The sequence below is a fragment of the Patella vulgata genome, chromosome 6 (genome assembly GCF_932274485.2).
Source record: "Patella vulgata chromosome 6, xgPatVulg1.2, whole genome shotgun sequence".
NCBI lineage: Eukaryota > Metazoa > Mollusca > Gastropoda > Patellidae > Patella > Patella vulgata.
The window spans coordinates 72448271-72520359 of NC_065884.2; the positions used below are offsets into that span (position 1 = coordinate 72448271).

Sequence of the window (72089 nt, forward strand, 5' to 3'; positions counted from 1 at the left end):
ACTATTGTTGTGACATATCTCAAGGAATTGATCACCAGATGACCCCTCCATGTTATTATTGTTTCAGGTTAGTTGGTGGATAACATTGAATGAACCCTGGGTATTTGTAGTTAAAGGTTATGGTAATGGTGAATTTGCTCCTGGTATAGCTGATGATCCTGGTAGAAAACCATATATAGCAGCACATAATGCTATTAAAGCTCATGCTGAAGCCTACCATGATTACCATGACAACTACAAGGGCAAAGGTAATATACCTAAGATGCTAATATGTTTGGCCTGACAAGGACAGCTGTCTAGTCATTCGGATGGGACGAAAAACTGAGGTACCGTGTACATATTGGCGTGCACGTAAAAGATCCCTTGGCAGTTGGAATTCGATATAAGATTAGGCCGTAGCGCCGGTGCCCGGGCAAAATTTCCCTCATAGCACACTGTATGGCGTATGCCCGTCTTCATTAGCCCAGTATAGGCAGCAGAACAGTAGGACGTTAAACCCCATTTCATTTCATTTCTAATATGTTTGATTGAATTCAGCGTTCTATTGTTACTGGGTTTGCGTAATGGCTGCTTGTCACATGACCCCACGCTTGTACAAAACATTTTAAAACGTATCAATCGGTTTTCTCGGGGTCTTCCGGTTTCCTCCCACTGCTAAAAACCCCTACGCGCAAGCGGATTGTTGAAACAAAATTAAACCATATATTAGTCCCGAAATGACCTAGTTTGTGTCGAGTGGACGTTACCCCTCCCCCTCTCTCTCTCTCTATCTCTCTCTCTCTCTCTCAAAACAAACATACACAGATCTGTAGTCCTATAATACAGGATAATAAGATATAATAAGATAGGCATGTAATGGTAATGGACGCTGGAATTTGGTGGTGTTCGCAAGACTGTCAATGACTTACTGTTCACGTTGTCGGTTTCTACTTGTTGTGTGAGTTGCCGTCTTCCTTCTTTAAATATTTAACTCATTTTAATTAGGTAAAATAGGTATCACCTTGAATATTGACTGGCAGGAACCAAAAGATCCTTATAACCCAGACGATATTGAAGCATCTGAATGGGCTATACAAACATTCCTTGGTTGGTTCGCTCATCCAGTCTATATTAACGGCGATTATCCAGACGTAATGAAGACAAAGATTGCTACGATTAGCACAGAACAGGGACTAAGTAAATCAAGATTACCTGAATTTACTGCGGCTGAAAAGGCAAGGATTAATGGTTTGTATTTTAATTCCTTATTCATGATAAAATATCCAGGGCATATTTTACACGTTGTCTTTGGTGTACATTATACCTCTGATTTTTATACCATTCGAAGGACATTCGTCTCATGTGAAGGTCATGTGAAGGATCTCCGTCCTGCACCACTGACAAGGGGAAACCAGACTGGATACATTCTCTGTCGGGACCAATCCCGGGACGTCCTAGTTAGTGCCCTGTTACTCACATCATGTCAAGGATACTATCTTCTTGCCGTGAAGCATCCCAATGAGTTGAAATTTACTCTGATAATGATTTGTTTATCAGCTTCTCATGTTTGTCTGTGTTATATGTTTAGGTACATCTGATTTCTTTGGTATCAATTCATATTCCACCAACCTGGCCTATAAAGATGACCCAAGTCGAGCTGGTAAAGAAGATCCAGACTACTTTAAAGATCGTGGTATTCTCTCAGATGTTGATCCGTCATGGCCGGGGTAAGTAGAGAGGGTTTACTTATATCGTTCTGTCCTGGATAGAAGATAGGGGGGGGGGTACTCATATTGTCATAGTCAGGGTAGGTAGAGAGGGTTTTCTCATATTGTTCTGTACTGGGTAGGCAGAGGGGCTTTCCTCGTAGTGTTATGATGGCGTGAACAGATAGACAGGGTTTCCCGATAATGTCATGGTCAGGGTAAGTCGAGAGGGTTCCCTCATAATGTCATGGCTGGGGTAGGTAGACAGGGTTTATATCGTTCTGTCCCGGGTAGGTAGAGAGGGTGCCCTCGTAGTGAAATGGCCTGACCAGGTAGACAGAGTTTCCTCATAATGTCATGACCGGGGTAAGTAGAGGGGTTTCGCCCAACATTATAATGTACCTCTTTATTATGGAATCACGTTGTGGTCATTTTATAATCTCGACTTTTCGCCGTGTTTTATCGCATTCTCAATCCCTCTCTGGACTTGGCTGCTTCTCGCTTCCAGGACTGCTTGACTACCGCAACGTGACATAAGTAAATATACCAGTGATTGTAATTTATATTTTAATGTAACCGTTCTAATAATAACGAGAATGGAAAACAAAAATGACGCATGCATTAAAACAGTGTAAACTTTAACTTAATATCATCCAAAGTCTCAACATTGATATATTCCACAAGTCATGCCAAACATTGAAGACCTATTCTTATCTGGAGAGCATGCGCAATAAATACTATCGGTGAAAACTGGAATAACCAGACGCTAGAGGTTGTCATTTGATTGGGACTTATGTCGTATTTCGCCGAACATAACTGATTTGAAATTAGAGGAAAAACGGAAACGATTGAATGTAAATCAGTTTGTATACATTCATATTACATTACTATATGCGTTGCGACCCATTTCTGTCGATTTCTAGGTCCCAAATATTAACGATTTAGCTGCTTAAATGACGAATGGGCCTTTAACTCGACAGTTAAAAAATCTGGCAGGTGCTCTGAAACGTCGAATTATAATTATCCCGTGAGCTAAGACAATATCCTACCTTGTTTTACTCTCTCTGCCAATTTGTGTTACTGATATAGAGGGCAGTATCAGTTTGATTGTGGTGTACTCTAATCCGCCCAGAGTCACGTGATGTATTTCCAAGAAACCCAGAAATAAGCATTTACATACATTTAATAATACAATTGCTTGACATCATTTAGGTCAGGTTCAACATGGTTAAAAGTTGTACCTTGGGGACTCAGGAAGATATTGAATTGGGTGAAAAACAATTATGGAGATCGGGAAATTCTCATCACTGAAAATGGCGTCTCTGATAATACCGGAACACTACAGGATTCACAAAGAGCAGCGTTTATTAGAAACTACACCAATGAAGTCTTGAAAGGTAAATAATAAGTTTAAAGACCCAGCATGCCATAATGAAATTTAAATCTTTTTCATATTAAAATAGTACACATGTTTCACGTTTGAGATATGTTTGAACGAAGGTTAAGATGTTTTATGCATTTCACAGCTACACATTTATTAGGAAAAAACTATTTATTGCACTTTTCATATATGACTGCCAATTTGTCAGGCTACAAATATAGGAAAAACTTATTGTTGCATTTCTTTATTTTAAATTACAAATTTATTCCGAAAAACTCATTGTTGTACTTTGGGGGTTTTTTAACTACAAATTTATTGGGGAAAAAAAACGCCACATTTTCTTTTTATCTACAAATTAAATATACATTATGTAAGAACTAAATCTGCCTATTGCAGGTCTGTCTTTAGGCTTGAAACATTTATTTACATGAAAAGACCTTAATCAACTCTTGTGTGTCGGATTTGAATCGGATCTGCTGCTCATCGCTCATTGATGATTAAATCCAAAAATGGATAATCGAGACTATGTCTTTTATTGTACCGACTTTAGTGATGATGATCGAGGCTAGGCCCACAATTCAATCGCTAATATCTCGGTTCAGAGTGGATCAATTTGACTGGAATGTTCAGCATATTCTTTTTACATTATCTTATTGTGAATGCCCCTTTAAGAATAACATTTTGTTTATTGTTTTAAGTATATAAATCAGTGAAATGTTTGTTTTCTTTTGAAGCTGTAAAATATGATGGAATAAATGTTATTGGTTACACGGCGTGGTCTCTCATGGATAATTTCGAATGGCAAAGTGGATATACAGAACGGTTCGGATTATACCAAGTGGATTTCGATGATGCAACTAGAACCCGGACACCAAAATCTTCAGCTCAAGAGTTTCACAAAATCATCGTCGATCACGGTTTTCCTACTGAGTCTAAAGCCGAGCCGTATCAACCTTCACCCCTACCATACCAGGATACATTTTTGTATAACCAACGCTTCCCAAAGGACTTTTCATGGGGAGTTGCCTCTCAGTATTTTCAGGGTGGGTTCGGATGGGATTCGACAGGTAACTATATTTGTGGTTTGGTTGATTTGGTTTCTGTTGTTATAATAGACATCATGTTAAAAATGATGAGTTAGCTTATAAAACACGACATGCTCAAATGATGGGCTGTCTTATGTTTTCGCATAATAGACGTCATCTTCATGAGTTGTTTTATAGCATACGCCATGTTATAAAGTAATGAGTTTTATAATATACGTCATGCCCACATGATGAGTTGTCTCATAATAGACGCCGTGTTAAAAATGATGAGTATACTTATAATAGACGCCACGTTCAAATCACCCGCTTAGCTGTCTTATAATAGACGCCAAATTAATAGGTAAATACAAAGGGATTCATAACGAATTATACTGTTGTCGGCCTTTTTAAGATTCTAAGTTGAACAAGGATCTTCCATTTGTAACTTAAAAACTTGACTAATGTTTCAGATTAGCTGATGTTTATACGAGGTCGATGTGAACTTTTAACCAAACTATATGAACGTGGGACGTCTTCTGCGGTTACCTGTTCTTCTGATCTGTATATGGTGCAATGTTTGTTCATGAATTAAACTATTCAACTTAGCTGCCCGATTTCATTGACACTTAAACATATGTTAACGATCAATAAAATAGGGCAATTCGGTGAGAGTTAATCCCCAAACAATGATACTTCGTAGCCCGAACGTCGACCATCTTGACAATGGCTGCCATCTTGACAATGGTTGCCATCCTGACAATGGCTGCCATCTTGGATTTTCGAATGGCTATTTAACTTTTTCCAAGGCGATATCACCTCGGTGGAAGCGGACGTAAAATACAACTAACTCACACAGTGTTCACAGTGTTCAGGTTTACAGTTTTCTTCAATAATTTATAGTTTTATGTTTATGTTACAGTTAATGGAACCAGTCTGGATGTGATAATTAATGATGATGATCTCAAACCTGATACTTCTAGAGATGATTTATATCGGTTTGCGTTCAATTCCCTTAATAACATGGCGGAGAGTCGAACAAAACTAAAGGCAAGTTAATTTATTCATAATGACAATAGAGATGGATTTTATTAAGCATACATGGTGGGTGACTGATAGGTTTATAATTGCTTGGTCTGACTAACATATTTGACTATAATGACTATTAGATTTACTATGAACTAAATATAAAGCAGAACACTTTAATGGAGACGTGTCCATCATAATCACCGTCATCTTGCCCCTTGTCCGTTAAAGTAGAATTATGGGAGATAAGATAAAGAGTTGACTATTCTAGCTATAATAGTTAAAACAAAAACATAACGAAAATAGAATATGCTGCAAATTTCAGTCAACTTGCTCCACCCTGAACCCGGATATTAGCTTTTGAATTTTAGTCTATCCTCGATCATCATTACTAAAGTCGGTACGATAAAAAACATAGTCTCGATTATCCATTTTGAGGTTTAATCATTTTTCAAAAACTGTGTTCCAATCCACTAAATATCGTAGGCTAGCGATGACATCGAGAGTTGATTATAGTGTGGATAAGTTAAATAATGTCTAATTAATAATTTAGATAACATTTCAATCCTAAATAAAGACTTGCAATGGGCAGATTTACCTCTTGCATAATGTATGTTTAATAATGAATTTGTGTTCTTTTAATTGTTAACAGGCAAATCATGTTTACACTTCGATCGCATGGCCTGTGATGTTTCCTGATCGTACCATTCAAGATGTGGACAACGTAACATTAATAGCCATGAAGAGTTTTTTAAAACAATTGCCCATTGGTAATACCACGATAACAATCTTCACCTGGGATTTACCGAACATCCCGGAAGTTAAAGACAACGGTGGTTGGTTAAATGAAAGCAATATCGACATTTTTGTGGAAATCGCACGAATTTATTTTGATGCGTTTGGGGACACGGTGAGTACTATTGTTCTGCATCTTCAGGCGTTCGTTCGTCAGTGGTTATTTACGTTCGCTTCCGTTGAGGGTGTTGTCACCCATTTACAACATACTTCTAATACTTGGACAGCGTTGGACTGCAGCAACGGGACGAATGAAGACGTGCCTCCGGAATAACTCGCTGATAATTGGAAACCAGACAGACAAAATCTTGTGTGACTTTCACTGAAAGCACCGGGCTCGAACCTGGAACCACCTGTTTAGTATGCCAGTACAATATTCACTGAGCTGCCATGGTCACCTGTGTTACATATGAGGACTACAAATTGGATGTTCCGATTTTAAAATTGTCTTGTCTGAAGGCTAAAATGGATAGTCCAAGGCCTTGATTCGGAAGTTGCTGATATTGCCTTGTCAACAAGGTTCTATCCAGATTCATTCTGAAAATTGGAACAGACTTCCAGCTGCTTCATATAAAATTGACATTTGAGGAGACTGGCGAAAATGAATCAAGGAGCGCACTGGTGGAGTTTAAAGGGATTTAATGATTATTAGTATTTTATTTACGTAGGCAATGTTACTCTTTCTCGATTTCCTGCTGCCAGGTGGTCTTTGACGTGCACACCGGTGTGTACAGTTGACAGCTTGGGCCAAATTAAAGACAGCAGTAAAGAAATTGAATAAAAAAGACACCCAACATTATTCCCATAAGAATCAAAACGCTAACACAACGTGGGACACCATGTACCATTATGTATTTTATCTTATAAAGATGCATTATGTAAGATTTAGATAAAGAGATGGCAATTCATATTATAATAGATAAAGTAAAATGAATTTATTGAAAATGTCGTTCAGATTGCTCCAATGCGAGCGAAGATATTAGCTTTTGAATGTTTGACCAGATGTGTGCATTAATTGCAACCACCCACTAGCTGTTCGAAGCTTAGCCTTGCTTCACCAAATTTAGATTAAATCAAAATATGGCTGCACCGTTCTAATCTACTTAATATCAAAGATATCAGATGGTTCCGAGAGTTTATTATGGTCTTGTCATGTTAATAAAATCGTAATTAATAATTTATAAAACATTTCAGATCTAATTAAAGACCTGCAATAGGCAGATGTACCACTTGCATAATGTATGTTTAATTGTATTTTTCAGGTAAAACAATGGGTAACGTTTAATGAACCCCAGCAATATGCTTACCTTATGTATGAATCAGGGAAATTACCACCATCACATGGAAACAGAACAGATGATATGTATAAAGCCGTACACAATATGATTAAAGCACATTCTCGAGTCTATCATATGTACCAGAAAGATTTTAAACATAGGCAGAAAGGTATGATCATTTGTATATGAAAAGTCCAGGGGAAGAACGATCTAGGTTACATTATTGTCTTTTGGCAATTAAAGACTCATCTTTTTTCGACTGTTTATTAGTTGTTAACATTTAAACATTAGCTGTGTTTTTATCTTGTGTTAAGCGGAGAGCTAAATCCGCCTTGAGCATTAACTTTAATGGATCTGTGCGCTATATAAGAACTCACTATTAAGACAGACTTTTGGACGAGAATGCTTGACGCGAACAGAACAACGAATGGGTTTAATTACAACTTCAAAATGACTTCCACTTTTCAGCCAAATTAAGGTCAAATAAAGGGTACAATTTGCAAAGTCCTTGATTGACCCAATTTTCCATCCAAGTCAATTAAATGAACAATACTTCCTCTTTAATAAAAAAAGAAGTTACTTTTAATAAAAAAAAATGAATTGTTCTTTGAAAATAAAAGAAAGTAGTTCCTATTTAATTGACCAATCAAATTCATGTAAAGCGAAATCTCCTTAGTAGATTGTGTAATTTGATATTTACTGTAGAATGTGTTATTGGGTTATAAAGTTTGGTCTAAGTATGGATATACGTCATGGCAATTACTTAACATTGACATGAGAGTTATTCTAATGAAACTTCATTCTGGTTGACCATTTTCGTATTTTTAAATACTCAACTTCATATTTTTGAGTTACACCAATAACAACTTTATAAATTTAATGACCCAAATAACTGAAATGAAATAAAATGGGGTTTAACGTCCCACTGTCGTATTCATTTACACATGCAATTTATCACATTTAAAAATTTATAAGTTTATTTATATAGACAATTTACACAAATAACATCGTTATAGACTTTTTTTTTATAAACAATATTTTATTCTCCGAAAAGGATTGAGGAACAGGCTAGGCCTATATAGATTTATTTACACAAACAAGTTACACAAAAAAACAACTTTATAAATTCATTTACACAAAAAAACAACTTTATAAATTCATTTACACAAATAACAACTTTATAAATTCATTTACACAAATAACAACTTTATAAATTCATTTACACAAATAACAACTTTATAAATTCATTTACACAAATAACAACTTTATAAATTCATTTACACAAATAACAACTTTATAAATTCATTTACACAAATAACAACTTTATAAATTCATTTACACAAATAACAACTTTATATATTTATTTTCCCCCACACACAAACAAATTTAAATGTATTTACACAAAAGCCTTTTGTTAAACTAAATTTATCTATACAAACTTTTTTAAATTTAAATTTAGTTACTCAAATAAAGCTTTTTTGAGATTTATTTACACAAATCTATCAATTTATTTAAATATTCATTATGAGAGATTAGATAACGAGTTGGCAGTTCGCACTATAATAGATAAAAAATAGATAATGTAAAGGCAAATTGCTGAAAATTTCAGTCAAATTGATCCACTATGAACCAAAAAATAAGCGATCGAAAGTTAGGCATAGCCTCGGTCATCATTACTAAAGTCGGTACGACAAAAATCATAGTCTCGATTATCCATTTAATCGTTAAATCGAGAAGGAAAGTTATGCATCAAATCGGATCATAACCCAACAATTATCGCAGGATAGCGTTGACATCGAGAGTTGATTATGGTCTGAATACGTTAATTAATGTCTAATTAATAGTTTATATAACATTTCAGGCCTAAAGAAAGACCTACAATAGACAGATTTAGCTCTTGTATAATGTATGTTTAAACTAGTTTTAAATTCATAAATTTATTTTTATATCAAGCATAATTATTTTTCAGGTGAAGTTGGTTTGATTTTGAGAAATGATTGGTATGTACCTAAAGACTCTAATAATCCTGGTGATAATGATGCCGTATTAAGAAATCTAGAATTTGAATATTTCTGGTTTGGTGATCCTATATTTACAACTGGTGATTATCCTGATAAAATGAAACAACTTGTTGGTGTTACAAGACTACCATCTTTTACACTGAGAGAACAGAATCTTAATTTAGGTAAGAATTCAAATACTGCCATAACGTACAGACATTCATATTAAGCTGAGAAAAAACATTTTAATTTAGGTAAGAATTCAAATACCGTAAAAATCAAGTACAAGCTAAACTGAAATCCTTTGGGGATAAAGCCTTCAGTGTCTGTGGACCGCGCCTATGGAATAACTTACCATTGGAGATACAGACTTCTCATACATTAGCTGTGTTCAAATCCAAACTCAAAACTCATCTGTTTGTTACGTATTATCAGGATTAGCTATTATCATCCATGCGCTTAGAGCATGCAGTGTGGATGGAGTGAGCGCAATTACAAATGTACATTATTATTATTATTATTATTTTACATCCACCAGCGTATGTAATTTATGATCAAAATAACATCATACCTTATGTTCAGACCTTAAACATCGAATCTGATTTTAACCTTGGAGGTCGCGTGTTCGATCCCTGCATTGACCGAGACCTTCCATTTGTAAGTGGTGCAGGACGAAAGGCCTGACAAGGACAGCTGTCTACTCGTGAGGATGGGACGAAAATCTGAGGTCCCGTGTATACATGGGCATGCACGTAAAAGATTCCTTGGCTGTTTGAATTTGATATAGGAGTAGGCCATAGTGCTGCTGCCCGGGCAAAATTCCCCTCATAGCACACTGTATGGCATCCAGTCGGAGCAGAACAGTAGGACGTTAAACCCCATTTCATTTCATTTAATTTCTTACAGCGTTATCTGATATTAACTTCATTCATGTTTAGACACAATAAAAGCAAACGGAAATTATACAGGCACGAAATAGACAGCCAAACAAATTGAAGTTATTTACAGAAGTGGGGTGGAGTGGGGCGAATTAAGTGCGTCTTTGCTCTGGAACTGTTAAAAATAAAAGTGCATTACGAAAGAAAATCAAACTATGTGCTACACGGCAAAGCCCAGCTTAGGCATGAACCTGAGGGGCCCGGGTCCAGGACCCCGCGTTTTAGGGGCAAAAATATCATATTATGTAATTATTCTTGTATTACAGACCGTTTGATTGTGTGGTACGCATGCGTGCCATTCCAAAGGATATGAAATAATCTTTCCTAGGCAAGCCCAGGGCCCCGCTCCGGTAAAGCTGGGCTTTGCTAAACGCGTGTCATGGTCAAAGGACAATATATTTTTATAACAAAACGAGTTAAAATAATATAAACGAGATAATAATAAGCCATATCTCTATTTTCAGGTGCTTGTGATTTTCTGGGTATTAATCATTATGGTAGCCATGTTGTTAAAGAACGACAACCAGGTGATTCGCCTAATGGGTTTAATAAAGATAAAGGTGTAACTAATAATGACAGGTAAGTCACGGGTTTCAACAATAATTATATCTTATTCCTTATAAGACATATAGAGGTAGATTTCACAAATTAAAAACACCTATATGGATATACTACTAATTCTGAATTTATTAACATGCTACGTTTCGATACACTTACAATTATCGTTATCAAGCAAATAATGATATTTAACAAAAATGTGGTGCAATATATAGTTAACAATCGGAAACCATGTAACAGATTAATCATTAATTAAGAATTATCAAGATGAGAGAAGTAATAATATGGATAAACAATTACAAAGGATTAACAAGACGAAGGACAGTAATGTATTGATAACAATTAGAAACGGGTTGAATTTAGCAGATCAAATTAATAATTATAAGAGATTAAAGATGGGTTCCCAGAAAAGTATATATCGGGTGGTTATTTCCAATAAAAGTTGGCAATATTGGTATATATGGAAAGTAGAGATATCCAATCTTACTAGAAAAATACTGGATTCCCGAAAATGTAAGGGTTGCCCTAATCGACAGCCCGACGATTAGGAATTTCTGCACGCGTCATGTCAAAGGTCTCACGCGAACATTGAGCGCTTGATGTACAAGTTGATAAACTTTATGAAGAGTTAGACGTACAACACTTTCTGAGATAAAAATGACGGGAAAAGACGCGGGTAGTGGATAATCCGAGAATTTAATTAGGATTCAATATTTGTAATAAATAGTAAGCGATTAAAGACAACATCGTCTTATGTGTGCAATGAATTTTCCTCTGACTCCCAAGACGTGACGTAAACATGACCTGGTTTGATCGAATTTTAATAGCAGGGCATTCCTTCGCAATTACAATGTTTGATAAGGATTTGAAGCAAAATTATGACAAATTAATTAGTTTGAATATGTTTTTAGTCCATATATACTATTAAATCACCCAGTTTGTACGCGGGAATGTATCTTTAACAATGAGAGATAGCAATATATAGATAACAATTAAACACTAATTAGCAGATGAAACCATAACTACAAGATGAAAAGGGGGTTAACCTCACAGGCAAGAAATCGAAAACTAGGGTGAATTAGTGATTGATCTTGCTGAAATCAGACCGGTTTTGAATATGTTGTTATTATTCTAGATATAACGAATTAGTGATAGATCCTACTGGAATCAGACCGGTTTTGAATATGTTGTTATTATTCTAGATATAATGAATTAGTGATTGATCCTACTGGAATCAGACCGGTTTTGAATATGTTGTTATTATTCTAGATATAACGAATTAGTGATTGATCCTTCTGGAATCAGACCGGTTTTAAATATGTTGTTATTATTGTAGATATAATGAATTGGTGATTGATCCTACTGGAATCAGAAAGATGTTAAATGTATTGAAAGGACGATATGGAGATATACCTATTTATATAGCTGGTAATGGTATAACAGATAACCAAATAGAACACAGTAACATAGATAGATCGACATATATACAACAATATACTAATCAAGTATTAAAAGGTACATATTAATAAGTCTATATTTAGACGATTAGATTGATGTGTCCACAGATTAAACATACATTATGCAAGAGCTAAGTGTGCCCAATGCAGATTTTTTTTTAGGCCTGTAATGTTATATAAACTATTTATTAACCAAACAAGACCATAATCAACTCTTGATGGCATCGGATACTCGAGATTTTAACTAGATTTGAACGGTTTGCTATTTAAAAATGTAATTTAAAAATGGGAAAGTGAGGCTAAGTCTGGTTACCACAGTGCACACATTTTTTTCAAAAATACAAACAGTGATAACTTGGCTCAGAATAAAGTTATTTAAATGAAATTTTCAGTATGTTCATTTTACATTATCTACTTTTGAGCTATTTTAGCAAGAATGGTCAGATCTTTATCTAAATCTTATATAATGTATCTTTAAGTGGGGTTATGTTTGTTGAATTCCAAGTTTGGCCAACAGGTACACATTAATCTAGTATATCTCAAAATTGGGTAGATAAAAGGCTTAAAATTGTAATCAAGGTCTGTCACGCCTAAACACGAATGAAATAAAACCAAATGCGGTTGAACGTCCTACGGCTCTGCTTCGACTGGGGTAATGATAACGGACACACGTCATATCTTTGTAGAAGGTCCCACCCGAATGACTAGACGTCTTTCCTTCTAGACCCCCCCCCGCACCCCGTGCCCCCCCCCCCCCCCCGCTGCTCTACTGACAGGGGTAAACCATTCTGGAAAATCTCGGGTAACATTCTCAGCCTGGCCGGCATTATAAACGGTGACACAATGTTGGTGGGCTAGATGTATACTCACTGATATGGAAGGGTGTGGGACGTACTAGAAGGTGGAGATACCCTGTACGTCGCGCACTGCACATGATCCTGGTTATATCCATATAAACATAGATTATTTTATTTTAATTTTTCAGCCATTATACACGACCACGTTAAGGTCAAGGGTTACAGCTACTCACGTGTGTTGGATGGTTTCAGTTGGACGAGTCCATTAAATAGAGACACTGGTCTATTTTACAAACCCTCAGCCTTTATACGATCCAGAGAGGGAGTAGAGTTCTTTACCAAACTAATCGCTGATCATGGATCTGTAGAGCCACCAAACGAAACAACCACACCCATGAAATCAACGACTCCAGCCAATAACAACAATAATAACAATAACAACACTAAAAGGCCAGTCAATAACGCATCACGGTGTATCTCTAATATCTACTTTCATTTATTAATTGCTGTATTTGTAATCTCAAAATTAATTGCCTAAAAAATATAACCAACATGAAGCAAGGGATAAACCATGACTCTGGGATTAGAATGGAATCAAGGATAACAGACGAGGAAGAAGTCCGATATTAAAAGAAAGATTGCGGAGTATATCTCCGACATGTATCGAGTTCACTTTCTCCACATAAGTTATATTTATAGCACGGCTTTCATGAGTTTACAGGTTTAACCACAGAGGCCATAGACCGAGGTGTTAAACCCGTTAACGCATGAAGCGTGCTATAAATAACTTGTAACATTGACACCCGCTCAACATGCTCGTTGTTATTGCACAGATAACCCACCCCAATTCTCTATATGATTTCTAGTAAACAAGCAAAAGTGTGCAATAACAATGAAAATTTCTAGTTATTGCACGGTTAAGCTCCAGGCAGTCTGCTAGAGGGAAAACAATCTGCTTATTCAACAAGAACAAAGGAAGATTTCCCGTCAATGTTACAATATTTTTTTCCCCATCTTATTTCAAATTTGGATCTGTGACATGCAGATCTATAGATAGTAAAACAGAAATCATATTTAAGTTTTCATCTGTTGATAGTAAACGATAAATATTGCTGTAATATAACATGCTGTCAATATTATGATGTAATGATAATATAGCATGTTTCCAATATTATAATATAATGATAATTTAAGATATAATGACGCAATGATAATTTAAGATATAATGATGCAATGATAATTTAACATTGTGATGTAATGATAATATTATGATGTAATGATAATTTGATAATATAATGATGCAATGATAATATACCTTGTTGTCAACATTGTGATGTAATAATAATATTATGATGTAATGATAATTTAAGATGCAATTATAATTTAACATGTTGTCAACATTGTGATGTAATGATAATATAAAATGTTGTAAATATTATGATGTAAAATAATTAGTGTAATTGATGTAATGATAATATAATTGTTGTAGTTGGTGTTATGTAATGAAAATATAACATGGTGTAAATATTGCGATGTAATGATAGCATAAAATGTTGTCAATATTGGAATATAATGAGCTTTAATTAACCACGACATTTAATTAATCCTTTGAATTGATTGTTAAAACAATTTTATAATTTATTATAAATGTCAGTCGGATTTATTGTTGATCGAATCAGTTGTTTGATGTTTTCTTCTCTAAATATGTACAACTGATATAAAGTGCTTTAAAATGTACATCTTCTTATGCAAATTAACATTAAGCGGTGCAATGTCTATTTTCTGTATTGTCCGCTGGTTTATCTTGTAGATTTTTGATTTACGTGTAGTGCGGTCCTCCTGCACTTACTAATACAATATGTAATATTTTCTTTAAACAGAGAAAACCTAGCACTGAATACAGTCGCAAAAATGCGACCTGTCTTGACGGCTGTCTTTTGCTAACTGACTTTACTTGACGGGTGTTGTATTTAACATGTTCTGGACCTATATACCCCATTTTCTTATTAAATAATTTACAATTGTTTTACTTCATAGATGATTGGAAAGTTCCAATCGATGTGATATTAAGATTTCGATAGTGTTCATTTTAAAACCTGATTTTAATTTTAAGTACGAACTACGCCATAATATAAGGATGTATACTGTTTAGAATATAGTCTATTTATGTCTGTATTTTATTTTGGAATTATCCTTCTTGTCTATTTCCTCAATCAATTGTGGTTAATGCTAAAAGCTAAGGCCCATTGCAGGGCAGGGCACAATCTCGTCAATAATCACGTGCCCTAATCCTATTTACATATCGTGACCCATGACAAAATCTGCAATGGGCCTTAACTTTTAGCTTTTAGCCAATTGTTTGTAAATGTATTGCCATTTATTGTAATTTGATAGTTAGCCTTGCAATAAGAAAGTATGGAATATCTGTGATATATAAATTTATAAAAGAAAATTAACTAAAGGTTATTGGATTGTGTTTTCATGAGTATTAACACTACAGAAATTCACGGCATCCTCTGGAAGCAGGCCACCATTAATTTTCCATATCTTGGTACCCACCGATTGTAGTGCCGGCTATATTGAGATATATTTTTCTCCCTCCTCTCATGTCATTTTGCAGGCTTATCTGTATTGACTTATTGGTGTAGAATTAATGAAGAGACATGGAGTTTCTATTTTCTGGCTGGTTTGATGTCAGATTGAGACTTTTAAAGCGGAAGAATACACCAGTAAAGCTGCTTGGATTTGTTTTAGCACTAACACGGACATGATATTCTGACCCCAGTCTGCTGTGAATTTCAGTAATTGAAATTTTGGTGGTCAACCTCTTACAAATTTAGTACTCTGATGATCCCATGATGCCATACTGGCTGTGGTGTATAGGGGACTTCGCAACGAAATTTAGGGAATGGGCTACTTATTTAACTTTAGAGTCAATGAAGAAGTTAATGGTGGTCTGCACCCGTCTTATTTACAGAGTTATCCCCCTTTTAGTAGAAAACAACGTTATCTGATTAACCTATTGAAAGGGAAAAGTTATTTGAAGTTAGGCTCTGTCCGTTCGTGGTTAAGTGATTATACATAACATGATTCCCTTGATAAATTCCCATTCCTTCTGTTTCGCCATTAGACGACTGTCCCAGTTTGACCATCAGACGATTCTTTCTTTTTGACTATCAGACGATTACCTGTGTTTGACTTTCATCCATTTGCCACTTTTTAACTGTTATACGACTGTCGCTTTTCGGCCATCATACAATTCCTTCTTTTTGATCCTACTCCTATTTCTAATTCAAGCCTTTTTGTATCCTTGTTAGGCCCTCCATAGTGAACCACTGACAAGGGGAAACCACGTAGGGCCATCCCAAGGACATTTCTGAGTTAACACCGGGATCATTACTAACGTTGATAATAAATAAAGACTCGATTATCCATTTTTACGTTAAATTGTCCATCAGAAAATGTATTCAAATCCAGTAAATAGCGTAGGCCAAGGATGGAATCGAGGGTGTATTGTGATCTTGATAAGTTATTTAAATTAATGTCTCATTAATACTGTAGATAACATTTCAGGTCTAAAGAAAGACCTGCAATAGGCAGATTTATTTCTTGCATAATGCATGTTTAAAGGAAGCAGCCATTGACAAAGAGCGCAAATTCATTATCATATTATGACTTTAGTGATCAGCAAAATATATAAGTTTGGTTTTCATAAATAATGCCTTGTAATGGGTATTTACCCTAACAACAGAAACACGTGTTCCAGACAACCATCTCCTGTGCTTCTAGGTAAACGGAGTGTCTCAATGAGTAAGCCACTGGCTCGCTAACCAGGAGGTATCGGGTTCCCTCCCGGTGTTAACTCAGAAATGTCCTTGGGATGGCCCTACATGATTTCCCCCTTGTCAGTGGTTCACTATGGAGGGCCTAACAAGGATAAAAAAGGTTGGAATTAGAAATAGGAGTAGGACGTAGTGGCGTATGCCCGTCGTCATTTACCCAATCGGTGCAGAAAAGTAAGACGTCAAACATCATTTCATTTCCTTTGCTTATGGCAAGCATGAATAAACAATTCGTAAATATTACATAGCAAACTATTCTTCCAATCACCTATACGTATTGAAATAGATCGTACACGAAGCGGGATTTGTTTACGTTTTAGTAGAACATCTGATATCACTTTCGTAGGTAATCAGTCTGTCATATGTTTGTGTGTTTTTAAAACGCGGTGGCTCAGTGAGTAAGGCGTTGGCGTCCCGTGTGCGATCCAGGTGATGGCTGACCACGTTCTTCGGTATTTTCCGGATTTTTCTCTCTTGTCAGGTGGTTGAGGCCGGTTAGATCCATTTGATAAGACCAACTTCAAGTTTGGTCAAAGGCTACGAGATGTAAACAGGGCTAATGCTATTCCCTACCCTAACCCTAACTTACAATTTCGCCAACAATCACGTGTCCTAACCTTATGTACATATTAGGGCCTTGACGAAAATTGAGCCGGCCTTAACGAATAGATTTAGTCGTGGAGGACGGAAGACCTGGAACGGGAATGGCGTTTAGTGGTACAGGTGGGTACAAAGACCCACCTGTAATGCTGCTGACATTCAAATAAAAGTTTTCTTGACATTGGAAGTAGACAGAGAATCAGTTTTGCAGGCCAAGTAGGTCTGATGGCCAACTGCATGGCGGATGTCCATTTTCTTTAGCCAGGTCGGTACACAATCTGTTTCACAGAGATCTTCTAATATCCCTGTAACAGATGACTGTTTCGACACGTGACGTCACATCACGCGGCGTCAACCATTGGGTCAATAGCGCGTGCATTGTTTACATAAGACGTTACCGATTCGGGCTAAATCTAAATGGTGAATTTTACTTATTTTAATACCCATTTACACTAAAATAGGAAATAATTTTTACCTACAAACAATTCAAACGTCTTTATTTATTTTTCTAATAAATGAAAAAAAAATGTTTTAGAATTTAATTTGTCGGAGGAAAAAAGTTAATATTTGTGACTCATTAAGTCGCATTGATGTCATCCTTATCAGTGATTGTAGCGGCCTAGCGAGTATTCACTGCTGATCAGTGTGGTCGGTACATACAAGAAGAACGTTAAACCACATTTCATCACTAATCGATGATGACTGGCATCCACGTATACAACTTAGTTGCCACCTGTTGTTAACCAGGCCTATGGTTTGCGAAAATTACAAGCGGCTGTTGCAGTTTTAACAATAAAATTCACAGATCTGTATTTATCAATACATCATCGCGATATAAATTAAACGAACCACAGGGGTCAAAGGTCAGTTTTAATAAAACATAATTTATCGGAATTCACAGAGACATATATCACCAACATAGCAATTAAAAACATAGGGGCATATTTCTCCAATAAAAACACAGGGACCTTTTCCAATGTATACTAAATACACAAAATAAATAAATAAAAGTTGATTTTATAATAAATACCAATGTCGTTTAATAGAATCAGCTCGTTGGTGCTGATTTTAAAGATTTTCGTTTCCCCTTGAAACTAAGTCTATGAATAAAACCGCGAACTTTCGTAAAAGTCTGTTCCTGAAATTTTGTTCTCGTTCGCACGCACCGAACTTGGCGTATGACGTCATGAAATATATTTGTAATATGGTGACTATCAAAATAACGGGAAGTTTCGTAGAAAGCAGATCCCAGATCAAAAGCAAGGTCTCTACCACATGACACTGTAACTTGACGTCCGCTCATTCCATCTGCCTTATTGCCTGAAATTAAGTAAATCGAAAGTAGGATTTAAATTAAAATAATGGATGTGACTACAAAAATCAGTGTATCAAAAGATCCATATACAACAGAGACATTAACCTAAACTGGTAACAACTTGCGGTTAGGGTAGAGGTTATTGAATTAATGTAATGGGCAAAGCAACGGTGGCTCAGTGAGTGGGTTGGTTTGGTTTGCTAACCTGGAGGTACACAGTTCGACCCATGCATTGGTCAACAAAATTCATAGGAATTTTCCGGCGTGGTAAGGGATAACGTATAGCTGTTCGGATGGGACAAAAAAATCGAGGTCCCGTGTACACATTGGCGTGCAAGTAAAAGAACCCTTGGCAGTTGGAATTCGATATAAGAGTAGGCCGCAGCGCCGCTGCCTGGGCAAAATTTCCCTCATAGAAAACTGTATGGCGTATGGCCGGAATGAAATGAAATGGGGTTTAACGTCCTACTGTTCTGCTCCTATACTGGGCTAATGAAGACGGGCATACGCCATACAGCGTGCTATGAGGGAAATTTTGCCCGGACAGCGGCACTATCGCTTACTCTTATATCGAATTCCAACTGCCAAGAGATCTTTTACGTGCATTCCAATGTATACACGGGACCTCGGGTCTTCGTATCTTCCGAAGGACTAGACAGCTGTCCTTGCCAGGCCCTCCGTTCTGCACCACTGACAAGGAGAAACCACGTCGTAAAATCCCGATGAACTTTCTCGGCCAATGCAGGGATCGAACACGTGACCTCCAGACTAGCGAGCCAGCGTCTTACCCGTCTTCATTAGCCCAGTAATAGCATTTAAAGTCCAGGGAAATAAGGTGACTAGTAAGAATATATCCACTACGTGTACATGCAGCACAGGTTGGTCATTGAGTCAACTGGCTTAGTTTCGATTCACAGATTGTACGTAACAACCTTGTGGGTTTTCTCTATTGGTCCTTCGGTTTCGTTCCACTGGTAAAGATCCCTACGGACAAGCGAATTATACCATGCGTTCCTCCAGAAATCACCTAGTTTGAGTCTAGTGGACGTTACCCCCCTCCCTCTCTCCCCCCCCCCCTTGTTTTGTGGGAATAAGAATATATTGTATTACACGTGATAGGAAAATTTACGATTGTATTATTCAGCTTGTTTTACCAATCTCTTTACCTATTTACTCCATATTTGACCAATTAGATAATTGAAGGTCCAAAACCCAAAGCTACAAAACTATCATACTTGTGGGAATTCGCTAGACAGCAGCTTGATTCCAGAAGGGAAAAGATGTAGCAATCTTCATCAGCAGACTCTCCCAGCGAGTCTGGCTGGATGAATTTTTAGAGAATGGCTTTATTGTATTATGCATTGTATCATAGGTAAGCAGCTGTGATATATAAAATGTAAAAACTAACTGTTGCATTGTTATTCCTGGAAAGACAAACGTCTTAAGAAAACAGTAAGAAGTAAATACACAACGTGAAGGGGAAGAAAGACGACAGGTGAAAATACTAGATGATCACAAGGCTACTAAAATATGTAGAAAGAAAAGATGCATGGGTCGTACGTAGGATGTGGCGACCGGATTTGGATCACCCGCTCTCCACGTCTGACAGAAGGCCCATGGTGCTACATTGGTTGGGGGGGGGGGGGGGGGTAATGTCACAGGCAAACTTGCCAGAAGAGTCAATCGTGATCTAGAGACTAGTCCAGCGAAGAACAGAAACGAGAGAACGAAAAAGAAAAGTTAAATTCACACCCGCGTTCCCTGTGGTTAAGGGAGCCGCGATGACTCTGTGAGTGTAACGTTGATTCGCTGACCTGGAAATCCCGTGTTCGATACCCAGAGAGTTTACTGGAATTCTCCCGTTTAATTCGTAGCGGAGGGTGAAAATCCTGACAGAATGGCTATTTGTTCGGATGGGACGTAAACCCGAGGCCCTGCGTACACGTTGGTGTGCATGCAAAATAACCCCTGAGGGATAACCCGTGGCGCCGTTGTCTTGGGAAAAATCCCCTCATAACACACTGTATGGTATAATATCTTTGTCCCCATTATCCAAGCGGTGCAGAAAAATAGGTCGTTAAACCCCATTTCATTTCGTCCTACTGTGCTGCTCCTAACCTGGGCTAATGAAGACGGTCATACGCCATACAGTGTGCTATGAGGGAAATTTTGCCCGGACAGCGGCACTACGGCCTACTCTTATATTGAATTCCAACACGGGACCTCGGTTTTTCGTCCCATCCGAACGACTAGACAACTTTCCATGTCAGCCCCTCCGTCCTGCATCACTGACAAGGGAGAACCACGCCGGAAAATCTGGATGAACTTTCTCGGCCAATGCAGGGATCGAACACCCGACCTCCAGGCTAGCGAGCTAGATTTCATTTCGTATCTGATTATAATGAGACTGTGTATAAACTTACCAACTAATACTAGCGGGGTTTCTATATTCCCTCGTAATTTCTGTAACATACTGTTCACCTTGATTGTGGACTGGAAACTTCCCATATCACATATAGAATATATCAACAAAAACCCATCTGCTCCCTGGGTTAATGACTTCACAATCTGTTCATCATCATCGCCCTTTAGAAAAAAGAAATTTTGAACTATAAAACACGAAACGAAATAGGATCTGTGCCTTAATCAGATTGGTGATGTCATGGATTCATATAGCAGCAAGCGGATATATACAAGTATATGTAGACGCTGAATACCACGGAGACGCACACAGGGCACACAGCAACTTCTCGGATCTTTTAGAAAAAAGAACGACTGTTTTATTGTGTGACTTGGCAATCGGGATCGTCGTAACGCATAGACACTGTCGATAATTAGCCCAGACATTAATTATTGTGTTTGAATTACCGATATAACAAGTATGTCTTAAATTTGATTAGCCATTTACATATTTATTCACGTGATATACCTGTTGTGATATACCTGGGGATACGTTGATAAACGATGCCGGGTCATAATTAAATGCATCTTCTTGTCGTCAGTTGCCTGTTTGCTATGGGTGTTGGGGGCGGATGGTCGAATGGTTAGCGCGTGCGCGTTGTATCATAAGGTCTGTCATTGAGTCATCTGGCTTGGTTTCGATTCTCCGGTTGTACGTAGCAATGAGTAGGGTCGCCTGTCCAACCTCGTGTGTTTTCTCCGGGTTCTCCGGTTTCCTCCCACTGCTAAAGACCCCTACACGCAAGCGAATTATTAGCATTACGCTGCGATATACAAATATATGTAGACATCGAAAACCAACGAGACGCACACAAGGCACACAGCAACTTCTCGGCCCCTTCAGTCGATGCCTTTCCCGCCTGGAATTGAGCGTGTTATATGGTTTGAAATAACACAATACATTAGCACTGAAACAACTTGCATTAATTTTTGTCTTCTTTTGTGGAGCAAATAAACATATCACTCCCTGTAAAGGCTTACTGAGTGTTGGGTCCAGCTGTGTAAGCTGGATTCGGGTAAAAGGGTTCAAATATTAACTTTCTGATATATATTTAGATAGACTGTTTATTCATCAACTAGGATATACTGATGAATAATATTATGTTAGAACAAAACAGATGAGGGTGCGGAAGGATACATTGGAAAAAGGGTTCGTAGCATCCGGGACATTTATAGTGAGAGAAGTAAACTAACCTGGGCAGACATGCGCAGTTCGAACAATCTAATACAACATGTATCGCCATCCACTGCCTCCCACGTGTTAAACTCAGCTCGTCTTCCTGATAAAACAAATATTGATCGTTAATATAGAGCGAAGCGCGGTGCTTGAGCAAAGCTCTTTACCGGTAACACAGGAGCATAATTGAAAATGTCACCCACAGACTGTTGATTAAAAAAAAATTCAGCCGGAACCGGATACACTGGGTAAAACAGGCAATGCGCATGTCAACTTACCAAATCTCGGCCAAACGAGATCACGTAACTAACAAAAATAATTCTTCACACCAAATCTCGCTTCGGCGAGATTACGCGCCTCATAGAACTATTTCTATGACGCGTCTAATCACTGACGTCACATATTTTTTACGTCAATGAAAATAATTCTCACACGTTTTTGTTCTTTTTTAAAAAACAAAATTAATGTTAAAATTTAGATCTAAATCAAAATCAATTTTGAAAAAACTAAATTATTTAACATTTTTTGTATCAATTGAGAAAATTAATTATATAGAGCGAAGCTCTAAAGCATCGCGCAAAGCGCGGTGCTTGAGCAAAGCTCTTTTCCGGTAACACAGGAGCGTAATTGAAAATGTTACCCACAGACTGTTGATTAAAAAAAAATTCAGACAGGAACCGGATACACTGGGAAAACAGGCAATGCGCATGTCTGTCAATGCGCATGTCAGCGCATGTCAACTTACCAAATCTCGCCCAAGCGAGATTTTGGGTCTCTAAGAAATATTTCTATGACGCGTCGAATAAATAACTTCAGATAATTTTGACGTCAATGAAAATCCTCACACCTTTTTGTTCTTTTTTCAATTGGGGAAACTTTATTATGAAGGTTTTATTTGACAACAATCACATCAGCTTCGCTCTACTCAGGCAAGGCCTGTTACATATTAAGGGTTGTATATTTGACAATAATCAGCTTCGCTCTACTCAGGCAATGTCTGTTACATATTATAGAGCGAAGCGCGGTGCTTGAGCAAAGCTCTTTTCCGGTAACACAGGAGCGTAACTGAAATTGTCACCCACAGACTGTTGATTAAAAATAAATTCAGACCGGAACCGGATACACTGGGCAAAACAGGCAATGCGCTTGTCAACTTACCAAATCTCGCCCAAGCGAGATTACGCGCCTCATAGAACTATTTCTATGACGCGTCTAATCAATGACGTCACATATTTTTGACGTCAATGAAAATAATTCTCACACTTTTTTGTTCTTTTTTAAAAAACAAAATTAATGTATACAATTTAGATCTAAATGAAAATCAATTTGGAAAAACTAAATTATTTAACATTTTTTGTATCACTTGAGAAAATTAATTTTGAAGGTTTTATATTTGACAATAACCAGCTTCGCTCTACTCAGGCAATGCCTGTTACATATTAGAGACTTTTGGCAAGCGTAAATTCCTGGTCCGTATCGTGTATCCGTATGGCTTTTGCGTGGGACGTCATCAATGTGTGTGTATTTCTCATACGTGATACGTCACACGCATACGGCAGCACGTATCGAATAGCTTTCATACGGAAAAGGTCCGTATAACATTGTCGTGTCTTTTTACCGTCCTTTTTGCTACTTTAAGACCTTGAAATGTGGTATCATAGCGTTTTTATGAATCATTGTGTATTCTAGAACACGAAGGTATATATTTGATGTGATTTTAAACATGATAAAGACTGAAATCATTGTTCTGAAATCATTATTTTTGATGGGGTTTTCTCAGAATTTTCGCTCGGTCTGCATGCTGGTTGATCTACGTGCTAAATCTAGGCAGATGGAACCTTGCAAATATGTAAATGATTTTATTCTATTGTAGAAGTGTATAAACTTTCTGAAATGATAGTGAAACCAAATATTGCTGTCTAGTCGAAGTCGATGATTTTTAATAAGATTTGACATTATTTTTGTTTCTTTTTAATAGCTCAGCGACTGTCGAACGACTTCTCTCCGTCCTGGGAATTGTAGGCTATAATAGGCACTTGACTAATACTGATGGTGATCTTGGAAGATATCTGCCATCATGTGTAATAGAACTAAGCTCATCTCATCAACGCATACGTACGCGACGCGAAAATCTGCCCAAACTCTAAAACAACATTGACGCAACGCATCACGTATACGATCTGGATACGTGATACCGATGGGAAAATTCTGATTGCCAAAAGTCTCTATTATCTAACGCATGCGTAGCAAGGGCAGAACCAATAACAGTATATAGAATTTGCGGTGTGCTCAAGTTTGCTGTATTCTGCCAGATTCCCACTATCACGTTTCGCTCTACGATTGAAGTCGTTGTTTTTAATCATTGAGTAATCGTGCTGATTCTATCAGGTGAGTCGTAGCAATCGTATCGAAACGTATCTGAACGTATCTGCACGTACCAGATCGTAGACTCAATAGGGACAATCCTATTATAACATATCGCACGACATTGGAACCTAGCATTAACCAATTGTGTGTGAAATAGCTTTATTTAACATCCACTTCCACCGAAGTGACATCAATTGAAGTACCTGTACGTATTATACATAGTGAAATAGATTACTATAACAATCTGAATACAAAAAAAGCGACCGATTATACCTCGAGCTCACAATTAAAGTCCGCTTCAAATGACATTTATCATACTAAGGACCAACAGATCTTAGAGAAGTTAGATTTTGGTCTGCATCATCTTAGGTTATGTCCCGTGCCTTTTACACAAAATATAAATTGTACAAAGTTTGTGAAGCCTTCAGAGCTCAGAATTTTTCCGATTTAAAGTTACAATTTCATAGTTTCTAAGAAAGCCAAAACATAATTATTTTTATGTCTTTTGCTCAATAGGTTGTCAACTCACTATTATACGATCTTTCTCACACTTAAAAATCTTCACACCGGAAATAATAACACAATTTCCTCCGAATTTCCTCCCTTGTTTTCTATTCCCCACCATGGAATAGCTATCTTCAAACTTTTGAATTTGAAGTTGAAAATCATATTTTTGCCAATTTCTCAACTGGCAATAGTGAATTATAGGAATAGCTATCTTCAAACTTTTGAATTTGAAGTTGAAAATCATATTTTTGCCAATTTCTCAAATGGCAATACTGAATTATAGGATTAATAGGATTATTCTTTAACAAGGTAGGACTGTTTATAGATATCATCTATTTTAGGGCTTTATTTTAATACATTTTAAAAATATAACTTAAAAATATGAAATTGTATCTTTAAATGAAACTTAAAACATATGTTAAGGCTCAATAAACAATCGTGGGTTTTTGAATGCCTAATGGTTTACGAAAAATACAAGTGTGCAACAGTTTTAGTTGTTCAGACAAAATGTCATCCAATTGTCCCTGTAAAAGAAGTGCCTGTGTCATCTTGATCCTCAAGCAGGAAAATCCAACGTGTCCACAACTAAATGCAGTGGTTTCACAACTGCGGAACTTTGACTATGATAAACTAATGACCTGGCATGATTCGCAAAGGGAACAACGATTATATTCACTATATTAACGCTATTACAGTCATACGCTACTCATATGTTTAATGAGGTAACTATATAAAAGAAATGAAATGAAATGGGGTTTAAAGTCCTACTGTTCTGCTCCGAACTGGGCTAATGAAGACGGGCATACGCCATACAGTGTGCTATTTTGGAAATTTGATCGGACAGCGGCTCTATATGGCCTACTCTTATATCGAATTCCAACTGTCAGTGTGTACATGGGCTTCGGTTTTAGTCTCATCCGAATGACTAGACAGATGTACTTGTCAGGCCCTCCGTCCTGCATCACTGACAAGGGGGAACCACGCCGGAAAATCTGGATGAACTTTTTCGGCCAATACAGGGATCGAACATCCGACTCTAGGCTAGCGAGCTAGCTTCTTTCCCACTTAGCCGGTAACTATATACAAGCAATGCTGTATTTTCAAGGGCATTTTGTACATTATTTTTATTAATTTTCATACTCAACTTACACGAATGGCATGGACATAACACTAAACGTTCAGTTTACAAACCTTTTGACGTTTTCTGTAAATTCTGTCTTTGATTGTCTTCAACATTCACAAAACACTGACACAAAGCTGAAATTATATAAAGAAAAAGAAATGAACAAAGTGGATCGATTTACAAACGATTATTATTCAATGTCTGGTAATTCGCTAGTATCATACATTTAGATGCATGTAATTATGTTTTGCCCTGCTAAGTTCCCAGGCGAGACTATTCCTCGGGAAGTTCCAGCAAGATTTCAAGAGGGGTGGGGGAATAAGGAAATACGTATAATTAATCAGGTACGACGACAATCCACACTTGTGGGCGTGAACGTACAAGAACCCTTGGGTGTTGGAATTGGAAGAAGAGTAAGCGGCAATGATAGTGTCCGACAAACTGTCCCACATGGCACATGGTATGGTGCATGCCCTTCTTCATTAGCCGGTCGGTGTAGACAAGTGGGACGTTAAACCCAATTTCATTTTAATTTTATAGTAGAAGAAAATTATTATGGAACACGCGTAAAGGAGAATACGAGCAAACATCTTCCGAACTTATTTTTATTTTATATCCGGGGGTTGGATGGCCGAATGGTTAACGCGTGTGCGTTGTATCATAAGGTCTGTCATTGAGTCAATTGGCGTGGTTTCGATTTCCCGGTTGTATGTGACAAGTAGTAGGGTCGAGTGTCCAACCTCGTCGGTTTTCTCCGGGTCCACCGGTTTTCTCCCACTGTTAAAGACCCCTACGCACAAGTGAATTATTAATATATATTATTATTATTATGTTAGTCCCGAAATGACCTAGTTTATGTAGAGTGGTTGTTAAATCTCTCTCTCTCTCTCTCTCTCCCTCTCTCTCCTATTGTCACGGTCATGTACAATATATTGTTTACTGTGAAGGCTAATTCTCTCTCTCTCTCTCCCCTCTCTATCTCTCTCTCTCTCTCTCTCTCTCGTTATAATTGTCCAACATATGTTATTTTATGTTAGTTTATGTTATTATTATGTAACATGTAATATGTTATAGTTTAAGTGTATGTTATTATTATGTAACATGTAATATGTTATAGTTTAAGTGTATGCAACTCATGTTATGTTATTAATGTATACCATACAACATCTGTGTAATATATAATTGTATTTTAAATACCCGACACCTGCCAGGTATATATAATATAACAACCTGCCGGGTATACATGTATATAATAGTATAGCGTAGGTGTATGTTGGTTTAAATCCTAATCCTAATGGAGTGATTTACCAGTTACTGTTGTATTAATGCTAGGTTCCCACTATCACGATTCGCGCTACGATTGAAATCGTGATGATCCTATCAGGTCTTATCATAAATTGTGGTCACTTGTAGCAATCCTGTTGGTCGTATCGAAACGCATCCGAACGTTTCTGCACGTAGGAGGTCGTAGACTCAATAGGGACAATCCTATGGTAACGCATCGCACGGGCAGTGGAAACCTGGCATTACACGATTCGTGCTACGATTAAAATCGTGGTTTTAATCGTGGAGTAATCGTGGTGATCCTATCAGGTCTTGTTATATATTGAGATCCATCGTGTTGATTGTATCGAAACGTATCTGAAATTATCTGCGTGGAGTGAACTCTATAGATACAATCTTATCGTAAAGCATCGCACGACAGTGACAACCTAGCACAACTCTTTATAAACCACTGCAACAAATAATATCATTAAACCTATTATCGATATTATCTATTCAAATCTCGTGCTTTCGAAACTTTGTATGTTAATAACCTTGTCAGGCTTGTACCCCTCTCCTCGCGTCCGCTCAACCCCACCCCACCCGCAAAACTAGGCGCTAGCAATTAATCTTGAAATAACTATATGTCATACGCTATTCCAAAATGTATCTGAATGTTAACCCCGATATTCCACTTGATTTATTTTACTTGTTGTGTTTGGTGTGGTACTCCTGTACGTACTAGTATACCGGTATACCGAATCAGTTTAAGTAGAATTACAAATTACCACCAGTTGATTGAGAATGTAAATAATCCTTCATTTTCCTTCATCTCTCCCTCTCATCCTACTCAATAACCAGAATATAAACATCTAGTTTATAACCACCAGTTGATTGAGAATGTAAATAACCCTGTTTGAAGTTCTAATGATCTAACAATATCATCTCCTTCATCTCTCATTCTACTCAACAACCAGAATATAAACATGATCTAGTTTATAATAGTTATTCTACCAGATCGTGTAAACCTTTAGATCAAGTAATGTTGGGCGTCCTACACCAGCAATCTGCTCTGTTGTGTACTTATTATGGACGACAAAATATTAAGAGGTTACAGGATTGAGAAAATTTCATACGATATATCTAAAGCCCCTGCCCCATTGGTCACCATGTAGACGCGGTTGTTTTCCCGGCCCAGAAGGTATGTCATTGAGTCAAGTGGCGTGGTTTTCGATTTACGGCTTGTACGTAGGTTTTCTCCAGCTTCTCGGGTTTCCTTCAACGGATAAAGCAAGATCCCTACACGCAAGCGAATTATTGAAATAAAATTAAACCATATGTTAGTCCAGAAATGTTTTGGTATACTAAATGGTATAATTTTGTTATACATCAGCCAAGACGATAGAATAAAGAGTATAATGTTTAAGTGTAGCATAGATGATTATTTTAACTGGCAGACATGAGATAAAAATCTAAAAGTTGCTACAACCACTGTCTGTACGTGCTGTGCTGTTTAATCTCACCATGAAGCCATTAAATCTACAGAGCTTCTATAAAACTCCCCGGTGTTCTTCTGGTGCAAGACATACACACAGATGATATACACAAACTTATATTTTTATATATTTGAATATTTCTGTTTTTATTGGCAGTACAATTTAAAGAAACATCTGACTGTAATACGCCCACTAGCAGCAAGGTCATCAGTGCTATCACCAACATCACACTGAGCCAGTTTCAAATAATCCATCTAAGTTTATGAAAATTTCCTTTAGAATAATGTCCAGTAGATGAAAAAAAATTGGGGGGTTGGATGGCCGAATGGTTAACACGTGCGTGCTGTATCATAAGGTCTGCCATTGAGTCAACTGGCGTGGTTTCGATTCCCCGGTTGTACGTGACAAGGAGTAGTGTGGCCTGTCCAACCTCGTGGGTTTTTTCCGGGTCCTCCTGTTTCCTCCCACTGCTAAAGACCCCTATGCGCAAGCGAATTATTGAATTAAAATTGAACCATGAGTTAGTCTCGAAATGACCTAGTTTGTGTCGAGTGGAAGTTAAACCCCATTTCCCTCCCTCCCTCTGTTTACCACAAGCTCCGTATGCCGCTTTAAACCACTGCGCCAACGATACGGATTTATATGGCTAACAAAAAGAAAAAAACTCAATTATATGCTTCGCCCACCCACTAAATACGATAAATACTATAGTAGAGGGATCGCGTTCGATTAATAATTATTTGTTATATGTGTTTTCCTAGGTTTTCTGATGACATCCCTTTAAAATATCTAGACATTTTAAATTTGATAACAAATCTAACATTCTTTTATTTAAAATGTTTAATAGACCATCTTGATATTACAGAAATGTTTCTGGCTATAAAATAAATTTACTGCAACACTTGATAGGATCTTATGATAAAATGGTGTTTAAGATGCTGCTGTTTGGCTTGTATGTTGGTTACGGTGATAAAGGTGTTATAAATTGTGTTACCACGTGGTGTTAGTACCTCAATGGTAGTGACTGATCATGGCCAGGGCAACCGAGGCAAACACGTAGGGCCCGGACCTCAAAGGGGCCCAGCGATTTTGTGAAGAAAAAATTTTGTTTTGATATTTTGTAGGAAAAAAAGAGAAGACCCATTTCTCAAAAATCGTGAAAAAGTTACCTTTTCTCGAAGAGTTTTGAAGGGGCAGCGGTCAGAAAAATTGATATAAACGATTCAACGTTGGGTGGGTTGGCAGCGGGAAGTTGATATCAAAAATGTGTCGATAACTCGAAACCCGAAATATTATTTCTGGTTGACAGGTAGCGGTCCTGTTACTCGTCCAATATTTCGCTATCAGCGACATTTTCCTACGTTCCATCCAAACAGGGGGGTTTGATGGCTGAATGGTTAGCGTGTGCGCGCTGTATCATAAAGTCTGTCATTGAGTCTACTGGCGTGGTTTCGAATCCCCGGTTGTACGTGACAAGGAGTAAGGTCGCCTGCCCAACCTCGTGGGTTTTCTCCGGGTCCTCCGGTTTCCTCCCACTGCTAAAGACCCCTATGCGCAAGCGAATTATTGAAATAAAATTAAACCATATGTTAGTCCCGAAATGACCTAGTTTGTGTCGAGTGGACGTTAAACCCCATTTCTCTCTCTCTCCCATCCAAACAACTTGCCAGGTCCTCGGTCTTGCACCACTGACAAGGGGGAACCAAGCCGGAAAATCACGACGAACTTTCCCGACAACACCGGAAACGAACACGTGACATCCAGATCAGCGAGCCAACGTCTCACTCACTGAGCCACAATGACTACTATTACTAACTAACGAGTCAAAATCGTCGACCACAACCAAAACAGTTCCAAAACACAGCACAGACATTGTAAAATGTCTAAAGTCAACAGCAACGCCCCGTTAAAAAGACGTAAAAAAGTCAAATGCATTAAGTGCCAAAAGATTAACCCGAATGTCAAATAAAAAACAGAACAATTCGTGGTATGCGTGATTTATCGGTTTTATTGTTAGCTGGATATATTTATTCTTTTGTTAGCTGACATGTGAGGTAACAGATAAGGGGAAATTTAGGTGCCAATTAAACGAATAACATACTATATAGTTTTATGGAGCGGTATTAACGACACAATTCTAACTCGTTATCTCCTGTAGAGAACATCTACTTATATGTACATGTACCTCCCTTATGGTACCCCTTTGACAGGTGTTTGGTCATGTGACCTGTTACTACGGTAAACCGGGATCACCCCCACCCTATCCCGCGCTCTTTTAGTGGAGATTGTAGTCCGGATTTTGGATGGAATAAATTTCGTATTGCAGATTACTGTTGCCTGTTTTATAAGACGAGATGCCAAATCCCCGTGCCTGTGTTTAGACACCAACACGTCTCAGTCGTAATGTATATGTTTATTTCAAAGTATGTAAATTATTTGTGCTTGATAACGATAAGAAATACTTGTCGAAGCATTGTGCTATATGTGTATAAACCAGTGATTGTTTTCTATATAAAATGATACGAAATGTTGTGCTGTATGTGTACAAACTAGGGATTGTTTTTCATATAAATTGTGTTGTGGTTTATGTAAATTAACATATAAGAATTATAATTATGTCGCCGCAACCGTGTCTTGTGAAATTTGTGAAATGTTAAAATGTTTACGAAACTAAACAGACTACTACATTGGTAGTAAATTAAAAGGAATAGACGCTTATATACCAGTCCAGAATTACGTCGTTTTAATTCACATAGAGTATTTTAATAGGAATATGTGAATTAAAATGACGTAATTTTGGACTTGTATACTTAGACTGGCCACCAGATCAATTCACTTGATTTGATATTTGTTGTTTATTGTTTACAGTGTATGTGTAGTTTGTCTTGTCCGGGGGTTTGTCTTGTCGGTTTTGTTTTTCTTGCAGGGCGATTCCCCTGCACTTAAAGAGCAAGAATTGTGTTGTAAATTCCGCTCCATATCGTTCGAGATATAAAAATTAATCGAGAAATAAATAAAGACGAGCATTAACCATTGAAAATAACAAAACTATTTTAGAGATATCATTCAAATTTCAAAACCAAAACAGGCCACAACTAAAGTAACTAAATCACTGACGAGATTTTAATGTATCTAAAAATAGAAATCATTGACACCCCGTCATTAAATGGATGGCGAGGTATCCTAGAGAAAAACCATCTTGCCTTCACCTGGCGAAAACCATTAACTTCGTTAATAAGTGAAACGTGTAAAAAATGACACATTGCTTAATTCTGAGCAAGTTACGAATGTTTGAAAGTTTTGACGCGAAATAAGGGTGGGGGGGTGGATGGCCGAATGGTTAGCGCGTGCGCGCTGCATCATAAGGTCTGTCATTGAGTCAACTAGCGGGGTTTCGATTCCCCAGTTGTACGTGACAAGGAGTAGGGTCGCCTGTCCAACCTCGTGGGTTTTCTCCGGGTTCTCCGGTTTCCTCCCACTGAGATTTTAGCTTTTGAATTTTAGGCCAGATTCGATCATCATTACTAAAGTCGGTACGATAAAAAACATAGTCTATCTCAATTATCCATTTTTACGTTTAATTAATTTTAAAAAAAAATGTATTCCAATCCGCTAAATATGGCAGGCTAGCGATGCCATCTAGAGTTGATTATGGTCTGGATAGTTTAATTAATGTCTAATTAATAATTTAGATAACATTTCAGGCCTAAAGAAAGACCTGCAATAGTCAGATTTAGCACTTGCATAATGTATGTTTAACAATGTCCTGCCAGGGCGCCGTAGTTGCGCACCTTATGAAATGGAATGAAATAAAATGGGGTTTAACATCCTACTGTTCTGCTCCGAACTGGGCTAATGAAGACGGGCATACGCCATACAGTGTGCTATGAGGGACATTTTTCCCGGACAGCGGCACTACGGCCTACTCTTATATCGAATTCCAACTGTCAAGGGATCTTTTACGTGCACGCCAATGTGTACACGGGACCTCGGTTTTTCGTCCCATCCAAACGACTAGACAGCTGTCCTTGTCAGGCCCTACGTCCTGCATCACTGACAAGGGGGAAGCACGCCGAAAAATGAAAAATCTGGATGAACTTTCTCGGCAGGGATCGAACACCCGACCTCCAGGCTAGTGAGCCAGCGTCTTACCACTTAGCCACCGTGATCCCCGCGCACCTTATGACACGATGTATAAAAGCCAAGCATCATATAACACCATGTTATAAGTCGGTAGACTGAACTTGTTACTGGTTGTTTGTTTGATATTAGACCATATGTATTTCTAGTTGTTTGTTATAAACACGTGTAGATCATATTACCTACTTATATACTATAAATATCAACATGGTATATAAATATACTATTTGTAGATAATACTATACTTATACCATATACACAACACATACACATCTCAACCTAACCATTACACTACTTATAATTAGCTTGACAACATTGAAACGTCTCGCCCCAATAAATAAGTAGCTGTTTTCCATAGGTATGTTGTTAAAGGGGCATTACTAAAGATTAGACAAATAGCTTACAGTTCTGGCTATAATAGTTGAATAATGGATAACGTAATAGAATGCTGAAAATTTCAGTCAAATTACTGAAGATTGGACAAAGTGCCGACAGTTCTCACTTTAATAGTTACCAAAATAGATAACGGAAATAGAATGCTGAAAATTTCAGTCAAATTACTGAAGATTAGACAAATAGCTTACAGTTCTGGCTATAACAGTAAAAAATAGATAAAGTATGCTGAAAAATGGCAGTCAAATTACTTCGCTCTAAGCCGAGAAAACAAAATTTCAAAACCACTGTAGCCTCCATTATTATTGTTACCGTTGTTACGATAATAGACAAAGTCTCGATTGTCCAGTTTTAGGTTAATCATGAACAGCCACTGAATCGCATTGGCCTGGATAAGTTAATAAATGTCAAACTAATAATTTAGAAAACATTTCAGGTCTAAAGACAGACATGCAGTAGGCATATTTTAACTCTTGCATAATGTATGTTTAATATGATTAATACAATGACATCATGATTAATGTGACGTCATAATGTATGTTTAAATAGATATTAGACTACTTGACGTCACAGATCTAGTCATAGCATAAAGATGTTATTTCTATATATAACAACAAGTATATGTAACATCTACAAAATACATATATATGTGAGAGTCAATGTTTACAATCAGGCAATGTGTACAATGCCTGAAATATACCAGTCAATGTGTACATTGCCGGGTTAGGGATAGGGTTAGGGTTAGGTTTAGGGCTAGGGTTACAAAGGCATTGTACACATTGCCTGATTGTAGACATTGACTGTAACATATATAAGAAGTTGAAGTTGTACTACTTATACTATAATGTACACAATAAAAACACTAGCTTATTGGCATTGGTTATGACAGTAATTACTCAATTATTAACATGTTTTGTTGAGATTATGCAACAAATGTATATAACATGTTTAACATACATAAATATATGATATTCAAGCTGTAGTACTTATAATATAATTTATACAATAAAAACACAAGTTTATTGACATTAAAGTTGGATTCCTGTTCGGTTGTGACAGTAATCACTCAATTATCACACTGTAAGCAGACTGTTTCTAGGTAATAAAACAAGACTATCATGAATGGCTCCTTTCTTGGTGTGCCCATGACGTAAACAGACTATGTCTAGGTTTGGTTTTAAAACAAGGAGTTCAATTGAAATGAAATGAGGTTTAACGTCCCACTTTTCTGCTCCAACTAGACTAATGAAGACAAGCATATGCCATATACAGCGTGCTATGAGGAAAAGGTTTTCCGGAATGCGGCGCTACGGTCTACTCTTATATCAAATTCAAATTGCCAAGGGATCTATTACGTGCACGCCAATCTGTACACGGGACCTCGGTCTTCGGTCCACCCGAACGACTAGACAGCTGTCCTTGTCAGGACCTTCATTCTGCACCACTGACAAGGGGAAACCACGCCTAATTCCCGATGAACTTTCTCGGCCAATAACGGGAGCGAACGACGACCCCCATGCTAGCCAGCCAGCGTCTTACTCACTTACCCACAGTGGGCCCAAAAGGATTTCAGTTCAATATATGAGCGTATTGTGAAGCAACTGATTTCTGACATTAATTACATAATACATACACCAGGCTTGTGGACATTTTACTTTAATTCCTTTATTCATTTGACCTTAATTATATCATAAGATTATTATTATGATGTAAAAGGACTATTAATCGGTTTTGTTACAATAAGATTAACTCATTAACTCGAGATTAAGGTTTCGGGAGTAAATCATGGTATTATGGTTATTTCGTTAACTGACTGAATCACCCCCTAGAGAAAAAACGACTTAGTTAGACATGAACTGACCATGGGTCGAAACCAATTACTTGATACGGATATTTTTAAATCAACTTGTCCATAATATCATATATAATACATTGTTCGTTAAATTTGTAATTAACAACTACAACAACAACAATAAATACTAGAACAGCCTAGACTTAAAGCTACAATTTCATATTTTTAAGTTATATTTTTAAAATTTATTAAAATAAAGCCTTAAAATAGATGGTATCCATAAACCGTCCTACCTTGTTAAAGAATAATCCTATTAATCCTATAATTCACTATTGTCAGCTGAGAAATTGGCAAAAATATGATTTTCAACTTCAAATTCAAAAGTTTGAAGATAGCTATTCCATGGTGGGGAATAGAAAACAAGGGAGGAAATTCGGAGGAAATTGTGTTATTATTTCCGGTGTGAAGATTTTTAAGTGTGAGAAAGATCGTATAATAGTGAGTTGACAACCTATTGAGCAAAAGACATAAAAATAATTATGTTTTGGCTTTCTTAGAAACTATGAAATTGTAACTTTAAATCGGAAAAATTCTGAGCTCTGAAGGCTTCACAAACTTTGTACAATTTATATTTTGTGTAAAAGGCACGGGACATAACCTAAGAAGATGCAGACCAAAATCTAACTTCTCTAAGATCTGTTGGTCCTTAGCATATTGTATGATAAATGTCATTTGAAGCGGACTTTAATTCAACTTCAAATTCAAACGTTTGAAGGTAGCTAATGCATGGAGGCAATAGGAAAACAAGGAAGGTAATTGTGTTATTATTTCCTGTGTCAATGATTTTTAAGGGTGGGAAATAATGCCCATGATCGTATAATAGTGAGTTGATGACCTATTGAGCAAAAGACATAGAAATAATTATGTTTGACTTTCTTAGAAAATATGAAAATCCCGCTTTAACGTCTCATAGTAATAAACAGTAACTAGTTGATAAAGACGAGATAAACCTAAACTTCGCTCAGAAGAATCCAGGGCGGATCCGGGTGGGGGGGGATTCAAAGTGCGAGATAATGATATAGACTCTAACATGTGATATCGCAATTAATGCTTTGCATCCATGAAATTGATCACAATGTGGTCGTATTTTTTCATAATACAAATTGACGTCAACCGGGGTAATGGAATTCTCTCTTAAAAAGTCCAGTGTAGCCTACATGTATATACATGAAAAAGACGATAGAGACATGTACTTCCCAAAAACTATCCAAGGCCTTGCCCCCCCCCCCCAAGATACATTGTCTCACGAATCCGGCAATCCCACCTCTGCAAAAATTCCTGAATCCGCCCCTGAGAATTGTAATTGTGGCCCTTGTAGTTCCAGATCAGTTATAACTAGATGCCACTCAAAGAATTAGGTGAACTTGGTAATTTTAGCATCTTTTGGGTAACATTTTACCAACAAGATTTTTATGTTGTGTTCTTTGATATAAGGGACAGAAACAGCTTTGAACTTTTCGTTCTTAACATATGCCATAGAATTCCAAAACAATACTCAGGCTGTCTGTTTATATTCGTTCTACCAATAGTTGGCACTATGTTTGATAATGGATTTACCCTTCAAAGTCACAGAATACAGTAAAAGTCCAAACAATTTATTAGTTGACTGTAAGAACTAATTAACCAATACAAAACAGAAATATAATATTTAGTAAGCAGGATGAAAGATGGCCGCCGTTACAGATGGTCACAACATCTAATGTAAATTAATGAATTAATAAATTGAATGGGGTTCAAATTCGTACTAAGGTGACTAATGACGATGGAAAACATAATGTAGTGTTATGTTGAAATTCTTAAATCAATTTAAAACTGCTTAGAATTTTTTAATACGATTGAAAGTTTCCATATATTCCGTTTTCATTTTCTAAATTGAACGGGGTTCAAATTCGTACTTTTCGGCACCAAGGTGACTAATGACGACGGAAAAACATCATGTTGTGTTATGTTGGAATTCTTGATTTAATTTAAAACTGCCGAGGATTTCCATATATTTCGTTTTAATTATTTATTATAGTGAGAACTACCAGCTCTGTATCAAAATGGGGGGTTGCACGCGCGCGCTGTATCATACGGTCTGTCATTGAGTCAACTGGTGGGGTTTCGATTCCCCGGTTGTACGTGACAAGGAGTAGGGTCGCCTGTCCAACCTCGTGGGTTTTCTCCACGTCCTCCGGTTTCCCCCCACTGCTAAAGACCCCTACGCGCAAGCGATTTATGGAAATGAAATTGACCCATATGTTAGTCCCGAAATGACCTAGTTTGTGTGGAGTGGACGTTAAACCCCATCTCTCTCTCTCTCTGTATCAAAATCTTACATAATGCATTTTTAACCTATATCTAGTCATGATTTCAAATCTTTCAAATCCCTTAACTTGTATTTTATCAAATTGTTCTGCATCTAAATTAAAAAAACAATTACAACCAAGCTACGTGAAAATGAGCAGATAGAAGACACATATTTAAACCATCAAATCCATTAAAATTGATAATTAGGTAAATAATCGGTTGATTGCAAGCTCGGGAATTTGTATTTTCGCGTGTTTTTTGGGTGTTTTTGGTGTGCAGTAAACGATTGATTGATCCGGTGAGTGTTTCGTACAGGTGTGTACAGGTGTAGAACTGTTTATAATAAAATACCTGATATAAACTACACGTGTTGCTATAACATAAACAACTTAATGGTAATCTATTTATAATAATAACCCTGGAGTTTCACCTGAAATCACGTTAATGATGCAATTCGAGAATAGCGCAACAACTAAAGGTATAATCAAGATTGAACATCTTAATGATGCATAGAGAGAGAGAGAGAGAGAGAGAGAGAGGTGGGTGGGGTTTAACGTCCACTCGAAAAAATTGGGTGATTTCGGGACTAACATATGGTTCAATTTTATTTCAATAATTCGCTTGCGCGTAGGGATCTGTAGCAGTGGGAGGAAACCGTTTGACCCGGAAAAACCCCACGAGGTTGGAAGGTTGGAAAGGCAACCCTACTCCTTGTCACGTAAAAACGGAGAATCGCAACCACGACAGTTGATTCAATGATAGACCATATGATGCAACGCACACGGGCTAACCATTCGGTCATCTACCTCCCCCCCCCACCCAACGATGCAGAGAAATTGGTGCACATTAAAACTAGAAATATTAAATTTAGTCTCATGGTTTTGCAACTTAGCCTATTGCCATAATTTTCAACCTCGGGGGCTTTCTCATTCTCAGGTCGGAATTTTAGCGGTCGTTATAATAGCTACCGTTAATACGCCCTTCTGTGACTGAAATGAAAGCCTGGAGGTCAGGTGTTCGATCCCTGCATTGGCCGAGAAAGTTCATCCAGATTTTCCGGCGTGGTTTCCCCTTGTCAGTGATGCAGGACGGAGGGCCTGACAAGGACAGCTGTCTAGTCGTTCGGATGGCACGAAAAACCGAGGTCCCGTGTACATATTGGCGTGCACGTAAAAGATTCCTTGGCAGTTGGAATTCGATATAAAAGTAGGCTGTAGCGCCGCTGCCCGGGCAAAATTTCCCTCATAGCACACGTATGCCCGTCTTCATTAGCCCAGCAGTTTAGGAGCAGAACAGTAGGACGTTAAACCCCATTTCATTTCATTTCATTTCTAAAATGAAATGAGTCTAACGTTCTACTTTCTGCACCGACTCATTCTGTGACTGAATTCGGTCTTGGTGTTGGGCGAGAACGTAGGTTGTCTAGTCGTTCGAATAGGACGATAGACTGAGGTCTCGTGTATACCACTGACCACACGTCCTACTGTCTGCGTTCTGTGACCGAGCTCGGTCTTGGGCGAGAACGTAGGTCGTCTAGTCGTTCGAATGGGACGATAAACCGAGGCCCTGTTTATACCACTGACCACATGTTGAAGATCACCCGACAATTGCAAATTGAAAGAAGAGTAGGTTGTAGCAGCTCCGTGTCACCACGTTAATTATCACTTTGATGTGGAAAGCTATTATTAAAGTCTACGTACGTCAGTTGCAATTTTCAGAAAATACCAAATCTTCCAGGACTTAATCTACGTTAATAGAATGTTACCTCGGATTTTCCATTCTGGTTTGCCCTTACTTACAAATGGAGCAGGGCTGAGGGGCTGGCACAAACGGTGTCTAGTCGTTCGGATGGGACGAAAACCCGAGCCCTGGTACATAATTTGGAGTGCACACCATAGAACGAGGAAGAATCTATCGAAACGCCGCCGTCCGGACAAAATTTCGCTCAATGGAACACTTAATTTCTAAAAAGCTAACACTATATTACGCGCAAGCGAATTATTGAATAAAAATTAAACCATGTATTAGTCCCAAAATAATCTAGTTTGTGTCGAGTGGACGCTCTCTCTCTCTCTCTCTCTCTCTCTCTCTCTCTCTTTTATACAGATAAATGCATTTCAGCTGATTTATAAATATATCTGCACCGACTGTATTATCAAGTGTTTATATTTCTAGCTACTCAACCAGACATTATTTATAGCTTCACGTACTTTATATCATTTACTTTATTGACACAGTTGATCAAAGGTCACCTCTGACGTCATATTGTAAACAATGACGTATTATACCGGATATCATGTGCGATTCATAAATAATTCGAATTCTTAAAAAAAACGAAAGGTAGATTTATTGTGTTACATACAACTGATTAAAACACAGATCTTATTTCGTTTCGATTTTTATAGTTCGAAATTTCTTTTTACTGCCAAGGGATCTTTTACACGCCAATGTGTTCACAGGACGTTGTTTTTCTGTTGTCCTATTCAAAGACTAGACAGCTGTCCTTGTCAGACCCTCCATCCTACACCACTGACAAGGGGAAACCACGCCGGAAAATCCCAATAGACCCTCTCGGCAAACACTGGGGGCGAAACCGCGACATCCAGGCTAGCTAGCCAGCGTCTTACTCACTTAGCCACCGTGACTCCTGTTTTCAATAGAAAACTACAGGACATTATTCAAAAGGAAATTTTCAAAAGGATTATTTAAACCTGCCTGAGTGGGATTTTGTTGATGTTGAAGATAGCACTGACGACTTGGCTGCTAGTGGGCGTATTACAGTCAGATGTTTCTTTAAATTGTACTGCCAATAAAAACAGAAATGTTCAAATATATAAAAATATAAGTTCGTGTATATCATCTGTGTGTATTTCTTGCACCAGAAGAACACCGGGGAGTTTTATACATGCTCTGTAGATTTAATGGCTTCATGGTGAGATTAAACAGCACAGCACGTACAGACAGTGATTGTAGCAACTTTTAGATTTTTATCTCATGTCTGCCAGTTAAAATAATCATCTATGCTACACTTAAACATTATACTCTTTATTCTATCGTCTTGGCTGATGTATAACAAGATTATACCATTTAGTATACCAAAACATTTCTGGACTAACATATGGTTTAATTTTATTTCAATAATTCGCTTGCGTGTAGGGATCTTGCTTTCTCCGTTGAAGGAAACCCGAGAAGCTGGAGAAAACCTACGTACAAGCCGGAAATCGAAAACCACGCCACTTGACTCAATGACATACCTTCTGATCTAAATAAATGCGCACACGTTAAACTATTTGGTCACCAATGCCCCCATTATTTAGGGACGCAAATACCAAATGTAACAAATGGAATAAACGGTTATGATTTGTGTTAAAATGTTGGACAGGTAGTGTCCTCCCAGTTAGAATATCTTTCCCGAATCTGGGCGCGAGCCGGGAAGACAACCGCGTCTAAATGGTGGCCGATGGGGCAGGGGCTTTAGAAACATCGTATGATATTTTCTCAATTATGTAACCTCTTAATAAATATTCTGTCGTCCATAATAAGTATACAACAGCTTGCTGGTGTAGGACGCCCAACATTACTTGATCTAAAGGTTTACACGCTCTGGTATAAAACCTGTTCTGGTGGTAATAAACTAGATGTTTATATTCTGGTTGTTTAGTAGGATGAGAGAGATGAAGGAAATGATATCGTTAGATCATTAGAAACTTCAAACAGGATTATTTACATTCTCAATCAGCTGGTGGTCTGTTAATCTAGAATTCTACTTTAACTTATTCGGTATACCGGTATACTAGTGCGTACAGGAGCACCACACCAAACACAACAAGTAACACAAGTCAAGTAGAATATTCAACGCAATCTCAATCTGATAAAAACACAGATCCTATTTCGTTTCGTTTTTTATACTTCAAAATTTCGTTTAACCTGTCTTTACTACACTGGGATCAGGAAGAGTTGTTATATTACCGGCATTTTGGTTGAAGTGAGGGATTAGCCCATGAAACGGTCTGTTACGGCGAGTTTTTGGTGTGAAGTGCACGGAACTTTGTGTAAACCATTAGAAATGTCAACGCTGATCGGTTCATCAATGTCTGAGGTCATAAGGTCATAAGGTCAAAGGCCGCTCGTATAACAGCTGACGCGATATTCCACTACAACTTGTCAGATCTAAATGTAGTGTAGGCTATCGGAAGTATAAAAAACGAAACGAAATATAGATGTGTATTTTAATGAGATTGTTTTTTATCACCCAATAATACATTCTACAGTAGATATCGCTTGTGTGATATATTTCATAATCTACTGCCATATCTTTATTATTCATTTATTATTAAAAGTACCTTTTTTTTTTTTATTAAAAATGAACTATTATTATTCAATTGACCTTGATGGAAACACTGGGTCAATATAAAGGACTTTGCAATGGTTGAATTGCTGTCAAAAAATGATGTATCACTACGCCGTAATGTTCAGTAAAAGTGAAATCTACAGCAAAGAATTACATTTATCTATTTGTGCATGTAAGAAGGGATTGGGTGATAAATAAAATCTCCTACTCGTCTTTTTTGATATCAAAAAATATCAACTTGTGTTGATATTTTTGGATATCAAAAAAGACTGGTAGGAGATTCTCTGTGTATACAGTTTATTGATTGTCTACATTTTTATAATAACCAGGGTGATAGTAAGCAGGTGTTCCTGTCATCAACATTATTTATAAGACAGTGTCTCTGTCATCAACATTATATATAAGACAGTGTCTCTGTCATGAACATTATATATAAGACAGGGTCCCTGTCATCAACATTATTTATAAGACAGGGTCTCTGTCACCAATCTAAAAACATCTGTTTCAATCGTCTCTTAGTTTCCTTCAATTTATTCGGTTAGACACTTTACTAACATGGCGTTTATCGTCCTATCACCAATCGGTTTAATGTGGACGGGCCTAAGAAGGGTGCTATGAGGGAAATTTTGCTATGGCAGCAGCTAGCTTTTTCGCCTACTATTCATTTAATTCCAACTGTCCAGAGAGAGACACAGAGAGAGAGGGGGAGAAAGAGAGGTGGGGTTTAACGTCCATTCGACACAATTTCAGGACTAACATATGGTTCAATTTTATTTCACTAATTCGCTTGCGCGTAGGGGTCTTTAGCAGTGGGAAGAAACCGGAGTACCCAGAAAAACCCCACGAGGTTGGACAGGCGACCCTACTCCTTGTCACATACAACCGGGGAATCGAAACCACGCCAGTTGACTCAATGACAGACCTTATGATACAACGCACGCGCGCTAACCATTCGGCCATCCAGCCTCCGGTATTTGGAAGTAAAAGGACGAAACAGTTAGAAATTCCAAATTATTGTAAATATTCAACAACAAAGCCAACAAATAACCTCAAATTACTCCGCAAACATAGAGACCCATTGTTACTTTAAACTGTAAAGATGGCGTACGTGAAATGTTCCTAGTTAATGATTCTAGGTAATCATTGTTTTTAAATGTCAGTAGCTCGTAATCCCCTATCATGGGTTGGATGTATCGAATATAGCATGGTCCCGAAATTATCAAGTTTGTGTCGAGTGGACGTTAAACCCCACTGTCTCTATGAATATAACATTAACATCACTTAGCAACGAAGGTCAGCCATGTTGACCGCACATGCGTACATAACTAAACCAGGTGTATATCCGGTTGTTAATAACGGTAGTTAGCAGAAAATGTCAGAAGGTAAAATAAAGATTCCATTAGCAGATGTTGACATATGTTTTATTTTCTCTGAGTCAAGAATTTTTTATTGTAATGAGGCTGTACAGATGGCTGTCGTTTCCATCGTTCATGGATGGTATCTAATTCTGTAATAGTTATATGTTCTGGTTAAAGGTAAATACCACATCCATCAATTCGGCTTAGTGGGTAAGACGCTGGCTCCCTAGCCTGGAGGTCGGGGGTTCCATCCCTGCATCGGCCGAGAAAGTTCATCTTGATTTTCCGGCGTGGTTCTCCCTTGTCAGTAATGCAGGACGGAATGCCTGACAAGGACAGCTGTCTAGTCGTTCGGATGGAATGAAAAAACGAGGTTCCGTGTTCACATTGGCGTGCACATAAAAGATCCCTTGACAGTTGGAATTCGATATAAGAGTAGGTCGTAGTGCCGCTGTCCGGGCAAAATTTCCCTCATTGCACACTGTATGGCGTACAGCCACCGTTACCCCCACCCCACCACCACCCCCCATTGAGAGTGGGGGATACTTTCTGCCCCTCTAAAAGTCATCGATACCGTACGCCTGTAGTCTACATTCCATATCGCATTTTTTCTAAACAGATATCCGTAAATAGAATGACATCAGTTATCTATGCAGGATTTCCGAGAGAGGTGTGGGGAGGGGGTCGCATATTTTAAATTGAAGTGGGCCGACTGCACAATTTTGAGTGTAACGTCCTTCTTTTCTACAACTACTAGGGGTCGTTAGCACGTGCGCGTTGTATCATAAGTTATGTCATTGAGTCAGCTGGCGTTGTTTCGATTTCCCGTTTGTACGCGACAAGGAGTTGGGTCGTCTGTCCAACCTCGTGGGTTTTCTCCGGGTCCTTCGGTTTCATCCCCCACTACTAAAGAACTCTACGCCCAAGCCAATTATTGAAACAAAATTGAACCATATGTTAGTTCCGAAATGACCTACTCTCTCTCTCTCTCTCTCTCTCTCTCTCTCTTGTCAAACCATGTAGCGAGCAAGGTACAGCGAACACGTGTTCATATTGTTGTGCACGTAAATATCCCTCGACAGCTGGAATTCGATGCTGCCATAGCATAATTCTCTTCATAGCACCCTACTTAGGCCCGTCCTCATTAACCCGGGCGGGCTATGGTGGCAATTTGTTCCAGATTATAATACAATCCCAAGCGAGAAGGATTTAATATAGGCTATGCCTGTTCCCCAATCCCTATTCAGATACAATTCTGAACAAAACTATTGTTTATAAAAACAAATACAAGCCCTCATTACGTGATGCGAAGCCATGGAAGGATAAATCACGGCGCTGCGTATCATATTATTTGATAATATACCGTCAGCTATATGTATTGTGTTAATATAGGTTATAGAGCACGTGTTTACAATATATATGTATGAAATGCACGTGTTTACAATATCTATCTATCACATGTAATAGATCACCTTGTCACAGTAGGTAATACAAGGTCATACAACCATAACATAACAGAAATACCTACATAGACTTTAATATTCTTCTGGATTCCCGTCTTCATTAGCCCAGTAGGAGCCGAACAGTAGGACGTTAAACACCATTTCATTTCATTTGGTCTAGATTTGAATGGAAATAATTCTAAACTCAGACCTTAATTAAAATTAATTAAGTTAATTGGTTTGACTTTACAAAGAGTAGGGTAATATTTACACAGATTAGAACAATTATTAAACAGAGTAGGGTGATATATACATATGACAGGGTAATTATTAAACAGAGTAGAGTGATTTATACACATGGCAGGGTAATTATTAAACAGAGTAGAGTGATATATACATATGGCAGGGTAATTATTAAACAGAGTAGGGTGATTTATACACATGGCAGGGTAATTATTAAACAGAGTAGGGTGATTTATACACATGGCAGGGTAATTATTAAACAGAGTAGGGTGATTTATACACATGTCAGGGTATTTATTAAACAGAGTAAGGTGATTTATACACGTGGCAGGGTAATTATTAAACAGAGTAGGGTGATTTATACACATGGCAGGGTAATTATTAAACAGAGTAGAGTAATTTATACACATGAGAGGGTAATTATTAAACAGGGTGGAGTAATTTATACACATGAGAGGGTAATTATTAAACAGAGTAGAGTAATTTATACACATGACAGGGTAATTATTAAACAGAGTAGGGTGATTTATACACATGGCAGGGTAATTATTAAACAGAGTGGGTGATTTATACACATGACAGGGTAATTATTAAACAGAGTAGAATAATTTATACACATGAGAGGGTAATTATTAAACAGAGTAGAGTAATTTATACACATGACAGGGTAATTATTAAACAGAGTAGGGTGATTTATACACATGGCAGGGTAATTATTAAACAGAGTAGAATAATTTATACACATGACAGGATAATTATTTAATTGACTAGAGTGACGACACCAAGGGAAGGGCTCTTTTAGAGTAGAGTAATTTTTGCACATAGTAGAGCAGTTTTTTTACACGGAGTAGAATAATTTGTTATAGATAGAGTAGAAGGGTGTTAATTTGTTTTTTTTCTTTTGTATTTGCTAACAAAGTTAAAATCAGCTGTTGTCGAGAAAACATTCATAATTCTCTAACCTCCAAATTCCAAGGAAAAATTTGCATGTCTTCTAAAATAAGACGCAATCTCCGTCTGTATAAAGTAACATTCCATCAGCCACAGAGAGAGAGAGAGAGAGAGAGAGAGAGAGAGAGAGAGGGGGTGGGAATAATGTCCACTCGACACCAACTAGGTTATTTCGGGACTAACATATGGTTCAATTAGCCCAGTCGGAGCAGTACAGTAGGACGTTAAAGGAGCCAAATCACTAATATTTGGGACCTAGAAATTGACACAAATGGGTCACAAGGCATAATAATGTAATATGAATATACATAAACTGATTTACATGCAATCGTTTCCGTTTTTACGCTATTTCAAATCAGTTATGTTCGGCGAAATACCCCAGAAGTCTCAATGGAATGGCAATCTCTAGCGTCTTGTTATGCCAGTCTAGATCGATAGTATTTATTGCGCATGCTCTCCAAATAAAAATATGGCGTCACTGTTTGACATGACGGTCATGACGTATGGAATATGTCTAGCCTCGGTATTCGAGACCCTTGTTACAAATGACACTGACACTCATTACGGTACACGATTCGTGTACCAATGGTAAAATGTTTATTTTGTTTTAAATATTGGATATCAGAAGCCCATCTTTTCCCGGTAAGATCACAACACCAATGTTGATTTAAATTGACAAATAATTTGTGTTTTCAATGTTGACAATTTTGGATGATATTGAGTTAGAGGCTTGTCTACTTTAAACCCCATTTTATTTTGTACTGTGTCTAATTGTATTGTTTTGTCATCCACCATACAATACGTCCAACCTGCTGTTGTATAGACATAATATATGTACAGGTCATGTAGAAAACACGTGTTATCTTTTTATAAACAATATTACACCACAATATCTATTTACATCATTATACTGTAATTATATACAGCTTTATTTAACTTCCTTCAGCTGGTTGTAAGGTATATATACAGGGAAATACACATAATTACCTCTTACAGTAAACAATATAGTATACATGACCGTCACAATAGGAGAGAGGGAAGCCATTAGACCGAATTTACTGTCTCACAATACATAGAGGTCATAGTGAGTCTAGCATATCGTTAATCAGTTAGGTGAGATTAGATAAGGAGCTAACAATTCTCGCTATAATAGTTTAAAAAAATAGGTAATGAAAACAAAATATGCTGCAAATTTCAGTCTAATTGCTTTACTATAAACCGAGATATTAGCCATTGAATTTTACTCTAGTCTCGGTTGTCATTACTGAGGTTGGTATAATAACAAACAAAGTCTCGATTATCCAGTTTTAAGTTAAATTATCCATCATAAAATGTATTCAGATCCAGTAAATATTGCGGGCTACTGATGGCATCGAGAGTTGATTATGGTCTGGATAAGTTAATTAATGTCTAATTAATAGTTTATATAACATTCCAAGCCTAAAGAAAGACCTGCAATAGACAGATTTAGCTCTTGCATAATGTATGTTTAATTTGTACAACGCTAGTGAGGCTAATCTTCGCCGTTCAATGGCGTTTCATTCCACTCTTCGTCGAATTTCTGGGATTCTTTTAGCGTACCCCGGTGGGCCGCGGTTTGTATTCCCTTTCCTTCCCGTGAACACTTGTACGTTAATAACACATGTCGAATCCCCGGTTGTACGTGACAAGGAGTAGGGTCGCCTGTCCAACCTCGTGGGTTGGATGGCCGAATGGTTAGCACGTGCGCGCTGTATCATAAGGCCTGACATTGAGGCAACTGGCGTGGTTTCGAATCCCCGGTTGTACGTGACAAGGAGTAGGGTCGCCTGTCCAACCTCGTAGGTTATCTCCGGGTCCTCCGGTTTCCTCCCACTGCTAAAGACCCCTACGCGCAAGCGAATTATTGAAATAAAATTAAACCATATGTTAGTCCCGAAATGACATAGTTTGTGTCGAGTGGGCGTTAAACCCCATTTCTCTCTCTCTCTCTCTCTCTCTCTCTCTCTATCTCTCTGGCATATCTCTATATTGATAAATACGAGACATATGGAAGGCCAAATAGTTCTTTATTCCGTATGCTTAATTCTTAGGCCTTAGTTCTTAATTCAAAGTCCTTAATTCTTATTTCACCATATTTTGTCGTATTTCGACATAAATTTGTTTCTTAAAATCAATATTTGTTTATATCAGATTTGTAAATTGAATTTTTGTTTGATTTAATTGTATTTTAATATAATGCAGTATTTATTTTAGAAAATAAAAAAAAACAAAAAAAAAAAATGTACATTTGTTATTCTCTTACAGTTACTAAGTGCCGCTTAAATAATTTAAATTGTACATTAAGTCACAGAGTATTGAACAAGTTATATTTATAGCACGGCTTTCATGAGTTAACAGGTTTAAACACCGAGACAATAACATTGAACATGTCTAGTTATTGCACGGTTAAGCTCCACCCAATCTACTAGAGGGAAAACAATCTGTTTATTCACCGAAAAGAACAAAGGAAGATTTCCCGTCCATGTTACAATTCCTATTAATGTAAGTTTGTTCCAACGAACAAACCGACCAGTATTTCATCTTCTCAAAATGGCTATCGAGAGTCGAGACGTATTAATGACTTTTTATGTCGGTTGCTACGATTTGTCTCAAACGACTTTTCTACTTGTGTGCGTCTGCCTTTAGTGGACTATACTATTGAGCTTATCCTTTTAGACATTTGCTATGATTTGTTTGAAACGATCAGTCGACAAGTGTGACTCTACCTTGAATCAATTATCCTGAGTAATCTATTTGATTATGTGAGGAATATGATCTTTGTACTTTCGATTATGTTTGTTGGTTTATCTGGTCTCCCATAGTGACAAATTATTTGGTTTATCTGGTCTCCCATAGTGACAAATTATGATATCTACTGTGTACTGATACAATTAATGACTCTCATCCGTTCACAAATATTAACATCCCATAACATCACATTACTCAAATATTTCCGCTTTGTCAGCACTTTCTGCAATCTGATCAAAACACAGATCCTATTTCGTTTGGGTTTTTTTTAAATTTCAAAATTTCGTTTTACTTGTCTTTACTACACTAGGATCTGGAAAAGTTGTTATATTACCGGCGTTCTGATTGGAGTGAGGGATTAGCCAATGAATCGGTCTGTACGGCGAGTTCTTGGCGTGTGATGCACGGAACTGTTGGTAGACCACTAGCAACTTAACGCGGATTGATTAAACTGTGTCTGACGTCATGGGGTCAAAAGGTCATATCTTTGTGTAACGTAGCCAACGAAAATATAAAAAAAAACGAAACGAAATATAGATCTATATTTTAATCAGATTGCGCTTTCTGCTACCTTTTGGGGGGGTTGGATGGCCGAATGGTTTGTACGCACGCGTCTTACATCATAAGGTCTGTCATTTAGTCAAGTGGAGTGGTCTCGATTTTCCGCTTGTACGTGACAAGGAGTAGAGTCGCCTGTCCAACCTCATGGGTTTCTTCCCACTGCTAAAGACCCCTACGCGCAAGCGAATTAATGATATAAAATTGAACCATATAAGTCCCGAAATGATCTAGTTTGTGTCGATTGGACGTTAAACCCCACCCCTCTCTCTCTCTCCCTCTCTCTCTCTCTCTGGGGGGTTGGGTGGCTGAATGGTTAGCACGTGCGCGCTGTACCATAAAGTCTGTCATTGAGTCAACTGGCGTGGTTTCGAATCCCCGGTTGTACGTGGCAAGGAGTAGGGTCGCCTGCCCAACCTCGTGGGTTTTCTCCGGGTCCTCCGGTTTCTTCCCACTGCTCAAGACCCCTACGTTACTCTCTCTCTCTCTCTCTCTCTCTCTCTCTCTCATTCAACACTATATATGAAGAGCATGGGTGTACCTGTAGAGTGTATACCTGTAGATTGAAGACAGACAAGTAGATAAATCATATATCTATTATTGTATTAAGTTTATCTGAATAAACAGAAACAAGTCTAACAAAACATCGTATGAAGATATATTTATATTTATAACCATTTGTTTATATCTTTATGTAGGTAGTTACTATAAGTTGATCGTTCTTACAATATGTCGGATTTCAACGTCTTCTTATATTAGATGACTTTATACCGAAGATAACCTAATACATTGCCAATAAAAGTAAACTAAATGTGATATATATGACATTAACTGGAGGAAAAACTAACAAACATTACGTGATTTAAGTATCGTGGATAGACTCAGAAAACTTATCAATTTTCGTTTAAATTACAGCAAATTTCAACACCGCCATATTAAAATCATATAACGAAACTTACTGACAGAAATGAAATGAAATGAAATGGGGTTTAACGTCCTACTGTGTTGCTCCGAGCTGGGCTAATGAAGACGGACATACGCCATACAGTGTGCTATGAGGGAAATTGTGCCCGGGCAGCGGCACTACGGCCTACTCTTATATCAAATTCCAACTGCCAATGGATCCGTTGACGTGCGTGCAAATGTATACACGGGACAGCTGTCCTTGTCAGGCTTACTGGGGTTGGATGGCCGAATGGTTAGCACGTGCGCGCTGTATCATAAGGCCTGACATTGAGGCAACTGGCGTGGTTTCGAATCCCCGGTTGTACGTGACAAGGAGTAGGGTCGCCTGTCTAACTTCGTAGGTTTTCTCCGGGTCCTCCGGTTTCCTCCCACTGCTATAAAGATTCATACGCGCAAGCGAATTATTGAAAAAAAATTGAACCGTATGTTAGTCCCGAAATGACCTAGTTTGTGTCATTTCTTTTTCTCTCTCTTCTTGTTATTATTAGTCGTTTTTGATTTCGAACTGCGACGGGATCCTTTACGTAAACTCCGAATGTTTAGACACCATTTTTCTTGTGAGAATGGTATACAGGTACCATCCGTGCAATGGACTGGATATAATAGACGTGAAACAGGGAAACTATACGAGAGCATCCAGTGCAATGACAAATCGACTACCGCACTCTCACACCCATGACACTTTGCCACTTCTGTTTTACATACTTACATGTAGGAAGTTTTCATGGAGTTTTTGGGGTATTGCGTAGGAGGTACGGGGATTGTGTGGTTTACAGTGAACGTTTCTTAACATTAGAGGGGTTGGATGGCCGAATGGTTAGCGCGTGCGCGTTGTATCATAAGGTCTGTCATTGAGTCAACTGGCGTGGTTTCGATTTCCTGGCTGTATGTGACAAGGAGTAGGGTCGCCTTTCCAGCCTCGTGGGTTTTCTCCGGGTCCTCCAGTTTCTTCCCAATGCTATAAAGAAAGACCCCTACGTGCAAGCGAAATATTGAAATAAAATTGAACCCCGTATGTTAGTCCCGAAATGACCCGGTTTTTGTCGAGTGGACGTTAAACGCCCCCCCCCCCGCTCTCTCTCTCCCCCACTCTCTCTCTCTTTCTCTCTCTCTCTCTCTCTCTCAGTGAAGTGTCACCGTGTTCCGTATTTCTACATGAACCAGACCATATTAACGGATATAACATGCATAATATGTTTAATTTGATTACGTCCAGATTTTGTACTTTCCTGTGGGCTGTTCTTCATTAACTAGAATTGACGTAAAACAGAAATGTTTAGATTTATAAAATTATAATCAAATTCATAAAATAATATCCAACCGCTTGCCAAAATACAAATAAAAAAACAAGAATTATAAGATAGCCTTTGATGTAACACAAAATTGCATAACAATTATGCCATCATCATCATTATTATTACAAAACACATTTGCCTTTTTCTCGAAAATATTTTTAGATCAGGAAATGAAATGAAATGGGGTTTACCCCTACTGTTCTGCTCCGAACTGAGCTAATGAAGACAAGCATACGCAATACAGTTTTCTATGAAATGAAATGAAATGGGGTTTAACGTCCTACTGTTCTGCTCGACCCGTAAAATGAGTCCCAAGCTCTATTCATCGTGTTGTTCTTGTCGTGTTCAAGTATGATAGTCATTAAAATTGGCATACCAGTTAATCGGACAATTGCGCATCGATTTCTGATATGAAGTCCAAGATGGCTGCCATGACGTCATGTCCGTTTCCTGGCCCATAATTTGCTATTAGTATTAAATTCAAATTGATATTTCAGTTTTCTTGTTTTAGTTTGAATATTATCTGTGTGAAATATTTATACATTGGTAATTCTATGTTTTGTGGAACATATTCCGGTAGAAAACAGCCAACAACTCTGTTTTAAGTTATGATGCGATTGTCTGTTTTGTATTCATGTACTTTGTGTTCTAGGTTATGTTGAGACTGTATTCATGTACTGTGTGTTCTATGATATGTTAAGACTGTATCCATGTACTGTGTGTTCTATGTTATGTTGAGACTGTATCCATGAACTATGTGTTCTAGGTTATGTTGGGACTGTATCCATGTACTGCTTGTTCTATGTTATGTTGAGACTGTATTCATGTACTATGTGTTCTATGATATGTTAAGACTGTATCCATGTACTGCTTGTTCTATGTTATGTTAAGAATGTATCCATGTACTGCTTGTTCTATGTTATGTTAAGACTGTATCCATGTACTATGTGTTCTAGGTTATGTTGAGACTGTATCCATGTACTGTGTAGTCTAGGTTATGATGAGACTGTATCCATGTACTGCTTGTTCTATGTTATGTTGAGACTGTATTCATGTACTATGTGTTCTATGATATGTTAAGACTGTATCCATGTACTGTGTGTTCTATGTTATGTTAAGACTGTATCCATGAACTATGTGTTCTAGGTTATGTTGGGACTGTATCCATGTACTGCTTGTTCTATGTTATGTTGAGACTGTATTCATGTACTATGTGTTCTATGATATGTTAAGACTGTATCCATGTACTGCTTGTTCTATGTTATGTTAAGAATGTATCCATGTACTGCTTGTTCTATGTTATGTTAAGACTGTATCCATGTACTATGTGTTCTAGGTTATGTTGAGACTGTATCCATGTACTGTGTAGTCTAGGTTATGATGAGACTTTATCCCTTTTCTTGCTTATTCTATGTTATGTTGAGACTGTATTCATGTACTATGTGTTCTATGATATGTTAAGACTGTATCCATGTACTGTGTGTTCTATGTTATGTTGAGACTGTATTCATGTACTGCTTGTTCTAGGTTATGTTAAGACTGTATTAATGTACTGCTTGTTCTATGTTATATTGCGAATGTATCCAGGCACCATTTCTTCTATATTCTGTGACTGTCTTGTATTGATATATTATGTTTGCATTAAAACAGATTAAAACAAATTTACCTGTTTTACCGACATCAGCTGAACCAACAACAACTATTTTATATTCTTCATCATAACTGGAACATTCACTGTCCGACCTCAACCTCTGTCGACCTGTACTTTTAGCAGAACCACACCACATGATTAAATCCTAACAATTATAGAACATCCAATATCACTTATCATTTATATGTATCTTTGCACATACGAATTTCTAAATTTCCCGATTATATTATTCGTTCACTTGATACCACTCCTCGTTTAAGCAATTCACATAGTATGTTTAATAATTCTGGAACACCTGGTATCGCGTTTTATGCTTACTCTTTCTCGAACACCTGATGTCACTTCAGGAGGTCACATAAATGTAATATGCTTACTATATATATAACACCTCATATCACTTCTCATTTGATGTGTTCATCTAGTATGCTTACTCTCTAGAACACCTTATGTCACTTCTTGTATGATGACGAGTTCACCTAGTATGTTCTCTTTCTAGACCACCTCCTATCACTTCTCATTTGATGAGTTCACACAGTATGCTTACTCTCTAGAACACTTGATGCCACTTATCATTCGAGGAGTTCACATTGTATGTTTACTCGTTCTCTAGAACATCTGATACCACTCCTCATTGATGAGCCTACATAACAACAAGCTAACAATTCTTTGTTATATTTCCTAACATTCAGTAATATCTATCAAGAATTGTTCACAGATTTTATTTAAAACTAGAATAGCATAAAACCACGCAATCTATTCGTTTTTGAATCGTCACAGTTTATATTTTATCACTGTATATTTCACAGTATTATCTACCAACAGCTATTTAGCAGTTTCAGTATCAAAAATATATTTTGGTAGATACTGACCAAAGTGTAATTATAAGTGGTATGTTTTCTCTTTCTTTAACATCCAATAACACTCTCTCTAGAACACTGGATGCCACTTCTCATACGAGGAGTTTACACAGTGAGCTTACGCCTTCTTGAACACCAGATACCACTTATCGTTTGATGGTTCACACAGTGAGCTTACTCTCTCTAGAACACTGGATGCCACTTCTCATACGAGGAGTTTTAACAGTGGGCTTACTCTTTCTTGAACACCGGATACCACTTATCGTTTGATGGTTCACACAGTGAGCTTACTCTCTCTAGAACACTGGATGCCACTTCTTATACGAATACGAGGAGTTTACACAGTGAGCTTACTCTTTCTTGAACACCGGATACCACTTATTGTCTGATGGTTCACACAGTGAGCTTACTCTCTCTAGAACACTGGATGCCACTTCTCATCCAAGGAGTTTAATATATATATCAGCATCAGGACCAAAACTACACTTTTGTCGATTATGATCAAAGTGTGATTATAAGTTATTACATGAATATTAGAAATATTACAGATTTGATTGTGTTAAAGCGTGTATATCAGTTTACATTATAATAAAAAATATAACAGATTACAATCATAATTTATTTCATTCACAAATTCTTCCTTTTTGATGACTGTTAATAAAACAGATTCCAATCCTAATCCTGATTTATTTCATTCATAAATACTTCCTTTTTGATGACTGTTAATAAAACAGATTCCAATCCTACTCCTGATTTATTTCATTCATAAATTCTTCCTTTTTGATGACTGTTAATAAAACAGATTCCAATCCTAATCCTGATTTATTTCATTCATAAATACTTCCTTTTTGATGACAGTTTATGTGTAATTATTTGTTTGATTATCACGACTATAAATTTATCAATATTTTGATTTATGAATATTCATATGTTGATATTGTTTATATATAATTTGACATATGATTGTTTATATATAATTTGATCGGTTCACTTCCTGGTTTACTGGCTTTCAATACTCATAACACAAACTCTTGAATAGTTCTAAATGGCAACAATGTCTTGTGAAATCCATCCTAATTCTGTCATATTTTCCCGAAACACAATAAAACTGTTACATGTAATACAGATAAACCGTGAAATATCCAACAACTATTGAGTTAAGTTATTATACCTTTAATAAAATATTAATCATTGTATTAAAAACACACAATGTTCCACCTCTGGAAATGTTGGATGATATTTCAATCACAAACACACAGTGTAATGTTCTACCTCTGGAGATGTCAGATGGTGTTTCAATCACAAAAATACACAGTGCATTAATCCACCTCTGGAAATGTTAGATGGTGTTTCAATCACAAAAATACACTATGTGGTGTTCCACCTCTGGAAATGTTAGATGGTATTCATACACAAACACACACTCCGTAGTGTTCCACCTCTAGCAATGTTGGATGGTATTCATACACAAACACACACGGTGTAGTGTTCCACTCTGGAAAAATTTGATAGTATTTCAATTAATCACAAAAACACACGGATCTTCATTACCGTAATAAACGTCTTAATCCAGAAGACAGTACATATAACTATAATAGCTGCACGATCTTATATTCAATGTATCCCAGGTAAACATAACTAATTTGATTCAAAGCTTAATACATCTGAATTTAAATACGAAACTGGTAAGATATTAAATGGTTTCGTGCAAGAGGTCGAGTATTTTTACTATTTCTAGAACAACTGATACCACTTGTACTTTTCTATTTATCTTGGTATCTTTCAATACAAATTTATAAATTCCTCAACTGTGGTACCCTTTAAGCTGATAACACTATTCATTTTGAAGACTTCACACATCTTACACTTTCTATAGCATCGGATACAACTTCTCATTTCCATGAGGTCACATAAATGTACTCTTTCTATAACACCTCATACCACTTCTCATTCGAGGAGTTCACATAGTATGCTTACTCTACCTAGAACACCTCATACCAATTCTCATTCGGGGAGTTCACATAGTATGCTTACTCTACCTGGAACACCTTGTACAATTTCTAATTTGAATAGTTCACATAGTATTGCTCACTCGAGAACGCCCAATGTCACTTCTCGCTTGAAATCTTCACAACATTGTTTGGTTGTACTATTGTATTAGAGTCCATGAATAAATACAACTTACTACATATTACTCCAAATGAAACAATGTATAGTTGGTTGAGATATATAAATAGTAAAGACGTGTTATTATAGGTTATAGTATAGAAATAGTCGTGGTATAAGTTGTATTACATGGTGAGTACTTCTCTCCTCTCACTGTGTATATATTCTATGTACAGTGTGTCAGTATTGCAGTGTAGTTATATTACATATATACACGGGGCGTACTGTATATCAGTCCATACTATAAAATACAGTCGGTTATTTTAACACCATATGGTGTGAGAGAGAGAGAGAGAGAGAGAGAGAGAGAGAGATGGGGTTTAACGTCCACTCGACACAAACTAGGTCATTTCGGGACTAACATATGGTTTAATTTTATTTCAATAATTCGCTTGCGCGTAGGGGTCTTTAGCAGTGGGAGGAAAAAGGGGGACCTGGAGAAAACCCACGAGGTTGGACAGGCGACCCTACTCCTTGTCACGTACAACTGGGGATTCGAAACCACGCCAGTTGACCCAATGACAGACTTTATGATACAGCGCGCGTACGCTAATCATTCAGCCATCCACACCCCCACCCCCCCCCCCACCATATGGTGTGATTTTAAACACCTCGAATACCTAGCTACGATAACGTAGCTAAAAAACGTTGAAATATGCTGGTTTTTAGCTACGATTGGACGCTTTAAGTTTCAACTGACAATGTTGATTTCTTTATTTATGCATGTAATATACACGCAGTTGGTGGGGTGGGGTGGATGGCCGAATGGTTAATGGGTGCGCGCTGTATCATACGGTCTATCATTGAGTCAACTGATTGCGATTCCCCGGTTGTGCGGGATAAGGAATGGGGTCGCCTGTCCAACCTCGGATCGGTCCACCGGTTTCCCCCCACTGCTACAGACTAATAAAGACTGCTACGCGCATTCGAATTATTGAAATAACATTGAACCGTATCTCTCTCTGATGGCCCCCACCCCCTTTCCAAACTAGGCACCGGTAGAAACAATATCTCTACTGCCAACTACTTTTCTCTCAGTTCCCAGAAGCAATCAGTCATTATACTTCTCACCCGGTTTGTGCAAAATGATAAGGCCAGCTCAGTTTTTCGTTAAAGGTCACAAGATATAAACAGGGCTAGCGCTAATCCCAACCCTAACCCCTAATCTACAACCTCGCGAACAATCACGTGCCCTAACCTTATTTACATCTCAACGACCTTGATAAAAATTGAGCCGGCCTTAGCAAATAGATTTAGCCCTTCTGGCCCTTACGATGACTAACATCATTCTTCCGCCACGGATTAAATAAAAACTACCTCATCTTACATTCCAACAGTGATTCATTAGTTCACACACACACACACTAATATATCACCATGATTTACAGTACTGGTTTACCGATGACAAATAGAAACAAATATGGTTGTCTCGTAAATACGGGATAACTATGTCGTAATTACGAGATAATCAGTTGTTTTCGTTTGATTGGTCTTCAGTATTGGTTAGTTAATTTACATCAAGTGCGACGTTTTAGCTATATTTTTGTCTTTCAGCTACATGTTGAGGTGAAACTTGAATTATACATCATGTCTATATCATGCAGTATTCTCTTTACAAACATTAACATACTCTCTCTCTATGGTCACGTTGTTTTGAAGTATTCAGGCCCGTAGAATAGTCTAGCGATAAGATTTATCCGGCTTTGAATCCCGCCATGAGTCAAAAACAATTTGTTCAGCTTGTAATTAAGTGTTGACCTTGAGTCTAACAAAAACAAAATAATCTTTCTCCAAGAAGAGTAGCGCTGCTCTGGTGTCCGGATAAACTTCACCTGGCTGTATTTGTAAATGTGCGAAAAGAAATGACCGAATTATTAATTGGAACATTCACGGACTCCCGGGGGGATGGCCGCATGGTTAGCGTGTGTTAAGGTCTGTAATTAAGTCAACTGGCGTGGTTTCGATTCCCCGGTCGTACGTGAAAAGGAGTAGGGTCGCCTGTCCAACCTCGTGGGTTTCCACCGGGTAATCCGGTTTCCTCCCGCTGCTAAAGACCAGTGAACTATTGAATTAAAATTGAATTATATGTTAGGTCCGACATGACCTAGTTTGTGACGAGTGGACGTTAAACTCCACCCTCTCTCTCTCTCTCTCTCTCTAGACCACCCTATGTCGAGATATAGCTGTGACCAGGTAAAAAAAAGTTAAAACCAAATGAAATGGGGTTTAACGTCCTACTGTTTTGCTACGATTAGGCCTACTGTTATTTCGAATTCCAACCGCCAAGGGATCTTTTACGTGCACGCCAATGTATACACGGGACCTCGGTGTTTCGTCGTATCCGAGCAACTAGACAGCTGTCCTTGTCAGGCACTCTGTCCTGCACCACTGACAACGGGAAACCACGTCGCAAAATCCCGATGAGAAAAAAATTGAACTGTTATGTTTTAGTGTGTGTCAGATTTTTAGTCAATTGTACCCGTCATACTTTCTGTCTCACCAAACCGGAAACACATTCAATAAATATTAGATTTTATAACCATTAACAAAACGACCGCAAATAAAATGTCACGCACTCTTCAGTATATACAACGGTAAACTGTCTATTATTAGCCTAGACAATCTTATATTCAAATTATCGTTACTTGTTCAATTGATTAAATGTCCTCCACAATAATATCACTGAAGTAGCATGCTCTCAATTGTACGTAATTGCTATGGAAGACCAAACAGCTCTTTATTTAGTGTTCTTTGTCCTTATTTCTTAGTTCATAGTCCTGAAATATTATGTCTTCATTTGGTGTCGTATTCCGACATTTGTACATTAAAATTAACATTTGTATCGTAAAATCAACATTTGTTTTACAAATCAGATATTTGTCATAACTAAGAATTAAGAACACTGGATTAAGAGCTGTCTGGTCTTTCATAAATTGCATATTGGATTTGTTCATGCTGACTGATTATTGCATATTTATTCAAGAAGTTTGAAAAATTAAACCAATTATTATTATCTATATATAAATGAAGTAGACGGAAACATTGAATTTATTTTCTAATGATATGTCTAGTGTGTAATTGGAGTATTAGATGGCTTTCATTCACTTAAAGACGAGAGAGGAGGAGGGGCAGGGGGGGGGGGGCGGGTAACGTTCACAAAACACCGACTAGGGCATTTCGGGTCTAATCAGGGGTCTTTAGCAGTGGGAGGAAACAGGGGGACACGGAGAAAACCCACGCCATTGGACATGCTTTCTGCGGGTTTACTTTTCTGCATCAACCTAGGTATTGGCGAATACTCGCCTGCATTAGCCCAGTCAGAGTAGAACAGTAGGACGTTAAACCCCATTTCATAAGAAATAAATAAGTAATGCAGTGGGGTTCTTTCAGTGCCGCTCTGTTTCGCCAATATCCAATATCTTCATTAACACGCTCGTTGCGAAAAGTAGGACGTTAAACTCTATTCTGGCCCCTCCTCCCCCATCCCAATTATCGCAGGTCCTGTCGAAAATAACGCTGAATAATCCTAAGAAACTTTTGGGACCCGTTGTTTAGTGTGCCAGGGAATTACTTATAGGATCTCCGTGACTCCTAAAAAAACGATTTTGACATTCATTGCGCTATGTCTTCTCGACGTCTATCATTGACATAGTCAACCAATTCTTTCTCAATTTGTGGATAACGTGCGGCTATTCATTAATTCGTTTCCTTATTTGGTTTATGTCACTAAGTTCCAAACTGACAGCCGTCTTACGTTCGACTCACCCAAATTAAATTCTCAACCCGCATCCTTAAGTTTCATAGCGTACATTTCATTTCCATCTTCATCAGTCTGTTTCGTTTATCACTCTACTATCTGCTATCAACCCTTCGATCCCTGCATTGGCCGAGAAAGTTCATCCAGATTTTCCGGCGTGGTTCCCCCTTGTCAGTGATGCAGGACGGAGGGCCTGAAAAGGACAGCTGTCTAGTCATTCGGATGAGACGAAAAACCGAGGTCCAGTGTACACATTGGCGTGCACGTAAAAGATCCCTTGACAGTTGGAATTCGATATAAGAGTAGGCCGTAGTGCCGCTGTCCGGGCAAAATTACCCTCATAGCACACTGTATGGCGTATGCCCGTCTTCATTAGCCCAGTTCGGAGCAAAACAGTAGGACGTTAAACCCCATTTCATTTCATTTCATTTTTGCTATCAACCCGATTCCAAACATTGCCGACTCGCAATCGAACACCCCTATTAAAGGAGGTGTCCTCTATACCTTCAATATTACCAAGAGTGTCCGATTTTACAAACACCAATTATTGGTCAATTCCAGAAAAGAAATGGGGTTTAACGTCCTATGGTTTTGCTCCGAACTGGGCTAATGAAGACGGGCATGCGCAATACAGTGTGCTATGAGGGAAATTTTGCCCGCGGGCAGCGGCACTACGGCCTACTCTTATATCGAATTCCAACTGTCAAGGGATCTTTTACGTGTACGCCAATGTGTACACGGGACCTCGGTTTTTCGTCTCATCCGAATGACTAGACAGCTGTCCTTGTCAGACCCTCCGCCCTGCATCACTGACAAGGGGGAACCACGTCGGAAAATCTGGATGAACTTTCTCGGCCAATGCAGGGATCGAACACCCGACCTCCAGTCTAGTGAGCCAGCCTCTTACCCACTTGGCCACCGTGATCCCCTATTGGTTAATTCCAATCAATGGTTATGTTGTTATCTTGTCTGCGATATCACCTCTGTGGAAGCGGACGTAAAATACAACTAACAAACAACATGTTATCTTATCGAGAAAATATGATCTCCTGATATCAATTTTAAACTCAGTACACGTCTGCGTGAATCCTATGTTCCTGCGCTCGATTTGAAATGAAGCGCCTGGGTGAACGAGGCTAATCGTGGGTGCATAAGTGAAACGCGAAACCGTTCTTCAGATTTAGACTGGACTATCCAATCGGGAGCGACTGACATTCAGTATTTCAGGTATTTCGACAGAACTGATTAGAAATCACAATTAAAGTTTTAAAAAATGAATCTAAATCAATTTATATACACTAATTACATTAATAGGTGTTGTATTTTTGTTAAATCTATTTTCCTCAACTTTAGGTTCCAAAGAATAGAGATTAGATTATTTACTGAAATGCTGAAGGGGAAGTAACTCCAGAAGGCGTAGCGTAAGACCAGCCGGAGGCAGACCACCATTAATTTCCCCATTGACTTCAATGTTAATTCTAGCCTCTTTGCTAGAAATTAGGATCGATCGAGTTCCATAATACAGATGAAACATATCTAAAAGAACGTCTACACATTTGGACATTCACTTTTGGTACGACAAGAATGGTTTTTGTCCATAGATCGCAGAGTTCAAGAGTATTGTGGTTTGACAAGTAGATCTGATGTGTAATCTGAAGCGGTGCCATTTATTGATTTAAATGTTAATTTAACACCTTGTTCAGTTTTCAAATTGAACGTTAATCTCCATTTCATTTCATTTTTTCTATTTTCTGTCTTGTCCGCGGGTTTATCTTGTAGATTTTTGTTTTGCGTGTAGTGCGGTCCACCTGCACTTACTAATAGGTAATATTAACGTCTCGAGGATAATTTAAAGATAAATTCCAAATTTGAATAATTCGTCAATAAAAATAAATTCCATGGCCTATATACGGAGGATCATACCAGCCACTTTCATCAACAGTTTAAACATGATTCAAAGCTTCTCTGATGATAGTATAAGCCATCGACAGTGTCGAGAACATGCCTCCATAATAACCAAAACCTCTACTTGGTATGGGTAAAGGTATCATATAAGCTAAGGTGAAGAAGATTCGTGAAGCGGTGAATACTCGGAAGTGCCAGAGAGCTGTACTTGGTTTAGGTCTAGCTGCTATATAGACGATACCTATCATAAAATATGGTACGATATTTTCTAAGTCATTCAGATGACACCTGAAATTAGACAGGACCAAGTATATAAAATTAAACAGGACCAAGTATATAAAATTGGATATATTACTGTATATAATGATTATTATCATAATCAATGGTTTATGGCAAGGGGGTGGGGATGGATGGCCGAATGGTTAGCATGACAGGTCGCATGATACAACACGCACGTGCTAACCATTCGGCCATACACCCCCCACCCCCCGTCAATGAGATACTTGGCTTTGTTATAAGTTATTATCATAATCAATGGCTCAGTGAGTAAGACGCTGGTTCTCTATCTAGAGGGTCTCGGGTTCGCTCCCGGTCTTGACAGGACCTGTCTAGTCGTTCGGATGGGGCGAAAAACCGATATTGTATAGAGAAAACCTATAGTCATGTACACATTGGCCCCGTGTACACAATAGCGTGTACGTAAAAGGTCACTTGACAGTTGGAATTCAAAATAATTGTGTAGATCATACTGCCGCTGTCGTGGCAAAAAAAACCCTCATGGCGTTAGCCCAGGCGATGTAGAAAAGCATTGATATCAAAATCTATCAGTCTAATTACCTGCGTGATCTTTCAACATCCTCGTCATCTAGTACGGGTACTGCCCATTTTTCTCCCACCCAAACCGTGTCTTCCTTATTGCAATATGCCTACACACAGAATAAACAATAACATATATTGATAACGTTAAAACCAACACACCAACTATTTTATATTCATAACGTCATAATGAATACGCCACTGTCCGTCGCCCGTCGGTCCGTCGTCAACAATTGATTGTGAACGCACGGGACCCCTTAAGTGCACGATTCCATGCTGACACAATTATTTCATTCTAATTAGATAATTAATCCCTTAAATTAATTCGTTACACTGAAATTTTAATTCGTTTATACGAAATTTTAATTCGTTTATACGAAATATTAATTCGTTTATACGAAATTTTAATTCGTTTATACGAAATATTAATTCGGTTTTAGGAAATATTAATTCGTTTATACGAAATATTAACTAGTTTTACGAAATATTAATTCGTTTTTACGAAATATTAATTCGTTTTTACGAAATATTAATTCGTTATTACGAAATAATTATAAAGTTATCCCCCCCCCCTTTCAAAAAACCTTGTTAACACGACAGAGGCTACAGTTTTTAACACATTATTTTCAAATTTAGTGCAATTTTCAACGATCAACCGTTACTATTTAGTCGTCGAAAACCTTGCAAACTCGATAGGGGCTACCGATGTACTTCTAATTTGGCGTCAAAACATTGGGGTCACGAACCCTATCGATATCCAGTGCCCAAATATGTTCGCTTGCTCAAATCATTGCTGACATGATAAAAGTTATTACAGTTTATCCTGTCTTTGAGTTGGCACCGACCCCACCCTCCATCTTCACCCCTTGTTGTTATTACGATATAGGTTTGTATGCATCCTAGAGGTTTTAATTATATATGTATAAAAAGTGTTACGAGGTGTTCTATAAAGAACACGCATAGTAATTGTCATATGACTTCACGAAATAACAAATACATGTAGTCGGTTGTTACATGCGTTTGGATTGGAAATACGCGGGATATAATACTATATTATACAATTACTGAAAAACGATTCGACTAGAAATACGTGATTAGTAGGGTGTGGGGTGGATGGCCGAATAGCACGTGCACGCTGTATCATAAAGTCAACTGGCGTGGTTTCGATTCCCCGGTTGTACGTGACAAGGAGTAGGGTCGCTTGTCCGACCTCGTGGGGTTTCTCCGGGTCCTCCGGTGTCCTCCCACGGCTAAAGACCCAAGTGCAAGCGAATTATTAAAATAAAATTGAACCATATGTTAGTCCCGAAATGACCTAGTTTGTTTCGAGTGTAATTAACCTCTCTCTCACCCTCTCTCTCTCTCTCTCTCTCTCTCTCTCTCTCTCTCTCGTGATCAGTAATACAGTGTAACTGTATCCCATAGAATTGTATATTATGTATAGTCTACGCCTGAATCATGGCTGCTAAGATTGCAGTGAGATAGCTCAACACAAACAAGTTAATGTATGTCAAGTACTTACCTTATTGCGTACACGGTAATATAACGTTATAGGACCCATAGATAATGTTTTTAACATTACAACTGTACTATGGAAAGCAAAATCTCTAAACACTGGATTTTCTAATGTATATATCGCCGACATTTTGGTATTTTTATCTCTGCTGTACGGAGGTTTTTTCTATAACTCTATTCAACTGAGTGTCAATGTAACAACACAACCGGTGTGTATCTACTATATTTAGATTGATGAATACTATTCAAAGGTATAGATTGTACGGGATATCTACTGACCCGTGTAAGTCACAAGGGCCATCCTTGATATCCAGTGTGGCTAAATCTATTTCTTAAGGCAAGCTCAATTTTTGTCAAGGTCTTTGAGATGTAAATAAGGTTTCGACAAGTGATTGTTGTCGAGATTATAGGGTAAGCATTGTGGTCCGGGGTTAGGGTTTGGGTTGGGATTTGCGCTAGCCCTGTTTACATCTCGTGACCTATGACGAAAAATTGAGCTGGCCTTATCATTTAGCACTACCAAATCTCGTGTTTCTAATAGACGAAAAGGGATATTAAACACATATTAATCTAATACGCGAAGAGTCATTTGTGCCGGATCAGTCCTTTTGCACATTTTTAAAAATTATTATCTTGTCGTTTGTCGATCGGTAGAGAGAGCGAGAGAGAGAGAGAGGGGAAAGAGAGAGATGGGGTTTAACGTCCACTCGACACAAACTAGGTCATTTCGGGACTATCATATGGTTCAATTTTATTTCCATGATTCGCTTGCGCGTAGGGGTCTTTAACAGTGGGGGGGGGGCGGAAGACCCGGAGAAAATCACGAAGCTGGACAGCCGACCCTACTCCTTTTCATGATGCAACGCGCACGCGTTAACCATTCGGCTATCCACCTACCCCCTTGTCTTTTGGGATATGTTGTCTTCTGGGATATGTTTTTATTTTTTCATTACAAACAAGTGAAACAAAGCTCAAAACTGTCATATTCAAATAGAACTCGACTTCGTGTACCGATTTTAAAATGTTCATTGTGTCTTAAATATTGTTTATTATGCTTATGTCATTCACGGGAATATAACTACAACAATATTCATTGAAATGCTATCTATATTCTATTATAATCATATAATAATCTATTATATCATGGGTATTACCGAGTTGGAGGTTTTGGCCCTTTAAAGGGGCTAAATCGCTAATATTTGGGACTTAACGGAGCTAAGTCGCTAATATTTGGGACCTAGAAATTGACACCAATGGGTCGCAAGTCCGCAACGCATAGGACTATAATAATGTAATGTGAATGTATATAAACTGATTTACATTCACCCGTTTCTGTTTTTACTGTAATTTCTATCAGTTATGTTCGGCGAAATACGCCAGAAGTCTTAATTGAATGGCAATCTTTAGCGTCTGGTTATTCCGGTCTACACCGATGATATTTATTGCGCATGCTCTCCAGATAAGAATATAGCGTCACCATTTGACATGTGGAATATGTCTAGCCTCGTTCTTTGGTAGTCCTTTGTTCCAAATGACGCTGAAACGCATTATGGTACACGATTCGTGTACCAATGGTAAAATGTTTAATTTGTCTTGAATATTTGATATCAGAAGCCCATCATTTCCAGGTAAGATCACAAGACCAATGTTGATTTGAATTGACAAATAATTCGTGTTTTCAATGTCGAAGATTTTTGATGATATTGATTTAGAGACTTAGCTACTTTAATTCGTGTTTTTAATGTCGAAGACTTTGGATGATATTGAGTTAGAGACTTAGCTACTTTAAGTATCAAAGTTGCGTATCTATGTGGGTCAATGTATTTATGAATACTACAGTGTGGTTCAGGTATTTAATAACTCCCTATATCAGGTTTATATTGATTCAGGTATTAAATAACCCCCTATATCAGGTTTATATTGGTTCAGTTTCTAAGTTTATCTCTCCTTGGGGGGTTGTATGGCTGAATGGTTAGCGTGCGCACGCTGTATCATAAAGTCTGTCATTGAATCGACTGGGGTGGTTTCGAATCCTCGGTTGTACGTGACAAGGAGTAAGGTCGTCTGTCCAACCTCGTGGGTTTTCTCCGGGTCCTGCGGTATTCCCCCACTGCTAAAGACCCCTATGCGCAAGCGAATTATTGAAATAAAATTGAACCACGTGTTAGTGTTATAATCAAGTTTAAAGAGAAAACCTAGAATAAATAAAATGAAGTTTAACGTCCTTTCTACTCAACCCGGGTTAATGCAGATTGGCATACATTAGGACGTTAAACCACATTTCATTTCATGTCATTTCTTTTAGGTCATTGAGTACCATTTGACAATGTTGTGTCAGCGACAAATAGGTTATCTCCCTTGCATCATATTAAGAGAGAGAGAAATGGGGTTTAACGTTCACTCGACACAAACTAGGTGATTTCGGGACTAACACATGGTTCAATTTTATTTCAATCATTCGCTTGCGCGCAGGGGTCTTTAGTAGTGGGATGAAACAGGAGGACCCGGAGAAAACTCATGAGGTTGGACAGGCGACCCTACTCCTTGTCGCGTACAACCGGGGAATCCAAACCCCGCCAGTTGACTCAATGACAGACCGTATGATACAGCGCGCGCGTGCTAACCATTCGGCCATCCACCCCCCCGCATCATATTAAGTAAATTATTTAAAGATAATTCAGCCTAAAGTTCAATTATTGGTTTTAATCCTTTACAATGTCAGTTATTTTATTAATTGTTACTTGAATTGTAAAGTTTCTATGATCATCAATAAATCCTCTGACAGGATTATTGAGTCTCTTCCAGTCAATAATATCAGTAAAACCGTTTGACCAACCACTAGGTTTAACAGTCTCATTATATTGTTTAACTACAGATTGTCTATCATCTGTTTTATTTATAACTTTACACGAAAGCAAAAAATATACTATTAACATGGACAGCTAATGACTGCCAAATTTGGTCATAAAAAGGTTTTTTCCCCATATTACCAGCGAAAATCTCTTAAAATGTGACCATTACTGTCTCTTTTATATGGTTTTCGATTTCTCTGAATTTAAAGATAATTTGAAAAATCCAACATGGTAGCAATGCAAAATGGCAGCCAAAATAGAATCCAAAAAGACGGATCTTAAGTTAATCGTGTAACATGAATTTCGATAATCCATGATGGTAGAAATCCCCAATAGCCACCAAAATGAAATCCAAAATGGCGGAATTTTAATTAATCATAATAAAATGGCATTTTCTCCATATAACCAGCGAAAATATCGTAAGATATGGCCTTTACTAAGTCTTTTAATTTAAAGATATTGAAATGCAAATACCTATGCAGGTTGTGATACGATAAATAGTCATGGACCCTTGCCATGCTTTGAGAGTATGTTCACAGATGAAGAACTTATTATCGCCCCAACTGAACCACTGGGCTGCACGTGCGACACGCAATAGTGCCATACACGTGGGAGGGGTTCATTGTCAAATTTGACACTTCAAGGAAGGGTTGATGAAAACTGCCGCGTGCTGGTTTATCCTATGCATGTTTGCCTTCCTATCGTTTCTTGCATAAGATTTACTGTTTAGCGTATCTTTGCTTTAGTGTGTTACGTTTAATTTGCAATGAGACGTCTTCAACATGATAAATGTCTACGCGCTTTTGGCATCCTTCAAATGGGTTCTACACAGCGAGTAGTAGCCAACATGCTTAATGTGTCACAGTATGTGATCAGCAGACTGTGGAACCGGTACCAACAAACACACAATGTTGACGATAGACCTCGTCCAGGTCGTCTAAGAGCCACTCGTGCTCGCGTTTGGGGGCGTGTAAATGAGTGCCAAAGTTAAGTAGATATACGTCGAGACACCTTGTTTACTCTCGGTGAGTACCCAAGATTTTTTAAATGAGTGTACCATTATACCAAACACATTCAGTGATCACCAAGCCATTGCTATTAACATATGGACTATGGATTTTTAATAACAATCTGATGCCAGATAAAAATGATAACGAATTATTAAAGGAAGTTAAAGGGGGACTTTGGGATTACGTTAAATTTAAAATTAAAAATGAAACCATTAAATACACTTGACCAAAGCAAATATCAAAGTAAATTGATAACTTTTATTTGCATCTTTATTCAGCTGCTGCTTTTAACAGATCAAGTCTCGAGGATAAAATATTTCTGAGAAAACAGTGTTTCCAAAAAATAAATGAAAATAAAAGCCAGAATCTGGTATATGTAAAATTGACGAGAGTGAATGCCTGCAAGCTTTAAAACTATTTAAAAATAATAAAACCCCAGGCAATAATGGATTGAATATAGAATTTTACCGTGAATACTAGCCTCTTATTATTACATTAGTATTAAATTCTTTTAACTATAGTTTTGTACATTTATCAGCGTCACGGAAACAACAACATTCCACATACGTTCTGCCGACTTGAAAATATGCTAAATTGATCATTGATCATTTACGTAGTTGTATATGGCAGAGATCGAATCTGCGCCACCGAAAACATTATATATTGACACCAAAGACAACTACTTAAACAAAATTAGCAAATCGTCCGAGTTTTCCGCCACAAGTGGCAGCAATATTGGTAATATGCTAAATATGTGAACATGGGATCATTTTACAAAGTTGTAAATGTCAGAAATGATTTATGCGCCCCCGTAAACATATATATTGACATCAAACACTACTACTTAATCCAAATCAAAATGACTGCCATCTTGGAAATATGTTAAGTGTTTGGCCATGTAATCAAATTATAAGGTTTTAAATGTCACAAATGGAATCTACGACCCAAAAAACATATATATTGACACCAAACACTACTACTTAATCAAAATCTTCACATCGTCCCATTTTCCCGCCAAAAATGACAACCATCTTGGAAATATGCTACATATGTGAAGTTGTGATCAATTATCAAGTTTGTAAATATCAGAAATGGAATCTGCGACCCCAAAAACATATATATTGACACCAAACAAAACAAAATCCTCACATAGTCCCATTTGGGCACTAAAAGTGGCCACCATCTTGGAAATATCTTCATGAAGTGATGGAAAAAATCTGAAATATAGTCATGACCCCTTTGAATACTAATACAATGTCAAATCACAGTTGATATGTCGATAACATTATAAATAGTGTGAAAATAAAAAAAATAAGTTGGAATATTAACGAAAATAACTACCCTCAGATAATGGCCTCCCATACCATGAAGACCTACTCAGAAAAAAATGTAAACATTGTTTTTTTGTCATTTAACATCAAAACCTTCAAAATAAAGCTTACTCCACGATTTCTACCCGAAAGGCCGACGGATTTACATTAAGGATCGGACTATAAACTTATCCAAAAACCCGGCTAAGATAAATCACTTCTATCTAACTGCCGCATCATACACTTATAAATGTAGATGTAAAATTAGTAAGTAAAATTTTATCACAGAAAAAATGCTTGTATCAATGAAGACTGTTTAAAATTTTATCTCGCAAAAATTAAGAAAATAACGGGTTTTCTTTTAGCCATTGATTTTAAAAAAGCTTTTGATAGCGTAAGCCATAAATATCTGCTTTCTGTTTCGACGCTTTTGGATTTAAAGTAGCTAAGTCTCTAACTCAATATCATCCAAAGTCTTCGACATTGAAAAAAAAACACAAATTATTTGTTAATTTAAATCAACATTGATATTGTGATCTTACCGGGAAAGGATGAGCTACTTAAGACAAAATAAACCTTTTACCATTGGTACACGAATCGCGTACCATAATGCCTTTCAGCGCTATTTGTGACAAGGGACTTGAAGAACGAGGCTAGACATATACCATGTCAAACGTTGACCCCATATTCTTATCTGTTGATGTTGTTTATTAAAGATTTAACGTCCAATAATACATTAAATATAATATTATGGACAGGTTGATTTAATTAAATTATTTACACTTAATGGGTTTAAAATTGGTAAAAGCATACAATACAAACGTCCGTGTATACCAAAAGTCTCCTTAAAATTGGTAAAAACACAAAATAAAAAGTCCTTGTAAAATAAAAAAGTCAATTTAAAGCACACTTATAAAATCGCTGTCGTGAGAAGAGAGGGCGGGTCATCTTCTCACATTGTCATAATAAAAACATCTTAAAACAGGAGGTCCAGCTGACTTATCTGTTAATCATGCGCAATAAATACCATCGGCATAGACTGGAATAACCAGACGCTAGAGGTTGCTATTCGATTGAGACTTTGGGCGTATTTTGTCGAAAATAACGGATTTGAAATTAGAGTAAAAACGGAAACGATTGAATGTAAATCAGTTTATATACATTCATATTACTTCAATCTTTTATGCGTTGCGACCCATTTGTGTCAATTTCTGGATTCCAAATATTAGCGATTTAGCTCCTTTAAAGATGGGTTCCCGCGTACAGACTGGCTGATTTAATGGTATATATGGACTAAAAACATATTCAAACTAATTAATTTGTCATAATTATGCTTCAAATCCTTCCCAAACATTATAATTGCGAAGGAATGTCCTGCTATTAAAATTCGATCAAACCAGGCGATGTTGTCTTTAATCGCTTACTCTTTATTACAAATATCGAATCCTAAATAAATTCTCGGATTATCCACTACCCGCGTCTTTTTCTGTCATTTTTATCACGTCTAACTCTTCAAAAAGTTTATCAATTTGTACATCAAGCGCTCAATGTTCGCGTGTGACCTTTGACATTACGCGTGCAGAAATTCTTAATCGTCGGGCTGTTGATTAGGGGAACCCTTACATTTTTGTCCTGTATACGCTCCATGAGTGTTTTTCGGGGAATCCAGTATTTTTCTAGTAAGATTGGATATCTCTACTTTCCATATATACCAAAATTACCATACTTTTATTGGAAATAACCACCCGATAAATACTTTTCCGGGAACCCATCGTTAAATACAATTATTTAAGATGGATACAGCCATCATATAATGACATTAACTGTGCAGTCATGAACAATATACCACTCCTTAATTTAAAGTGGCCAAACAAATCTTTTTAACCTCGTTATCGAAACACTATGTATATATATTAGAAATGATATAAACATAGGGGGAATTATCTTTGGGATCGATCGTTAAAAGTAATAGCTTCTGCAGACGACACGACTGTTTTATTGAAAGATTTTCTTTCAGCTAGACACTTTTTTGAAGTTTAAAAAAATTTAGTAACGTTTTTGGGCTAGAATTAAACGCTACTAAAACTGAAGCGATCGATTTAAATAGTGGTAACGTACAACTGCGTTATAATATTAAAGGTTTTGGTTTTATTTATCGCGAGAACTATATAAAAATATTAGGTATTACCTATTCATTCGACCAAAACATTTCTGAAAAAAATGAATTTTGAAAATTGCATAGACCAAATTGAAGATACCTTGAATACCTGGAAAATCCATATTATAAAAACATTCTAAAATATCTAAAACATTACACCCTACATCAGTTAAAACTATACCCTGAACTGTAATAAAATACATTATTTTATAACTACCTATGGAATGGGTCTGATAAACTAAAGAGAACAATTGTAAATCAAGATATAAATAAAGGGTGGGGGGTGAATATGATTGACTTAAAAGAAATAATGATATACCGTAGTGTATTCTGGATAAAAAAAAAGATACGTATCACAAGATGTTCAATCATGGAAAATTCCGTACGCTTATATATTAA

General features: G+C 37.5%; 2 long non-coding RNA genes across 2 annotated transcripts; both read right to left on the reverse strand.

The window, feature by feature from the left end:
• Window positions 1–18235: 18235 nt before the first annotated feature.
• On the reverse strand, window positions 18236–55154 carry LOC126825575 (uncharacterized). Its single transcript, XR_007682057.2, has 5 exons — window positions 53360–55154; window positions 26396–26461; window positions 22348–22433; window positions 21117–21279; window positions 18236–18698 (listed from the first exon to the last, which is right to left on the reverse strand). It is a non-coding gene; the product is annotated as an uncharacterized LOC126825575 (long non-coding RNA).
• Window positions 55155–62267: 7113 nt separating this feature from the next.
• LOC126825576 (uncharacterized) lies at window positions 62268–64652 on the reverse strand. The gene is made up of 3 exons (XR_007682058.2): window positions 64368–64652; window positions 62867–62955; window positions 62268–62317 (listed from the first exon to the last, which is right to left on the reverse strand). It is a non-coding gene; the product is annotated as an uncharacterized LOC126825576 (long non-coding RNA).
• Between the last annotated feature and the right edge of the window lie 7437 nt (window positions 64653–72089).